Raw genomic sequence first — 59,517 nt, 5'->3', positions numbered from 1 at the left:
AAAAAGAAGATAACTACTCTGTCAGAAATTAGTAAGACTTAGGTTGCAACTTCAGGAATAAACCAACCAAACAAGATAAGAGGGCAGAGGAATGATGAGGCAGATTTTTATTTTTCCTTTTTGTTTCTCTTTATATGATTAACACCAAGGATGTGCTTAAGCCCCACTGACTGAAGGTGCAGCCCATTCCTACGGGTGCTTCTTCTGAACAGAGATAGGAAGTGAGGACATGGGCTGGAAGCGCTGCCCTGCACCTACTCAGGCAGCTGAAAATTGGATAACTTGCTCTAATACAAAGTATGATGCAGAAGAGAAAGGTGTTCCTGTGTATGTTGTAACTGTATTTTGTCCCCTTTCTGCACTCCCAAAGAAAATATTTGTTAAATATAAAACGTTTTAAAGTTTTGGCATGATTTATTGCTCCTAGTGCAAAGGCAATTTATCAGCATGCCTCCACTGCCTTCGGCATGGAGTACTGTATGGATCAAGGAGCAGCAGCTCTGAACTTGCATGTTCAGAGACTGAAATTACCACAAAATTATATATATATATATATAAAATTGGTTTTAAAATAACACTGACAACAGTAATCACTACCACCTGGACAAGATGACATTGTTTTAAAATAAAAAGTGACTATCTTAAGAAATTGCCCGAAAATCAGACCAGTGTTTACAGGTACCTATGTGTAGATATTATATCCCCTTTGTTTTAATCCTGAGTACAGTGCATATTAACTGGCTCTGTGTTTTCAGACTTGCAGTGCAATTCAACGTATTGACACATATACAATAATTGCAAAAAATACACCTCAAATAAGTTGATATTTTAATGTGTGCCGGTTTATCAACCACTAAATGTATTTTAATGCATACCAGATTACTTTAAAAGGAACTCTGTCTACCTCACTAGACTCAAACACCATTTTCCACAGAAGATAACAGCTTTATTTATATTATCTGTAAGTAACAAAATATAAAACCCCACCAAAATTAAATAAGTAGGAGAAAAAAAATCATGAATATCTGTAAAAACTTTAACAGAGAATGAATTAATGGTTTTTATATCCGTAATTTCTACAGAATGGACCATTTGGAGAACTCAAAAAGCATTAAAAAAAGCTTTAACTGCATTGTCTTTGGAGAATTAAATGTATGTGCTGTATTTAAAAGCAAATATTTTAACATATTTCTCTGAGATGACAAAGTCTCGCATTAATGATTACAGTGGAATACAAAATATCACATATTACATCTTTATAGTGTGAGGAGACACTCTGTCTCCAGCAGATACATGCTCCTTGATTCTAGAGTGCAGAATGCTGGGGGATTATTAATTACCATCAGGAAATAACACGCAAACTGAAAAGGGACACTAAAGCAAAGGGAGATACATTTATAAAAAATAAGGTTGTCTTTAATTTATTAACAAATAGGATTATTAAATATTTGGTGTTAGTGGACTTTTTGTATCCAATATTGTCTGATGAAGCTTGATGATCAAATGTTTTCACATAACTGTTGAATACCCAGTAGCACGGATGCAGACTTGGATGTCGTGCTGCCAACACTCAGTGCTGCTGAGAAAGCTAATTTTGTGCCATGTATGTAAACATGTTGTAAAATTTCTAGAAGCTTCAAATGCTCAGTATCTGTGCCGATCAGCTGCAAAGCCTCCTGCCATAAATCTGACGAGTCTGGGCCAGATCAGATATACTGTGTGCACACCGAATGCAGAGTTCATATGCGCACAGCAAATCCCACATGCTGAGACCAGATGAATTTCCAGCCAATAAGATGGCCATCTGTGGAGGGCAGCTTCTTCCACTCCTCCCTGGAAAATCCTCAACTAAAATACAGCAGTCCTGGCACCACTGAGCAACACAAAACTGGTGTAGGTAGGAAGCATGAAATATATCAGCCTCAAGACTGTATAATATAAACACTCAATTAACATATGGAACTCTTAGGGAAACAAGCACTTAGCAGCAGCAGCCTGACTATTCTGGTGGATACTTTTATAAACAAATCTACAAGTGGTCCTTGCCTTGAGACGGAGAAAAAATTTAAAAATTCATTTTAAAGTATGTAGTTTGGGATTCTATCTTGAAAAGATCTGTATTTATTTATTTTACATTGTATTTAATCTAACTTAACTGGACAATAAAATAAATTGAATGTAAATATTAACACAATCAAAGCAATGTGTAACTGATTTCTGTTGAGCACTGAAAACATATAATGTATTACAATAGTTTTAATTTTTAAAGCACTGAATATGAGAATTATTTCTAGTTATATGCCAACATTTGACTTTTAGATTCAAGTGACATGTTAGCAACTGTGCATCATGTACTCTCCATCTGTCATTGGCAGTTTAAGTCCCCATACTTCATAATACTGCAGAAGGAAAAAAAGAAAAAAGGAAAAAGCTAGAGAGCAAAAGAACAAAAACAAGTAAAAAATGAAAAAAAAAAACCCTACCTTATAATAAATAATTACTGTTGAACTAAAAAAATAAAAAACAAATCCAGGGAGAAAGAGAGGGTAACTGTAACAAAATTAAGGTTTCTCTGTAAAGTGGCTGCAGAGACAGTACCCTGCGGGGCTGTTGTGTTCAGCTGTGTGTGGTGATTCAGGACAGTTCCACCATTCTGCACTGTGTCTAAATTTTAACTGATCTGCACCATGAATCCCAGACTTTAATTAAGTGTTGTTAAATGACCCTTGCAAAGGCTTCTTCAAGACAAAAGATGGACTGATCTCAACTACTTCTGGAAGTCTAGGTGTTTGAACTAGTTGCCATAAACTCCCTATGGAATACATCTCAAGTGATACCTGTGATTTATACTCAGATGACATTACTTGCCTCTAGACAGTACCCTCACTCACTACAGAATATGTTAAAAACATTAGTTAGAATGTTATTCTTAAAACAGGACAAAAAAGCTACATTCAGTTGGTCAAAAAATGCTCTGGGATTTCCCTATCACATTTACTTACCACTTACTCAGAATACCTTTCACTACATGACAATAGCCCTTTGCTCAGTTGGGGTCACCTGTCCTGGTTGTGTCTCCTCCCAACCTCTCAGGCATCCCCAATCTTCGTGCCACTGTGGCAGCATGAGAAAAGATCTTGGATCTGTGCAAGACCTGTTCAGCAAAAACCTTCTATTACCAACCCTGTGTTCAGCACAAATCCAAAACACAGCCCCATACCAGCCACTGGGAAGACAATTAACTCTACCCCAGCCAAAACCAGCACACACATTTTTTAGTGAGCTAGTGTGGATTGAACAAGTTTCTAAAACATTATTAGCTTAGTTTAAAATTTTTTTCCCTCTTTAATCCACAAAGTGGGATCCTCAAATAATAGTTTCTCAACAGGCAAATGTTGTGTTTCATCAAGGGGGTTGATGGCAAGATATTGAAAAAATAGAAACAAATGTGGGGATAACCTCACTTTTGGGGAAAATACATAAATCCAGACTTGAAAGTATTGACCCAAATTGCTATTGATTAAAAGCAACACAGAAGAAAACAAATTTCATGACAAAGCTATACACAAAAGGTAGAGCAATTCACACCTGGTAGGTCCAGTTACAAAGCAGCTTCATGAATGCAGCAACAATTATTTTACCAAGATCTTTACATTCAAATCAATCTGGACCTTCAGCAAGTTTTATTCTTTGTGAAGAATGATAAATAATAGTCATCCAAGTATAGTCTATGTGCTTTGTTTTCACGTGCCAAACCTATCCAAGAGTAGACAAAACATGTTCCTAGAACTGGCAGTTCATGAGCTATCAAATATGTCACATGGATCATTTTAGTCCTCCCAAGTAAGTGTAACTTTAGTAGTCCCAATTGCAGGAAGTATTAGATTCATGTTCAGATGGTGCTATGGCCTATTATTTTGAATTCAGGATGTTATACAGCTAATAGAATTTAAGTTTAGAAATACAGACCATTTATTTTCAAGGTACCAGATCCCTTTCATTCTATTCGCAAATAGAATACATATTTTCAGGATGAATATATAATTACTGGACTAATGAGATAAGGCAATAACAAAAGTAATATAGAAGCAAAAAGACATTATTTATTAACAGTAATTTAATAAAATGTCCACAGCTAACTCAAATACATGCAGGGGTTATGCATTTTGCTGTATTTTCTGAAGAAGAAATTCTACTTGTAAATTTAGATTTGGCTGTCCTTTCTTTGTCTTCTTACTCAGTATTTTATAAGCTTCCATTTTCTTTTGCTTGTACAAACGTTGAGCTTCTTCTCTTTGTTGTTTTCTTTTTTCTGCTTCCTGAAATTAAATAAATATGTAAAATTATGAAACAATTACCAACCTACTATGACTGTGAAGCTATCTATAAGCAATACAGTTTATTTTTGTATAGGTACTGGCAATTAGGTGTTGTACTGCCACTAGAAACACCATTTCTCTAAAGCTGAATCAGGATGCTCTTCCAGCACATACTGCAATAAAAACACATTATACAGCCTCAAGAGTATACAGCTTCAAGGGAAGAGCCAAGTCTTCTTCAGTAGAACATCCTACAATAAGGTTTGTTGCTGCAATGTATACTATTTCCTTTCTGCGAAATGTGCTCCTTGACTTTTCTCCTTAAATGACCAACTCACAAAAAAATCCCCACTTTCTCCTCTTGAGTTCAAGAAAGAAAAAGGTGATCCAGCAGCTCCCATGTAAGTACTTTGCCAATCCAGATACTGGCAAGTGCTAGGATACTGGACACCTCTGCATGGTACAGGCAGATAGGATATGGGACATATCTGGACCATGAGTTGGGCAGGTTTGTGATACTAGGACAGCATTATCTAGGGGAAATTAATCCAGATCAAACTATTAGTGACCTGTCCTCTTTGAAGCAACACAGACCACTGTCTTTACCTTTAAAACAGAGGGAAAAACCACAGACCCTAACCAAATCAACCTGTAAAACCTTCCATGAAGCCCACGTGGAACCAAACCACTAATGGAGTGTTAACTATATATGGGACACTCCATCCATATACAGATAACCAACACAATATTATGTTCAGATTTTATCCAGCATCTCACACCCTTCTCTAGTGTTGTAATTTTACTCAATAATTTGTGCAAACATCCACAACAATCAAGATAACCAGCTTACTTTACTTATATCATGTCCTACCAAAATATGCAATGCAATCACAAATCAGACTGAAAGACTGTTTCAGTTCATTTGGATAATTTCTTTTCATAAAGTTTATTCTTCGAAATGCAGTGCCATGCTGACCACACAGGCAAGCATTTCTGCAGAATGCCTCAACAGATTATAATTTATCGATCATATTTTTGTTTTCCACAGAATAGATAGCTTCAGTGATATACAAAAATTAGTAAGAATCTGACATATAAAATTAACCAGACATAACTCAAGAAAAGATTTCTAAACAGAAATCTAAGATGCCACAGGGAAAAAAAACCCCAAACAATCAAGCAAACAAGCATTTGCAAAAATATGAACAGATAACCTCTCTCCATTCAGAATCCTTGACTTTTTTTACCATAATGACGAATGTAATTTACTCCCCCTTTTTTAAAAAACCAGAGTAGCCTCAGCTCTAACTTACCTGTAATTCACTTCCTATCTAATCATTTTTCTGCTGTTCAGCATACTCTAGGTAAACAACATCCAGTTAAGCTACCAACCAAATGCTTACTTCAAAGCAAGAACATTCACCTTACTTAGACAGGTGTTACCCACATTCATATTTTTTCTGATTTTTAGTAAATCCTGTTTTTTCAGGCCAAAAAAGGCCTTTGAGGAGGCCAAAATTGTGTCTTTAGGCTTATTTCTCTTCCCAAGGTAAGTAACAGCAAATCTAGTGTTTGCTAACACACGAACACAAAGTACATACTTCATTTTTTCATCATGCTCCACTTAAGTACTCCACTTAAATGACTACTGCTATTGGGGCACTTAGCTACTGTTTTGCCTAATTATCTTTAACAAAACTAAAAATGCAAACACCTCTGCTGAGGCAACTCTTATGTGCTGCTCAAAGCAAACTCCCTGCAGTCTTGCTGGGGTTTTGCTTGCTCCCATTTTCTCTAAATAAGCTGGTCATAACATTAATTTCGTTTTTACAACATCTGTAGCTAATATGCAGAAAAGCAGCCATCAGCTGAATAACCATGTAACTCACCCAGAATCACAGACCAGCTTGCACAAAACTAAATACAGCTGAACTGAAGAAATGGTGTGTTTTATCCAGCCATGTATTTATGTAATATTTTTACAGTAGCTACCAAAATTTAGTATGTTAGCAGGAGGTTACAGAAGTTCTGCAATATTACATGTTGTGCCATTTTACAGAGCAACAAAGAACTTAAATAAGGATCTCTCAAATTAATGATTCAAGTGAGCTATTAGACAATAACGATATTAAAATATGTCCTGTAAAAATAATTCCAATTAAAATCAAATGCAGGGAATTGCTAAAGATTTTGGCTGTGGATACTATTACATTTAATTGTTTCACTGTTGGTCAAAATACATAACAAGGTAAAATGAAGGCTGCATTATGATAATGCCATAAGAAATAGGATGGGTATTTCACTTTTCATCACATGATGGTATTGTTATTCATTCCCTTTCTACAATATTTAAGACGTCTAATATAATCCACTGGGGTATGCAGATCAAGCTCTAAGCCTTCCTTCATGTACCAACTGATTTAATAAAATCCTGCTAATGGCAACTGCAAGACAAAAATAGTAAGAACAAGGAGAATGATCCTTTGAACGCCTGCGTGCCTGACTACTACTGTCAAGTTGAAAAAGACTGAAAGAGTACCAATACCTCCTACGGTCTTCTCTGGGTTCAGATGCAAGACTGAGAGGTAGGAAAGGTATTAATCTAGATTTTGTTTAAAATCAAGAGAGAACTCTGTTTAAGATTTACCTCTTTCTTCCTAGCACGCTCAGCCTTTATTTTCTCATACTCTTCTTTTGCCTTCTGGTTGGATGTTTTATTTTTAAACTTCTCTTGAGTCACAACTGGCCTGGAAGAAAAAGTACATGATCTTGAGACACTGATTATCATCAAGCAGACATAACCATAGACACCACAGCCACTGCAAAATCACAGCATAGTCTTCCAGTGCTTTTTGCATATTCAGGGAATATTACAAGTACAGATTTCAGAAGACTCACTCTTCTACACTGAATGAATTGTTTGCACCACTCTTACATGATACCCAACACCATTCCAGGTCATGCATGAGCAGTCAGCATGAAAACACAACAAACTAAACTCCTTCAATGCCAAATGTACCAAAGACCAGACTGCACACAACTTTTAGTAATACATACACCTTATCTGCTGTACCTTCACGTGGATAAGGTTTCCTGAAGCTTAAAGACTGCCTAAAAGTTTTTCCCATCATGCGAGCTCCTCAGAGCTAGAAAACCTGAATGTACTAGTTTAGAGCTGCATTCTCACTTACTAGTTCCAACACATGGAAGCAACTGCAGAGTGACAAGAACATTCATTTAGAAATACCACTCTCTTATGGAGGGAAAAAAAAATTTTTGCTTCATTCTCATCTCCATCTGGTGGCAATACTGTGCAATGACGCCTCATTGTCTCAAGTACAAAAACAGTTACACTGCCATTTATTTTTCCAACAACCAGGAAAAAATATTTAAGACACATTGGCATTTTTAGTAAAGCAAATCACCACACTAAAGTCCATATGAACTGTTAAGATCTAAAATATTTCTTTAGTGGTGGAAATAATTACTTTTTTTAAAGACATATTTTGAAAACTTACTCTGCTGCTTTATTAAGCTTTTCTTCTGACGGCACTGAATCACCTGGAGTCCTGCGCCGCTTCTTAAGCTTTTCTTCCTCTGCAAGGTAAAGATGTTTCAAGTGCTCTGGATATGTATCAGTAAATTGATTATCCTGTAGTGAATGCACTTGTCTTCTCTTTTTCAATAATTTCCTGTACTGTCGTTCAATCTTTTGTTTCCTCCGAAATGCAAATCCACGTCCTGAAAGCGTAAGAAAAAGGGAGTTAAATACACCTGCACTAAAATAGTACCAAACCATTCAATTGTCAGGACCCTTTCAATCTGTTTTCTTTCCAAACTGAAAAAAGCCACTACGTGTGGCAATTTTAATAAGGACTGATCATAAGTTCAAGGAAAATCCACTATTATTAGTCTGTTTCCTACTGCAGCATGGCAGCTTGTACAGATTTACTGAAAATTACTGCCTAAACCCCTGAGAAAGCATTGCAAACATTGCTACTTAACACCCACTTAACAGCACACACCTTTGCCAATGTTTTTTGAATCCAGTGAAAAGATGTATCAACATTTCATTTCACTCCTACTTTTGACAACCTCGTAAGCAACATCAAAATAGATTTTAAAATAAGCTCCTAAAGGTACTCTCAAGAAGACATCAGTAATAACACTGGCAGCAGAAGCTTGCAGCTTCTGTGACACAGGGAAAAAAAGTCACTAAATCGCCGTATCACTCTACATTAACAATCCATTACATCTTTTCATTTAAACAGTATTTTATTACTACTACTTCCTTTCTACACGTGTCCGGGAAGAGCTTTTCTATAGCTGCACCATAGAATCATTTCTGCTTAAAGCAGAACACAGATATTGGCTGTTTCAGTCTCGACCACTACAGAAAACATAAGAACGCTGAAGCTAAACACGCTTGTTTTCCTAATATCTTATTTTTCATTGCATTAGTCTTAAGATCTACTTATCTACTCAAGATAATATTCACTAACAAAACTGTTTCTAAAGAGAAATCAAGTTAGCTCCAACTTTTTCTTTTATTCTTTCTCCAAAGCTGCAACTTCAGCAAAGTGCTGTTGAAGGAAATGCTCTTTTTCCTATGCATTTTTACATCTGCATAACTACCCACCAATAATGTGAAACTTTTTTTCAAACATGCTTCCTTTTTAAGCGCACAGCTTTCTGTAAAGAAAACTAAAAGCGAGTCCTAAACACTAGGACCATCGCTACCCGGCCCAGGGGCTGCAGTGCCGAGCGCCGGGAGCTCCGGCTCAAACATTCCGCCCCCAGCCAGCCCTGCAGCCCCCGGCCCCGAGCTCACGGCCACGAACACCCTTCGGGCCTCGGGCGAGGCGGGGCTGCGGGCTCCCCCAGCCCAAACCCTTCGCTAAGACTGGCAGGGCTGGCCCCAGCCGGGACGCCCGGGTCGGGCCAGCTCCAAGCTGGGCCAAGGAGTCGGGCCTCCTTCGGCGCCACCTCAGGCCCGCCGGCGGCCCTCACTCACCCTCCTGGACGCTGCCGACAACGCTGCGCAGCAGGACGGGCCTCCACCGCCGCCTTCGGCCGGGCCCGAGGGCCGCCGCGCCCGCCTTGCCCGCCGCCGATGCGGGCCCGTCGCGCCGCGCCGCCACCATCGCGCTGCCGGCGCCGCGCACAGAGACGACGTCAGCGAGCTGCGCCACGGCGCCGACGGGCCGCGCGCGGGGCCATGTCGCGGCCGCCCCGCGCGCTCCCGCCCCAGCTGCCCCCGGCGGCGGCGGCGCGGGCGCTGCGGCGCGCGGCGCGGTTCGTGGGGCGCGCGCTGCCGCTGTGCCGCGCGCACACGGTGGAGTTCTTCACGCGCGGGCTGTGGGAGCGGCTCGTGGCGGCGCGCCCCGACGCCGTGCTCGAGGCGCTGCGCGCGGCCGGGCCGCTGGCGCGCCCCCTGGCGGCGGGCGCCGCAGCGGCGCCGTGCGGTGAGTGGGGCCGGGGAGCGCGGGGAGCTGCGGAACGTGTTTGGACCGTCGCGGTTCACAGGGAGCGGAGCCGGGCTGGGAATTGCACTGCCGGGTCTCGCGGTAGTGGCGGTTGTGACGGTGGTCTCATGTCGCTAATTTCATCCTGTTCATTTGGAAACGAAATGAAACTCCGAACTGTCAGATTCCTTCACTCTGACTGATTTCTCAGGAATAGAAGTAGAATGAAAGAGCCCCCAAACCGAACAAAACATACAAAAGCCCTCCACGGGTGGAATGATTAACAGTTAAAAGTCCTCCGAGTGTTGAAACTGGAGATGCGGAGGACAGCTGGAAAGGCTGAAACGCCGCTTCCCTGTGTATCTGTAAGAGTCAGTGTGCCTGGCAAAGAAAGACAGCTGTTTTATTTCTGACAAGATCTATTTAAGAAGCACTTCATATTTTTAGTAATTTTCACGTAACTGAAGAGGAAGGCAGCTAGGAAACTGTTCCTGAATGTACTGCAGTCCAAATGTGAGGGAAACATACCGATAATGCTCCTTCAGGCAGGGTACAGAAATGAAGATAAAGCATCTGAGAGCTCTGGTATTTGGGACGACTGAGGTCCAGCAAAGAGATCATTTTCAAACCCAAGGTGAAATCTCGGACAAAGCACTCAGCTGAGAAAAGGCTACATCGTGCCAAAGCGTATGGAGTGTAGATAGATGTCACTTTGCGTTAGCTCTGAAATCCTGTATTAAATGGCACGTGAGGCAGGAAAGTGTGTGGAGTCTAAAAGAAGGCTCCACAGAGCTTCCTCCCAGAGCTCTTCTGTGCTTCTTGGCATAGAAGACAAGCTAAGATAATGATTTGGACTCAGAAAGAGATTGAAGGACTGTGAATTGCTACATCACTAGCAACATTTCTCCGTTGGATCTAAAGACCTCTCAAAATATTAACTGTAAGACTCATTTTTAAAGGGTTGAGTTATTTGGGAAAAATCCCACCGAGTTTATTTGCGCATGGAAAAGACACTGGATTATGAATTAACTTCAAGAGCCAGATGGAAACAAGATAGTGGTCTGGTCAGCAAGCAAAATTATTAGGAAGCAGCAATGACTGGCTTAATGTTCTTGACAGGTAATGTCAGCGTCAGAACTGATTCAGAGCAACAGGGCATAAAATTGAATGTAAATAAAGGCTGGAACAAAACTAATTGTTAGATGAAATCATCATAAAGAAAACTGAAGGAAAATTACTCTGATCTGTCCTGTTTCTATGGGAAGGCCCTTGGAATGATTCAAACACCAAAGTGGTGGCCTGTAGAGTAGAATGAGAATCAGGAGGGCACAGTATTGTTTTGTAGATTTTAAAACAGGAAAATAATTTAATAATCTGCATTCAAAATGCATGTTACATAATCTGATGCAGAAATTACCGGAACAAAAAGACAATTTATGTCTAAAATTAGGCACGTCTTTTGAAGAGTATGAAGCTTTTTAGCTGTGGCTAAAATACAACATTTCTTCTTTGGTTTCTGCAGGGATTGTTTCTGCTAATTAAAAGAAAAAAGGGAAGAACTGCCCGTTTTTTTTCTGACTTTAAAATTATGCTGTTTAACAGACTGCACTGTAGTATAGTGGGTATGTGCTTACTGGTTTGTTGGTTCATGCCTTACTCATTTGACTGCGTGGTATCTGTCCATCCAGTCACGTGATGAAAATACTTTGGAGTAAAATATGAGTTTTTCAGTGAAGATACCTGAAAACATCTTATATTTGCAAGTTAATGCACTGCTAGCCTCTATTAAAGTTAGGAGAGAGAGAGAAATGTGGTATCAAAGCTTATTTGAGTGCATTAGTGCAACTCAGTAACATTAGGGATCAGAAACAAGCCATTAGAGATCTTGAAACCCAACAAAAACAGAGATTGCTCTTCCTTGTTCAAAATAATTTCATTATAATGATCATGTGAAGGATGGAATCCTTGTTTTCACTTTTACCCTGAGGAAAAATGTAAGATCCCTTTTTAGATTTAGAAACTGGTTTATATACATCAAAAAGCTGACACTTGCCATATTGCATTCTGTTTATCACACCATTGCTGTAAATTGGACACAGGCACAGACAAATCTGTGTTTAAGTATTTTCATATTTTACTGTAAATTACTGTTTGTGCTGTGATTCCAACTTTGGGGCATATGTTTCTTTCCTCTGAAGATTTGTTTACAGATGTATCGACTGACTGTTTAAAAGCCATGCTAGATTTCCTCTTGTGAGCATCCAGAGTAGAAATGTGTCAAGAAAACTAACATTTTTAATACTCATAAATAATGCATAGTTCGCCAACTGCCAGTCCATTGCTTGAAGTTAGGCTTCAGATGCCTTAATGCAGTTGGTTCCTTTCTTTTAGATGGCAAGCTAGGACAACAATTTAAATTTGGTGATTTTTTTTTTGGTGTAATTACAGGTGATACACTAGCAATCTTGCATGAGAGCCTGCTAGTTCTATCATGTTCTTCCACCAAATAAGGAAGTTCTGGGATGTTATAGCACATGGGTATTGCTGCATTTGATTTCAGTTGAGATTTCTAAGAACAGTAGATATATTTTATGTCAGCTGCTGAAGAAGTGAAAGTGCATCTATTTTCTATCTTTCTGAAGTAAATCTTACAGAAGAGACGTTGGAAAGCAAAGTTGCCATTTTTCCCTAAAAGCTGCAGTCTTTATTTCTCGTCTCTAATATCCTGTTAAAATCTTATCCTTCAGGAAGACTGCACTAAAATTTGCTGGATGTTCAGACAAGGAAGTTGTTTATAGAGAAAGGCAGCTTTCTTTCTTGATTTTGTAGCACAGAGAAATAGAGTAAGAAGTGCTGTGCAGACAACAAAACCATGTTAATTCTGGTCACAGCTTAGACAGTATTTTTGCTTTCTTAGATACAAAATTTGTTTGCTGTGCTCATGCCTTTGTAGTGTCATACCACGAAAATTAACATGTTGACATGGTTGGGACTGTCTTCAGTGGATCGTAGTATATGCATGACCTGCAATTGTGGTCATGCAAGAAAATTAAGAGCATTAGAGCTGAGGTCAATCAAAACAGCTGTATCCATTGTCATGCCAGATTCGGGAGAGCTACTGCGCTAGGTATGTACTTGCTCAAAATCTACCTATGACATAAAAGACAAACCAGGAGACTTCTTCCAAATCTTTGTAACAGTTTGTTTGCTGGACTGGTTACCTTTTATATATTTAAAATAATTGCAAATTTATAAAAATTATTAGCAAAACTATGTAGAATTCACATTTTAGCTAAAATAGAGAGGAATTAGACAATACAAAGCAATCTCATAATTAATAAATTATTCATATTAATACATTTCACTTAGAAATAAATGTACATTTTTGAAACTCAGTACTAAGTAATACCAAAATAAAGTATTTCATCATGAATCTAACAAAATATGCATTGGAATCTAACTTTGGCCCACACCTGATTGGAAATAAAAATTAATTTAATTCTCCCAGTGTTCACCAGTTACAAAGCAGCTTGGAAAGTACATGAATTGAGTGATTGTGAATCAAAACATTTCATATGCTGAACAGCTGCATTCCTTAAAAAAAAATCTGGTAGTGCATATTGGCACATAAGGCTGACTAGGACATGTATAATGGGCAAGTTTTGTAAACAAAAGAGAAGTGATAATGTTGACTGAATTAACTTGTCAATTATACTAAAGTAGGTCTGCTGAAACAACAGATTTTTCCACATTTACTCTGGTTCAGCTAAGAGCAAAATTTGACCTTGGTTCTGAAGGGGGAATACAGCTGAAGAGAAATAATGAGTTTTCCCATTTAGGGAAGCAGATAAATGGCCAGTTGTGTCTGATACTAAGTATTTATTGCCTGTAGTTCTCTGTCAGCACTATTAGAGAGCTGTTAAGCGCTGTTTACAAAAATCCTTTCCTTTTCTTTAATGTGCAGATGATGACATCTTTTCCAGTGCATTTTGTGAAAACTCTGAGAAGCTTATCAATGTACATTTGTTTGCCCTGGCTGCTAAGTATCATTCTTTGTCCAGCCTTGGAGTGTGTACCCCATTAGAAGATGTGCTTGAAGCACTGAAAGGAAACAGTGAAGGAGCAACAGGTATATTTACATTTGTATTTAAATGTTTACTTATTCACTATAGGACTATAAGAGAGTTTTGGTTTTGGAGGGTAGTTTGGTATTTAAGGGTTTTTTCCTACATGATCCTCACTTCCATTTTCATTGGTTCCTAGATAGTTTCTTCATTGTCTTTGCTTAGAAAATGGATTCTCTTGCTAAAATTTGAGCATTCGGTATCTATAGACCCATCATGGATTTCAGTTTTCAAGGGGATGGGACAGAGATGCGGGCACATCACTATTTGAGATACCTTGTTAATTCTCTTTGTTTGTCTTGTCCCTGAGTGGCAAGAATCATAATTGCTATTCATGCTTTTCTGAGAAGTATCACCCTAAAATATGGAAAATGTTTGATGTCTTAGAAAAAAAAGATTTTATTAATTCTGTATGTTTGGGACTAATACCAATTATATGTGATAAAACTAATTTCATTTTCTGTAGTTAAAAGAATTGATTTAAAACGCTCTTAAACTGGCATCAAGTTGGACACTGGGAGCCTTGCCGCAATTGTATTTTTAAATCAGGTGATAAACTGGCATTTATCCTTACTTGGACTGCTGTCATTTTTACTGCAAATGTACTATTCATGGAGTCCTCAACCTTTCCAGATTTCTCTCATTGAGATTTCTTATTAGTTTTTAAGGACAGACTGAGCAGTTCTCTGCCTTTGCCTCCTAGTGCCTTTTATCTCTAGGTGCATTAAAACTCCTGACATTTCTTATCCTAAGTAGTGGCACCATTATATAAATGTTGTGCATCTCTCCCATTTTCTACAGTGATCTCTTTCCAGTTCTGCCATTTTTAATGGTTGGCTCCCCAAGTTTTTTTAGACATATGAATGTCATTGCTGAGATATTCTTAATGATTTGTTGTGCATTCCTCTTACTTTCTGGCTTCTTTCCTTATGCTCTTAGTTCATCAGAAGCTTTTTTTTTTCTTACCTGACAACTGTATGCTGCATTTCTTTCCCACTAGCTTTATAGCTGTTTTTATTTTTACTATATCACGTTCCCCATGTTTCTCTTAATTTTCTGTAATTCTCTAGTTTTACGTTCTTGTACATGAGTCCATACCTGGATTAACTTTCTTAGACAAAACTTTGAGGATTCTGTCATCTTCTTGTCCTGCATAATGGAGCATCAGGAATAAGGCAATTGCTGAATATTTTGTTCTCTGTGTGGTAGAAGTGATGCTCGGTTGTGTAACTGGGGCCTGGGTTTGTATTTTTGCAGTACTTCTGAGTTGTACTTCTTGGGAAAAATAAAATATGTTCCAAATGTGTACAGTAGAATTATAACTCAAAACCTTTGTGCTGAATTGGCAGTAAATATCAGTTAAATTAATTTAATTGTAGTTCCTGGTAATCTTTTGGCAGAAGTGAAATACCGACTTATGGAGTCATAACGTGCAAGTTGCCAAATGAAATTGTGATCTTTTAACTTTGAGCTATTTTAGATATTTGGGACTTATTTATGTATTTCAGAAGATGTTTGTTTCCTGATATGCTAAAGCTTGCAAGTCAAGAGAAGTGAAAGTCTGAGAAAACTGGCAACTTTATGATGGTGTTGCATATATTCTGAAAAATACACATCAGGATAATTCCATTTATGCTTCAGATGTTTTTAATAAGTTTTCTTGTTCTAAGACAAACAGACTTTTGAGCCTATTGCCACAGTTTGCATACTTACGTAGTTCTCTAGCTTCTTTGCAGTCTTAATGTAGATACATTGCTATCCTGCCTGGGAATAATTGGGAAGCATGAACATTTTAAGCACGTTGTGGACACAACTACTCAGAATGGAGTTCTGAGTCTGAAGGGTGTTCCACTTTGCTTCCTAACCACCCAGAAGTGAGGGTTGGATTAAGAGTACTCTACCTTTGCGGTGTGTTTATGGCCAAGGTAATAATCATGTCATGTGGTGACTATTAATGAATCCATCTTTAAATTCCAGGTGCTAGAACACCACTCTGCCTTAGAGGAGTTTTTTTTGAGCATATGGTTTTTCCATTTCCTTACTCTGGATCATGGAGTTAAATCACAGTAGTAAACTTCTGTATAGATGGGGTTGTATGGTGTGGACTATAAATGTATAGTTTTTTTAGCTGGTGTACCTGAATTTCCACAGGTAGCTGGGGTATAAATCCCCTGCACCCTGCAATAGGAGATCTTAAAAACATATGTGTTAGCCCTATATGAAAATGTACTAGTTTGGAAACAAACCAGTGGGAGGCACCAAGTCAGAATGACAATTTAATGGGGAAATTAAAGAAAAGATAAAAAACTAAAAGAAAACACTGGTTCAAACTGACAGAGTCAAGATACAACCTGACACCCTGTTAGGCAGGGTGGTGGTAGCAGTCTGCTAGAATGGTGGCTGCAGTCCTCTGAAGCAGTGATCCGGTAGAAAAAAAGGATCTGCTCTTCCTCAGAAGGTCCAGTGGTGACTGTGTAGCTCCTGGGAATCCAGTGGAAAGGTTGTCTCTGGTGTATGGCATCTCAGATTATATCCAGGATGGAATTCTTGGTTCCTCCCTCTGGGTGGAGCATCTCACAATGGGGTAATGAGTCATGAGGCCAAGTGTTGATTAGGCTCATTAACAGATGATAGTCCAGAGGGAGTTATCTCTGAGTCATGTGGCAGGACAATGATGGGCCATTAACAGAAAGATAGTCTGGGGGGAGGAGGCAAGGAAACACTGCCCCACCTGATTGCAACAGCTCATGAGGATGGTGATAGAATACACTGCAACCCAGGACAGAAAAACAGTCTCTCCTCAATTTGCTCAGCATCACAGGTGAAGATGTAGCTGTAGCTAACTACAGAGTTAAAGCAGTTCTTCAAATGGAGTACAGGTGCTTATACTAGGGATTTGCAGTGGGAATGAGCAACGTTGCAGTACCAACTAAAACTAATACAATTAAACTTTCTGTTACTCTGTCATACCCAAGCTACTTCTGTAATGTATTTGAAACTATGTTTTATTTGTTTTCATCACAAAGGGAGATGGTTCTGTAAATTTCTGATGGTTTTTGAAATTAGTATTTGTTCTGCCTGCATAAGTTGTACACATAATAAGGAATTGTACATGTATAATTATTTGTTTCAAGAAAGTAATTTTGTGGTAGCAGAAAGAATTTTCACAGTTTGTGTCGAACTAGGAATTTTTTTTTTCAAATTTTCAAATTGTCTGGGTGATATAAAACTGTCCCCAGATACATTTGTTTGCATTAGTTTGTAATATGTCTGCTTGTTTTTCAGAATAATGTAAAAACCTATCAGAATTTTGCTAAAAATGCAGGAAAAATAAAATTTATTTTAAAAACCATGATTTTCTCCAAAAAGCATAGTTTTCCCTGAGCTGAAGTATAAGCAGTGTGTTATCCTGCAGAAAGCAGGGAAAGAAGTAAAAAAATCCTTAAGAAAGTTACGTAGCTAAGGTGATAAGTAATCTATATATGTATATATAAACAAATTATGCTTTTTCTATCTGGAACCTCAGCTTTTGTAAGTTAGTTAATCATTCTGGATTTCTACCATGTTTGAAATACTTAATTTGGGTTAAGTACTCTCTGACATAGTGCTTCATCTAGCATTACCCCATTCAGTCTCTTGAGTTCATAATACAGAAAAGAGTAGAGGTGCAGTATGTGGTCATTGTCCAAAGTGACAGTGCTGCTTTGGAGAAAAAACAACTTTTATTTCTGTCAAGAAGTTAAATGTTGGTTTCTTCTTGTTCCAATTCTGCTGCTTCTTCTGATGAGCCTATCCAGACACAAAAATGTTCAAATATAAGCAAAAAGAGAGACCTTTTTTCTTTTTAATTTTATTTTCCTGTCTGTTTTTCTTTAATCTGATATGCTTACAAATTAAGAGCTTTTTAGGATGCTGTGTAGATCTCTACAATTTTAGCATTAAGGAGATTCTTCAGTGAAATGACAAACACTTGTTTCTGCTATTTGTATTGTTTAAGTCTTTTAGTCTATTTTTCTTTTGTCAGTTCATAGAGTCTATATTAGACTTTAAGTATTGTCATAGCAGTTTATTATAAAAACTCCAGATGTTTAAGAAATAGACAGATCCCTTGGGGTTTGGGAAAAATAGAGAAAACGCTGGGTTTCTTACAAGCTCAGTTCAATTCCCCACTCTCTTTTAAAGAAGTAACACACTTGGCTCTTCTCCCAGCATGATCTGATCAAAAAACAAACATAGTTTTTGCCTAATGATCAGTTTCTGGACAGATGAGCACGTACTGTGCATAAAGCAGAAAACGGGAAAGTATATTAATCTGCCTACTCATGTAGAAAAGTCCTGTTTTCTAGGAGGATGCTCATCAGTAATGGTCCGGTTTCTTCTACCATCATTCAGACTTACAAAAATTCCCATCAATTTAACTGGGTCCAAGTGTACTGAAGCATTGGATCCCAAAGAGAAATACGTGGGTTTCTCCCAAGGGAGTGACTTTTGAGCTCCTCTTTTGGCAGGAGTTGCACAGAGGTTAGCAAGTGGGTGCTTGGTGTTCTCCACAAGCAGTAAACCCATGGTGGAGGTTGACTCCATCTCATTAACACATTCTCCAGCAACACTGAAATGAGTGATTTTCTGCCAAAAAGGTTTAACAGTTCTGTAACCAATACATAGGGTAAATAAAGAAAAGGAAAGTTCATCTTCCTTTGAATTTTCCCAGTATTGCTCATAGCTTTTATTAGAGATATCTCCCTCTTGATATTGTCAGCAAATCTGTGGCATTAACAAGCTGTACTATTATTATTATTATTATTATTATTATTATTTATATTAATATAATATTATATTATTATAATAACATATGCCCCTGCCCTTATATTTCATTTATGGAAAGGTAAATGTGATAAATGAGACAAAAATAAATATTTTTCAATGGACAGGAAGAAATAGTACAGTTTTATAGTAGTAGCTATTGTGTAATATTTGGTCAGGTATTAGATATGCTACATCTTAAAAAAACCTGAGTTTTACAGTGTGTTGAATCTTGCTAATTCACGCATAATTCAGAAGTTTAATCTTGTAATAGTTTAATGAGTTTTTAATTAAAAAAATTACTATCCTGAAAATATATAAACACTATAGCATATAAAAGCTATTTTTTAATGATTGATCACAAATCCTTGTTATTACAGATTGTGTTAATGTGTATTTTTTTTCCTAATCTGAGACAGGTATCAAACCAGATGAGTTTATGAATAATAAGAAATCCCATGAAGTGCAGGTGATGTCAGAGCTGGTAGACAGCATAGCAAATTATTGTGGGATAAAGCAGGTAAGAAAGCATTTCTTACTGTGTGTTACCAGGTACCTTCTGAGTTATTCTCCTTATTGTGTGCAAATACATCACTTTGATATTCTGTCAGTGCTGTTGTTACTTTTCCTGTACATAATTGGAGCCAGAGAAGAGCTGTTGGGGCCAAGCTGAAGCACAATTTTATTTACAAATGAATTATTCCAAAGGAGCTGCCTTTCAGTGACTCATAATCACTCATGAATAGTTTTAAGAAGTTATAATCATCCTCTGTATGGTGAGCAGCTAAAAACTGTACTGCTTTTTGGACAGATACTGCCTTGTTTGTCAGTATTATATTGCTGGCAGTTTTGCATAGGTGTCAGTAGGAGAGCTGCCTTCTGTCATGGACACAAGGGTGTCACATAGCGACCAAAGCAGAGTATCCTGAGAAATGCTGAAAGCTCATCTTATTCTGGTGCAAGATTTAAATTATTTCCTATTGTTTAATACTGTTCACCTCTATTTAACATGGATTGAGATCTATAAATTAGGAATTTAGTTATGATGTTTTTAGTTTGAAGAGAGACCAAATTAAGCAGAGATCTATGTAAGAATATATATGAAATACATTTGGTAGGACCTGTATAATGCCTGGGCACCCAACACCATTATCAACCAGCTTGGCTGTTTCATACATCAGATGGTAGGTTCGTCCTTGGATGGTGAAGAATTGCAGGATTCCTTTCTCAAATTTGATTGTAACTTAAGCCTTTTTTTTAATATACATGTAATTGTGATTGCACAGTGCACTAGATCACTGTTTCGTTAAAGCCTTGTAGAGGTTTATTTATGGATCTGTTGACTAAACACAAGCACCCCAGCAATACTCAACTTTTTTGAGTAGTGTATTTCACATTCTGTTAGACAAGATGCACCAATACCATTTCTTCGGTTTACATGCATATACTTTCTCTGTAAGCTTTTTCAGTGTTAAACTTTCTGTTAGATTCCATACCTTAGGCCTGTGTAGTGGTAAGGCTAAATTTTTCAGTATCTATGAAGTAGGTACTGAAATTTTTCAGTATGAAAATATTCTGAATTTTTCAGTATGAGCTGAGTTTGTTTATTCATTTTAATCTCGCTAATGCTGGTAACTGGCCGATGTAGCTTCATCCTTTAAACTAGAGGTGTCTAGTGGCTCTCCACACTACATTTGATTCCTTTCTACATTTGAGCTGCACTTGCTTTCCATGCAAGGGGCTGTAACTGTAAATGGAGACTTATTTCCTCCAGGCTAATATTCATTCCCACAAAGATTTGTGGAGAACAAACTATATTTGTTTAAAACCAAAGGTTAATATGGTATCTGCCCAGATTTTATGATGAGGATATTTTCTCTGAGCATTCTTTTTTGTAAGTAAATATGTATGAGTATAGTTTAAAATTAACATACCTGCAGCGTCCCAAGTTGCTGTTGCTACCTCCATAGGGAAAGCCCCAAAACTTGGATTTGGCTCTGAATTGCTGAAGCTGAACTTTGGTTAGGAGGTTATTTGGCTCAGAGTGAGTTTAATTTAGATAAGTAAATGATCCAGTACTCTTGACAGGTTTAGATCAGACCTGTGGCATCCTTGGAAACAGAGATCAAAATTCTCAGTCCTAACCATCTGTTTAGTGAGGAACAGCTGATGAAAACAAAGTTTTAGGTGCTGTTCTTACAACTGGGATTGCCTGGTAAATAGAGAGCTTTAATTAAGGCCAGACATTACTGGGTGAGACACAATCAGTTTGTGAGCATCTGCAATCGCTTACAGCGACGGAAGGCGATCTCTCCAGCAGCAATTTAAGAGCCAGCCCCAGTGACAAGCATGGGTGCCCTCCACAGCCCTAAAAAGTGGGTGTGCTCTGTAGAGAACAGAAATACACTAGCAGCACATTTGTGAAAGTCTTTTGTTCTGTCGTGAGCATATTTTTTGCCTTGCTTACCTTTTGTTTCAGGCAAGTATTAGGTGTTCAAGTATTGAAGACTTTCACGTACTGGAAAAGCTGTATAGTTTGCTTACAATGCAATAAGTAGCAAAGTGGTCTCTGTATTTGGTGGAAAGTGGTGTTTCATATAGCATTTTCATTTAGATTTAAATAGTTCCTGTGAGATTCAGGAATGAAAGGAAGGCAAAATCCCTGTTCAGAAAGTAAAAAAGTAAAGCCATCTTAATACCTTAGCTGAAGTTTCAATGTAGCTGGTTACTATAAAATCTCAAACCAATCATTATTAATTATCTGTCAATATGCTGCAATTTCATCCAGTGATTGTGCATTTTTATCAGATAGCTTGGAGTATCTTTATACATAGGATTATTTTCTGTTTATTTTTTTTTAAATTACAACATTTAATAAAAAATATTGTTGCAGTATATCCCTGAATATGAAATGCCAACTGCTCTATATTAACTTCTTTCCATTTTAGTCATACACTATAACAATATTTATTTGTGCAAAGTTACAAATCCCTAATATATGAAAAGAGCTTTCCTGTTACTTTGGAAAATAAAAAAATGAAAAGCCTCCTTCTTGGCCTTTAAAAAGCAACTCCTTTTGTTTTTGTTTTCTTTCAACTTAAAAAAAAGTAGCAATATAAATTTTTAGTAGTTTTTCCTTATTGATTTTTTTTCCGTCCTTCTTGCAAAACAAAATATATGTAGCATTTAATTAAAAAATCTAGAGCCATGAAAACACAACACATGCTTTACAACAGCATGTGTCCTCAGGGTGTTTCTTTCAGATATTACAGATAATGACAGCTTGAAAAATGCCCTGCATTTCACCTCCATACCCACGTTGTATAACGGGTGGTAGAGGATATTGTTCTCTGCTGGTATTCTATAATGTACAATAGTAAAGAGTAAAATAAGAATAAAAGCAAAAATTTAATTACCACTATAATCACTTCTAGGTTAACAATTTGGATTTAAACATTAAAGCAAAATAACTAAAAGACTTCTTTATTTTTCAGTTGTTTGGTGCCCCTTTTAAGCACTGTTACTATCATACAAGTGGAACTTGCTTTTTTTAAAGGAGTTCTTGGTTAAACTCTGAAAAGAAGCCAGTGTTGATTCCTCTGCTTAAGTGCACATTTGTTTTATTCAATGTATTAGTCAAAGTTTTCCTTGGAAATTGCAGCATGTGCAGCAAGACTTGCAGTATGTAATGTAAGGATGATATAATTCTGCATTCAGCATCCATTACATTTGTGATTTGGTGCTGGGAAATGTTGGAATGCTTGATTGTGCCAGAAACCGTGTTTAAACATAGGACCCAACTCACTGTGGACAAGACCTTTGGAGTTTATTATATCATGGAAATTTCATTTTGAAAGTTCATGCTTGACAGATATGCTGTGGATGGCTGATTACCTTTCCCTATGTAATCAACGGAAGATAAAGCAGGGAATAGTTTAATGCAGTTTATTTGTTTAGTACAAGATCATTGCCTGCTAGTTTTAGTCAGTTTTTCCTTTCGTTTTTAAGCTGTTCTCCCAGTGCTAATTTAACCAAGTATTACTATTTTCTCTTGAGGAACTTTCCCCAAGCTGCAGCTGGTCTGTACAGCCACTAGGGGTCACACTTTGGAATTATTCACTGCCCCTCTCTTGTGTTCAAATGCTGCTTTTTACTGAAATAATTCAAAACTTGAAGAATGGAGGTGTGCATATTCTACATAATTGTAATGTCTGATAAATAAAATAGTGGTTAAAATTATTCCTTCAACACTTTCCTTTCCTTTCAAATGACAGAAACACAGAATGGGTCAGGCTGGACAGGACCACAGTGGGTCATCTGATCCAACCTCCCTGCTCAAGCAGGGTTACCCTAGAGCACATGGTACAGGATTGTGTCCAGATTATTCCTTAATATCTCCAGTAAAGGGGACTCCAGAACCTCTCTGGACTGTCTGTTCCAGTGCTCAGTCACCTGCACAGTAAAAAAGTTCTTCCTCATGTTCAGGTGGAACTTCCTGTGCATCAGTCTCTGCCCATTGCCTCTTGTCCTATTGCCTGGCACCACTGAGAAGAGCCTGGAAACATCCTCTGACACCCTCCCTTCAGATACTTATACTTTTATTCCTCTCCTTTCGAGGCTGAACAGGCCCAGCTCCCTCAGCCTTTCCTTATAAGAGAGATGCTCCAGTCCCTTCATGATCTTTGTTGCCCTCTGCTTGACCCGCTCCAGGAGCTCCAGGTCTCTCCTGTGCTAAAGTGCCCAGAACTGGACATAGCACTCCAGATGTGGCCTCACTAGGGCTCAGTAGAGGAGAATATTGTTGATAAATGTGACAAATAAATGACTTTTTCAAAGGTATGCTTAGGTCATATAAGTTCCATTTCACTAAGTTCACTCCTGTGCATATTTATTTCAAGAAATTTTATGGTTGTAGCATGTCTAGATTGCAAATATACATCAAAATAACATGATGACTACACATAAGAAAGCCACGTGCTAGCTTAGTAAACAATTTTTACCTAATATCATGTATTCTCCACTGTCTTTAGTGACATTAGCTCGAATTTTTCTTTCTAATTCCATGGCCATCCAAATCTTTTTTATTAAAATGGGGAATAAATCCTTCTTTTTCATTGAGTAAGAATATTGCTATATTGAATATATATTATTTTTACCTGGTAAAAAACTATGCAGCTGAGTTTAAGATGCATACATGCAGTGTATGCTGCAATTTGGACTTAGCAGTATCAGTGTAAGCTTCCTTATGAACATGTGACAGACCAAGAACAAAACATAGGCATTCTTGAATCAAACACTTTCAGGAGCTTCTACAAGGAAGGCCTAATATCTGATCAATATTATTTTTGGTGGATACTTGGACAGAAGTGAACATTATAATTTTCTTTCCTTAGAGAAGTGTCAGTCTGCCAATTCTCATAAAATATTGTGTTATGTATTTATTGCATATTAAAACGTGCATTATATAAAGCTGTGATTATGTACTGAAAGATTTCAGGTTACTCTTGTTTCTGCTAATACTTTGTAAGGGTATTTCCTTCCTGGGTTACATCAGTCACTGAACTAGCACATGGTATCAGCTGTGAGACAAACTAAACTGTCACCTATCACTTCTTCCAGGACGGGCAGTGGAAGGTACATGTGGCTTATGAGCCCCTTTGTTTTACTAGAAATGCATCCTTGTGTTAAACAAAGCTGTGTGTATTGTTTTCACAGAATGGGAAAGCAGAATAAATGAGCATTCTGACATAAAAGAGTATCAATATCACCCATCTTTAGGTTAAATCTGAAGGGATTAAATTAGGCACTGAAACTAAAGATGCTCTTTGCTGCACACCCACTTGTAGTAGGCTCCTCAATGGGAATTAGTTGCCTAAAGCTGAATACTGTGAGCAGTTTATTTGCTAACTCTGATCCAGTTTAGCAAGGGCATGTGGAATTGCTCGTAGTTTATGGTTATTTTTTTTAGCAGAAGAAAGGTCTGTGTCAAAAAATATACTGGAAGTCTTTACAAGAAGAGGCAGGGAATGTGCATTGCATAAACATTGCAGTGTCTGTTTTCTGGAGCACATCAGTTAAGACTTAATTCTGTGTTTTAAAGTCAGAAAGTGGACCAACAACACTAAAGAACTAAGTGCATTGAGAAGTATGATACTGATAAGGTAACATTCAATCCATGCTTAAATTTATAGGGAATAGTTTTGTGTTTGAAGTGTGCCTTTTTTTGTTCATTAATATAGCAATTTTCTTTTCCTTTATTTTTTCTCCATTATCTAGGTGATAGATATAGGTTCTGGAAAAGGCTACCTGAGTTCATTTTTGTCCATGCAATATAACTTAAAAGTTTATGGCATTGACTCCTCAAGCTCCAACACGAATGGTGCTCATGAAAGAAACAGAAAACTGAAGAAACACTGGAGAGCATATCAGAGTCGAGGAAGAGAAAGCCTCAAAAGCCAGACTTCAGAAAAGGCAAATAACAGGCCAGTGGAAAGTAAAATGAAATGTAAAACAATCAGTGAAGAGCTCTTAAATAATGCCAACAGTCTTCAAAATCAGGACCAAGTGATTCTCCAAGATTTAGTTCCTTCTTGTGGTTTCACAGAAATGGCTACACCTGCAACCAACACAGAAACTGAAGCTGATTTAGTGACTGGGACACAGTCTCATGAGACCAAACTTTCTGAAGAGGTTCTTGCTATTCTAAATGTTCTTTCTGCTGATGCTGTACAAGACTTTTCTTCATTTCATAATAACTGTGGGGAACTCTGTGAAGAGGAAAAAGTACAAAGAAAAATGACATCTCTCAAGACTAAAGCAAGAAAGTCAAGTGAATCAAACCTGTATTTTCCATTGACCTCTTGCATCACTGCAGAAACGGAACTCAATGACATCATAACAGATCTGGAGGTTATTTTACTCTAAATATTTACTGTATTTAGATTATCCATTGTCTTTATATTGCCATTTTCATATGTACATACTTGTTTTCATATGTATTTTCATATGTACATGAGTGTTCATAGAGTGCTGTCTCTGGTGTAAATGAATATTCTGGCCCAATAGTGGTTTTTAACCAGGTAGCAGAAGTATGTCTACCAGATAAAGATTGTTTTTCTGTTTTGATATAAGTGTTGGGATTATTTTGAATCAGTCTTTAGAATTTATGAGGTAAATAATAATCAGCTGTCAAAGTTAACAGCATATTCAGTTATTTTACAGCTTTCATTATATAAAAAATCTAATTATTTTGGATTTATTGTTATTTACTACGTAGATGCATGTATTAAGCAGTGGAGTTTCAATTTTCCTGAAAGTTCTTATTTTTTCAAGTTATATATTTTTGTAATTTCAATCATACTGGGAAGGCATAGGAGAATTTATTGTATATAGTACTCAAGACAAAGAGTTTGTAAAGAATGATTTTGACTTTACAGAGTTACTTTAAGTTCATTTAGTAATTTACTAGCTGGCAGGGTTTGTGTCTACACAAACAAGCCCAATTTCACCTTCCCAAAGACAGTGACGCAAGTCTAGAAACTCTGTGGTTGTATCCTGAACTAACATAGATTGATTGAGTAGATGCATTCAGTCTTTTATGGAATGATAAGAACTTCTCTGTGGTCAGTAGTAACCAAAGTATTTTATTCCAGGGTGTAATTAATCTCGGATTCAAGACCATATTGTGCTGATGGCCCTATAACTTGAGCTATAAATGCAACTGAGTATCTGAGAATATGTGGAACAAGCTCATGTCTGTCTTCAAAAGACACCCTAAGCAGCAGGGTTTGTTGATGAAGCATATGCCTTTACATTTGCACAGCTGGATTTTGCATCCTCTTAGTGTGTAATTTGTACTGTGTTAAAGGTGGAAGAAATCCTATATCCCTGCCTTTCTTGATACAAAAAAAATACTGTCAGAGAAGGTGAAAGAGGAAAGCAGGAATTTTAGTGTTTTGCACATGCGTGCACTATGTAATACAGATGGGTGAGAAAATCAGATAAAATCAGAATGATTATAGAAAGGTATCTCAGCTGAGTGGCCCTGGCCTAATTTCTTGTTGAAAACCTGGAGAAGTGAAAGCTCTGGGGACACCTTATAACATCTTCCAGTACCTAAATGGGACCTTACAAGAAGGCTGGAGAGAGAATTTTTTTAAGGGTCTGTGTTTTTTAAGGGTATGGGACAAGGGGGAATGGCTGTAAGATGAAGGAGGGTAGATTTAGATTAGATAGATATTAAAAAGAAAATCTTTACTGTGAGGTGATGAGACACTGGAACAAATTTCCCAAAGAAGTTGTGGATGCCCCATCCATGGAAGTGTTCAAGGACAGCTTGGATGGGGCTTTGAGCAACCTGCTCTAGTGGGGCAGGATGGTTGGAACTAGGTGATCTTTAAGGTCCTTTCCAACCCAAATGATCCCATGACTTTTTGATTCTATGATTAATAAATATGTCTGAAATTCAAAGCAACACCATGTTTGCCATGTGGACTCCAACTAATAATGTCAGAAGGGAGCTGTGTTTATGAATGGTGAGAAGAGAAAGAATTTTCATGGAGAAATGGAGGGAAAAGGGAAGTTGCAGAGAAAAGGTAAGTAGGAAATAGAATGGACAGAAGAACAGAGTATCTGAAGCTGAAGTTCTCACTTTGTGCTGTGGAAGAAAATGCCCATTTGTTGTTGAATAGTAGTGGGCTTACTGTGAAACTGTCAGCACTGCAGTCTGGGAGATAACAAAGCCTGCTCTTCACCTTACACCTGTATTTAGGAAGTTGGTTTGATTTCAGCAACTCAAACTAGCAGAAATGCCTTAGATAGGTCCAGCCAGATTTACAGCAAGAAATATTTACTTAGAAGAGGAAGTAGCAGTGGCACTAATAACAAGACTAGGAAACCTAGGAAAGCCATGAGGAAATGGCCTATGTCCACTAAACATACAAATGTTCCCTTCCATGCAGCTGTTACTTAATAATCTTGAACTTCTGCTGCGTCATGGCCAGTTTTCACCACATTTTCTTAGCACTGGTAAGCTTTGACTAGCTTTGGAGAGCAGCAGGAGTCCGCATGGAGTTGGGTATTTCTACGTTACGGCTCACTATTTGCACTGTTGTTTGGGTTTTGGAGTTTGTTTTTATTCGTGCTCTTTCAGTTGATGAAGGAGATAATTTATTGTTGCCTGTTTTTTTCTTCTTAGGACTGTATGATGGTTGGTCTACATACATGTGGAGATCTTGCTGCAAATACGCTACGAATTTTTACTGCCAAGCCTGAAATCAAAGCCGTTTGCAGTGTGGGCTGCTGCTACCATCTGTTGTCAGAACAGTTTGAAAACCAAGAAGGTAATAATTCTTTTGAGCTGAACTTGTGGCTGCCAGTTTGCATGTTGAGAGTATTATACCTTTTAATTAATAACCTCCTTGTGTTTGTTCCTTTCCAGTGGCTTATTTAGTACTGGTTTTAATTACTTTATGAAGGTCATTCACTCCCAGATACATTGTTACTTTTCTGTTATGCCAATATTCCTAATATAGTTAGTGAAATTAGGGACACTAGTGCATAATGTTTTTATGTGGTTATGACTATGGCTGGTTTTATTCCAGTGATTCACTTACAAATGTATAGGCTCTTTTAGTCCTTCCTGTATGTTACCATCCTTTTGAAATGCTTTGTACCAGATTTTGTCCTTGGCTGTCTGCATGCAACATCCCATTATGTTGAGTTGGACATATACAACTATGAACAGAATTAAGTTTTTGTAATATAAGGTAATACTCAAAAAAACCATCATCTGGGTGCTGTGCTGGTCATTGCCAGTTTAGACCATCATGAAACAGTACATATGTAAGAGTTTTTCTTGGGGAGATAACCTGAAAATTATTTGGGGATTCAGAATATACACAAATTTTTCTAGAAATGCGGGGGGGGGGGGGGCGATTCATTTTTGAGAGAAAGTTGGTATTTTTACTTGAAATTTTGCATAATGAAAAACATTTAAGGAGCTGGCTTTCCTGAGACAAGTGGTACATAGCTGAGCTGTCTAAATGAGCACCTGCCAGCATTCTAGGACCTGCTCATCATATCAATCAAATCTGAGGAAGGGGAGGCTTGGCAAGGTGTACTTCAGCTCTTTCAGGGAACTTCACAGACACAAAGTCACGTGGGACCCAGGTATTGCTCTTTAAGAGTTAGCTGCTTAGGCAGTTATGGCACAGCTCCACACTGACCATGACACATGCTAGCTCTTGCTTGCTTTAATAATCTTTTCATGTTGTTTTTAATTTGCTCTGCAGCTATTTTAAGAGGTTTTTCAGTATGTTAGTCTTAATAATTTCAAAGTACTTCAGCTCACTCCAAAACCAGAGAAAATACAGTTGAAATTCCTAAGTTACAGAAATGCAGTTGGAGAAAAAGCATACAATTACTTTTACATCAGGGTTTTAAGAAATTAAGAACTTTCCAGGTACTTGTCATTAACCCTGAAATATTTGGTTCTTTCTTATTATTGCAAAGAGGACAGGGCTTCTTGTGCTAGCTATATAGGATTACTTTTTCCAGACCAGTGCATAAACTCAGACACCACCAAAGGATCAAGTGTGGTAACTTTTCAAAGTTCAAACAGATATACGTGCACGGTAATTAGACATACTGCAGTCTCATAGCAGTATGGAAATGAAGTCAAATTGCATGTTAGAATTTCTAGCTGTTTTTTGTCTGCTTGAAAGGACAAAAATTATTCTCAAAGGAGAACATTTGGACAGAACAAAAGGAAATTACACTATTCTTTTCTGAGGAAAGAATACATATATTGTCGCAGTAATGCTCAAAAAATTATTTGTTTTTGCTATTACTGTGAGGGTGCATATTCTAAAATGTATAATGCTGTTGTATTCCCCTACTAAATCATCTACTGTATGGCTTGTTCTTAAATGTGCAGTAGAGGGCTAAGAGAACAAGGACTGACAGTATCTAAGAGCTAAGATTTCTTCAAAGGGAAAATGGGAAAGAAGTCAGACTGTGTCTTGTGTCGGCATTTCCTGTGCATGGACTTCAAACTGACAAAGCATTCTGGAGGATGCTAGAGGACTCTAACTAATCAGATGGTATTAATCCAACAATTTACTTGTACAAGCAGTAAACAAACTCCTCTTGCAGCCGCTGGAAGCAAGTAGATTTTAATACTGCTTCCAAAATGGACCAAATCATAGCATTTAAGTAGCAAGTAGCTTCTGGAGGTCATGTGGGCCAGATGATGGCACAAGGCAAGGCCAGTTTAGATCATGTCATTCAGGGCTTTGTCCATTCTTGCTTTGAATATGTCCAAGGGCAGTAACTCAGCAGCCCATTTCAATGTTAGCCCTCATGATGAAGTTCTTTCCCTCATATCTATTCAGGATTTGCAGCTATTCTGCATTATCTAATGTCTTTTTCATTTTCCACTGCCAAGACTAGTCCAGCTTAATCTTTCTTGTTCCCTTTCCTATAGGTAGTTTAAAACAGCAGTTAGATCCCTTCTTGATTTTTTCTTGAATTTTTAGTCCTCTTGCCACCAATAAATTCATTTCAGTCAGTATGGTGGGCTGAAGAGCCCAAAGAAGCACTCCAGATACTCCCACAAGTGCTAAAAAGGGGGAATAAACACATGCCTTAATCTGCAGCCTTCACTGTCAAGCTTCAGATTACTATCAATTTTCTACCTATTTTAGAGTCCACCTGTCTGAGTCATATCTTTCCATTTTGTCTATAAAGATACTAAGGAAACCTTGCTGAAAGACTTCATAAAATCAAGCTAAACTATGACTCTGCTGTCCCCTAGTTCATGGAGCCAGTCACTGCATCACGGAAGGCAGTAGTCTGTCAATGCCTGAGGAATTCCAGCCAGCTATTCTCAACCTCCCTCTTGTTCTTCGTGGGCCTGGGCATGGTTTCTAGGAAAATGTGCTCCATAAACTTATTGTGACTAAGTGAGCTTATTCAGGTGAAGATGAGTGTGGTGTTTGCCTTTCTTCTGCAACCAGGAACTTCCCCTGACGGACATGACCTGTCAAAGATGATAGAGTATGGTCTTCATGTGACACCAGAGAGCTATGTGATCAGAATTCCAGATGGGAAATGCGTCCCATCTGGCCACATGCAGTTGTGTTTTCCAGTTGGCTTGTGTGGTACTTTAGCCAATATCATCTGTACTGTTGCTTGCCCAGGCGCTGACACTAAACTCAGGAAAGCTACTGGCCAATCTAGTCATGAATCAGAGATTGCAGAAGCTTTATGTGAAGAGACTAGTTTGAATATTAGGAAGCAGGTTTAGAGCTACAGCTACATCTCTGCAGTGATGGACAGATCTTCCTAAGAAGCAAAGAGAATTGGGCAGAATTTGCTGCAACACAGAAAATTACTTACTCATTTGAAATCATCCAGTGAGCAAGGGCTTGCCTGCAAGGACACAGTGGGAAGTTCTGTTATAAAGAATTCTATAGATATTTTATCTTGACTGAGTAGCGTCAAAGTTTTTAAAAATGTGTTTTAAAAATGTCATTTGTCCTCTTTAAAGCTTTTTTATTTTCTTGAGGTGCACACCCTTAAAGTCAAGGTTGTGGCAAGTCCACCTCAAAGCTCTTGCCCTCAAAGTAGCACATCTTCCATCTTTGCTGTTTTTTTAATGTAAACTTAGAGGGTTGTTCTCATAAGCACAGTTGAAGCAGATGAGCCAGCTCACAGAGGAGCTGCAGTGCACTGCTGGTTGCCATAACTTGGTATGGCTGGGCAGTATGTTCTTTGGCACTTAAGATTTAATACCACGATCAGTCTTGTTTGGCCAGTGAAAAATTGCTTTTTCACTTCATGTTAATTGGAATTAACTGATATTCAAAGGAATAAAATTTAGCTGTTATTATGCCTAGCACAGTGTTTATAAGTTTGAGTCATTGAGTTGACAAAACATCAACAAAATGTTACTATGGTATTTTTGTTGGGCTACTGAATCACCTTGGTTATCACAAGTTTGAGATTTTTTTGTTTCTGAGGTGACTTCGGGGAATAATGCATTGCATTTCTCACATACTCTAAAAATAGTACAGATATTGCAAGTTTGGCTGATTCAGTTTGCTGTTGGACCTGCTGTGAATACTTTGGGAGCATTTCTGCTGAAAGTAGGTGCCAGCAGTCACAATCTTGAATAATAATGCAATTAGTATACAGTGTCCTTCTATGTGTCTGTAAATAAGCTGAATTAATCTGGGAATTTTTGTAATGGGACCACATTTCCAGTTATGCTGGGAATAATTTTGACCTGTTAAGATCATGAAATCCTGTACTTTGATTTATTAGTAGCTAAAACAACCAAGAGTTACTGTGTAACGTCAAATTTCAACTCAGTTTTAAAAAGTTGAAGCCAATGTCTTTTAACACTTGTCTTTAAATTTCACTGCTGTTATAAGCAGTATGAAATTCTAAGTTTCAGTTAATAAGGAATAATATGACAGCTCTTGGAAAATTCTAAGTAGTTTTACTTTGGCTCTCTCTAAGGAGAATTGTCTGTTTATACAGAGATTCTTGTATGGATAAAATATACATAGCCATTAGTATAATTGATTCCTTTGGGGGTTTTCTTCTCTGTTACTGCATTGGATAGTCAATTACATCAGAGTAGAAAGGATTTTACTATTTATTAGAGACATTTTACATAAACCTATTTACATAGTGAGCCATAGTGTCAGTTTTTCTGGAGAAAAAATCAGTTCGCTAATGATTTTTAGGGTAAAACAAACTCTGTTCCTCTGTTCAGGAGATATTGTTAGGAATTTTGGGAGCTGTGTTATCTTACATTCAGCTAATAAGTTTTTGGGGCAATGTACTAGCTGGACTATGATTATCTCTTAACAGGCCGGAATGGCAAATTTAAGGTATTTTAAAAAAGATTTTACTTTCCTTGAAAAGGAATTTGGGTTTCTGTATTTTGATTCTCTTATTTCCATCCTCCATACCACCAAATACATCAGTATCAGTCTAGAAACCAGTGAAATTCTTCAATATTATATCCTCTGTTTTGAGGAAAAAACACATGAATGTTGCTTTTGCTCTGGAGCTGCTGTTAAGACCAACCACAGAAACGGGGTAGCTGAGGTTCTTTTTAATATATCCCTTGGTGGGGATTGGAGTGAAACAAATCACAGGTGTGTGTATGTATGTGTGTGTGTATATATATATATATATATATGTATATAAAAATACATATATATAAATATATATGTATAAAATATATATATATATAGGTATGTATATTTTAGAAGAATTTGGTTGCAATGGAAAGGAGGTATGTAGCCATTTTGGTTATTATCTATAGTAATATGACAATATGAAAGTATGAAAATATCACTTAAGAAAATATATAAGGAAGAGAAAGGAAGGGTAAGAGTAGTTATCAGAGAGGAAAGATATCCCCACCCGTGTATCCAGTGATGACACTTGATTGTTGCACTTCAGATATCCATTGGTTGAAGCAATGGTCACAGTCTTGATCCATCAGGGGTGGGGGAAGCCATGAAACAAACACTTCAAGGGTTAATGTACACTCAGATTCAGGTGGGAATGCACCTGGGGTACCTCCCCTGCTGGGGGAAGTTTTAACACTTTGGATCATGTGCAGTCCTCAGCATATGCGGTCACAGCTCTAAGCCTGACAGAGTTCAAGAAGTGTTCGGGCAATGCTCTCAGGCACATGATGTGATCCTTGAGGATGGTGCTTTGCAGGGCTAAGAGGTGATTCAATGATCCTTTGGGTCCCTTCCAACTCAGCATATTCTGTGACTCTGTAATTTGAAATATGAGATAGGTGTAGCTGTATAGATACTTTCGGTGATAGCTATCTGATAGAAGCTCTTTTTGAGGTTGGCTTGAGTACTACAAATCATAAACTCCAGATTTTCTAAGGGTTTCCAAAGCCAGGTCACTGCTGGGCAGAGGAATTCTAAAGCCCTCCAGGAAGCTGTGGAAAGTAGCTTCTCAATAAGGCAGTCTGGAAGAAGCCAGCAAAGCTTTTGCAGAATAAACTTTGACTATTAAAAGCGATTAAACATAATTAAGGGAACCAAAAGGGTTGCAAAGGGTAGTCAAAATTCACATACAGAATTTTATCAGACTTGTGAAACCTGGAAAAGCTTTGAGTAAGGTGGATTCAGAGGACAAAAATTCTGAAACTGAATTATCTAAAGGATTCCTTACACAAACATAATGGCTTCATATCACTCTGTTCCACTGAAATATGAAAGATTACTCACTGTTTCAGGGTATTAGTGTACAGATGATTTATGTGTTGCCTAGGTATATTTTCAAAGATATTCCACAGCCAATGTCTTAAAATAGCTACCACTGATACCATGGCAACACAGGAAAACACTTCCAAGCAACAGATCAAAAAGCTTAATTTCCTTCCCAAGGCATCTTTAGATATTGCTGCATAGGGAACATTTCCATGAGTTTGTGACACAGCTAACTAGTCACTAAACCCCAGATGTTTTCTATAAAAATTGATTCTGAAAAAAATATGAAACTTGAAAAAGTATTAACTAGGTAAGTTTTACAGATGTTAAATGAAAGTATTACCTATTGAAGTTATTATGGTATTTTTCATTAATAATTGTAGCACGAATATATTAAAACCTGGACCCATCTTATATCTGTATTTTTTTCAGTGTGTACAGAGTATGAGGTTAGAATTGAGAATGCCAAATTTTTAATGCACAGTAATGAAAACGTACTCTAGGTTTGGGTTTTGGAAATTATCTTGGTGACAACTGATTCTATTTCCTGGAATAAGAAAACATTTTTCTTCCCAGCTGCCCCCTGCTTCCCTCATCAAAATCCTGCTTAGTCAGGGGACATTTTTTGAAAAATACAAATTCAAGGAACAGTGAATTATATGGCCAGGGAAGATTTAGTCTTTCCAATGAAGGAAGAAGGCAGTTTAGTATTTTATCTATTTTGTTTGGAATAAGAGAAGTAGACTGAAAATCTACAATGTTATGCAAGATAGAGGCTATGGAGGACTTGGAAGAGGTTAGTTGTGTTTTAGTACTACTTTGATGAAGTTCACAATATATATACAAAGTAGGATGTATGGGAAAAATATTGCGGAGGGTGATAAAAGTTAATTTCCACTGAAAAATCCCAGAAGAAAAAATGCCATTTTGATCCCTTGAATTACATCATCAGCCAAAAGCAGCCGTGGGCTGGGATTCAGAGAGCCACAAAGCCTACAGCTCCAGGGACACCAGGGCTGGAAGAGGCATGCCAAGGGGAACCTGACCCTGCACCAACATTGCTGCCTCCACACCTTTCTGATCTGGGTCTTTCTGATCCCATGGAACTCAAATCAGGCTCCCAGTAACAGTAAAGCCCGTTGGTCCTGTTGTTTTATAAAGACCATATTTTACTTTAAAGCTTTGTGAAGTAAACTTTGAATATTAGCACACTAAAAATTGTAGTATTACTCTTAGGGGTGAAAATCTATGGATGGCCTAGAATTAAAGGTATCGGAGAAGCTTGTCCCATTCTCTTGAACTTCCTTGTCATCATTTATGCACATACAAAATTAGCAGCTGTGGAAAGGATTTTACCTTTATCTTATTTGTACTGCCTTATAGTTTTTCTATAAATACCATATCAATTTTAAAAATGCTGATATTTTGTTGCGATATTTGCAGCATTTTATTTAATGTGTGATTTGGTCTTTTTTAGAAGTTAGCTTAGAGGTAAAGTCCTTGCTATTTAACTAATCTCTTCTGATATTAAACACCAGTATAGCTTCAGCTCAGCTCATCAAATGATTACCTGAAACTCCCCATTTTGTTAACTGTTCGTAGGAGGAATTCTGATTGGCTACTCTATACTGAATTATAACGTGATTGCTTCAGGCACTGTTGAACACTTCAGCTGTTTACTGTGAAATGTTCCATGGAATACCTGTACTTAAAATGTTTCTTGAATATTTTTTGAGATTTATACAGTTTAGAACACCTGTTGTGTTGTTAGATAAAAGCACAGTAAGGTATTTAGTGAGCTATATAATAGTAAGTATATCTGAAAATAGTTGCAGGCATTAAAAGAATTTCTAGTTTTTTAAATTGTAGCTTATAAATATATGAACTTTATAGCAATATATTGATCCTAAAATTTTTGTAAGTGTGCTTGAGAGCAGACTGGATGTGGAAAAATAAATAGTACTTACAGCAATATTGTAGATGTGTGATCAACTTTTGATATACACAAAAAAATTCTTTCTAATTTAAAACATTCATTTCCCTCTCTTTTTCTCCTACTTCACAGTTTCAATAATTTAAATGAAGATGGTGCTTTGCCTGATAATCTTTTTCAAAGGTGTCATAGTTTCCTCAGAGTTATGCATGAGTACAGTGCCACTGAGATTGTAGCTGACAGGATTGTAACTTCAACTTGAATGAATGATTAGTTTTCCTAGAGGACGGGGTATAAATTAGAAGGGATTTGCTTGAAGACATCAAGGATTTCATCTTTCTAACTCAGTTTGCAAATTTTTTTTTTTAATATTTTAACATATATATTAGAAAGACATATTAGTGAGAATCATACAATAGGGAACCATGTTAGTCATTGTTTTCTTTGCAAAATAAATATACTTAATAAGTTTTTATTGCCATCTCTGCAGTAGAAATACCCATGTTTTCCATGTATTCTAGAATTAGACTTGAAGTTAATTCATATTTTAGAGCTTGTCATGAGGCACTTACAAATTCTTAGTACATTTCCAGTGCTGCAAACAATTGCAATGTTTCGTCAAATTTCATATTTATTTCTAAAGAATTTTCTTTCTCCTTCTGTTAATAATCCATAATTAAAATCCTGTTCTTAAATCACAGGCCCCAAAACAGTATTCAGCCCCTAAGAGCCTCTGGCATTCCTCAGGGCTAAAAGGAGAGCAGAGTGTGAGGTTGCCTGCAGAGGATTCGTGCCTGCTTGCTGTTACTCTTTAATGATCAGCTGAGACTGGGCACTAGTCCCAGAAAGCCTAAGGCTGTCATGGGTAGGAGGAGGGTTCTTCACAGTTTTTTCTTTTTCTTTGCTTAACTTTTATGGAATGAACTTTACTTACAAGTATTTATCTCAGGCTGTGGGTAAATTTTCTGCTGTCCTTTTTAACCCCATTACATGATGTATTCTGAAATGTGCCCCAGTCACCTTCCTGTGCTAAAAAGCCAGAGTCTCAGCCAATTTGTGGGGTTTTTTTAAGAAAGTAGTAATTCTTATTTACCATTCTAAAAGATCAGCTGACAAATGTGCTAATGAAAACTCTAAACATTTAGAGTTTGTGTACATTTAGAACTGAATATTAAGAACATCCGTAAAGTAATCTCTGTGCTTCAGTTTTCCCACATTTGCATTTGTGTTAAACATGGAGAATTGTGTTGTTATTCAAAATATAAATGATACTGAAACTGAGCACAGATTGTGATGCAAATGTTTCTTGGTATTTTGAAGAAACAGCAAGGGCCTTTGCAGCTGCTCTTTTCTGGAAAACAAACATTCTGCCTCACAGCAGAATGGTCTTTCAGAACTGGAATAAACAAATACACATTGTTCTGTGTGATGTTTAAAAGATGGTTTTGATAGAATAAGAAGACAATGAGAAGTGGTACTGAAGTCCTGCTGCATGGAACGACTGCCTGGCCTACATCTTGTGATTCATGGCATAGGCATAGATTGTCATGAGTATTTGCAAACTTTTCTCTTGTCTCTTTGACTGTTTTTTCAGTGTATTTATGTAAAGGACACTCACTTAAAATTGTTTAGGAAAGTGTGAAATTACCAGAAATTCAGCATAAACCAAAAACATCTGTTACAGGGAAAACACATTTTTTGTAGCACCACCACAAGTTTTGGTACTGGATGAGAACAGTTAAGTGTTTCTGCTACATTACCTACTGTTCATCTTGCTCAATCCTTTGTGTATTCTGTAAATAAGAGGAAAAGCTGTGCCTTTTTTTTTCCCCTCCATATTGCAGAATGCCACGACCAAGTGTGGGGGTTTCCCATGTGTCAGTACTTGAAGGACAAAGGCTGGTGCTGTGGTCGCAATGCCAGGATGTCAGCATGCTTGGTATGATTCCCCTTCCTTTCTTTTTCCTGCCAAGAGCTTTGTCCAGATGTTTCAGGATTCATTGTTTTTGGCTTCCAATCCTAAAGCCATGACTTTAATCCAAGAATCTACAGAATAACATCATTAATGTTGTGAGCATGATGAATTATATCTAAAAAAAATAGTATTGACCTTCCAGCTTTATATATTTTATACTTGCTGAAGGCATGAAAAAATGAGTATTGATAGAAATGTATTTTAAGAGTGGACGGAAAGGCCAAAACTTTGCTGAAACCTAAAAAAGGTAACCCCTCAGGATAATAGTTCTTGGCCAAGGACTGAGGGGGAAACAAGGTAATTGTAGAAGGATTGCAATCAGTAACTCCCCCAATGCCTTCATGATTCATAATATTGAATGTTCTGGCTGTTTAAAACCTGAACAACCTTGCCTATTCCAAAAACTAGAGGAGCTCTAAAATCCATGTGTCTTAAGAGTCTGGAAATGTTTTTTTAACATTGCACCAAGAGATGAAGTACTTTTAAGGACTTAGCCTCATCAAGGGATGATGGGCTGTTGTCTAATTTGAAAAAACAGGTAGGTACTGAAAATTTTGACCACTCTTTCAGTTAGAAGACCACTATTCCTTCCCTCTATTAATTTTTAATTTTTGGTATCCAGATAAATCACATAAGGTTCTGTCTAGGCTCTGCTGCTAGCTTTGTACCTCTGTTACAGAGAAGAGCATAGACTAAAGACTCAGTGTAGACTAATGTATTGAGGTTATGTAAACTTAAACTACCACGATAATTAAATGCTATCAGGAGAAAATATAGGACAGTTGTTTAGTATCCATAAGGCTTAAATGTGTTACCCTTGGCAAAGTAAAAGAAAAGAATTGTTCATTTTAGAGGTGTAGCTGTAAAACTTAGCACAAGAAAAGTGCTTTCTAAAGTGCCTTTTCTCTTTTTCTTGTCAGTGTCATACAATACCAGTCCTTCCTCAGCTGACACATTAGCTGTTTCCTCTCCTCTTCTATTTCTTTTGGAAAGAAAAAGGTTGGGCTGTTTTTCAATAATAGTAGGAAGATAAATTTTATAAGCAAATGACCCCCAAGAGAGTACTGATCATGCTATATATATCTATTTTAGATGTCTCAGAAATCACAGAAATTTGGCAATTAAAAACCTGTTGTTTGAATATTCACAAAAGGCAGAGTTCTCCTGTGTAATTAGATACTTCTACTGTTATGTCTGTAATTCTCTATATGCATTTTTCGTGACTGGCATTTTCCTTGCCATGTAGGAGGTACAAGGGAGCCAGCACAGAGCCACTAAGCACCCACATTTCTAGGGCTAATGGCTGGTTAGCAGAAAGTCTGCTGAGCAATGATACTCAGAATTCAAACTGGTTGAAGTGCCAAGTGCCAGAGGTGTTGGGCAAGAGTTCCAGTTTCAGACCCTTACAATACGTGCTGGAACCCGTATCCATCTCCTCGGCAGCAGCAGGTAAGATGCTGCTATGAGAGCTTACACAGCAAAAGGCAAACCTGATAGCTGGCCAGAGCTGTGAATGGAGGAGTGGCAACTACACTGACTGCGTTTGAAGAGCAGTCAGAAATACAAGATTAGTTCTACAACAAGGAGAAGGCAGACTGGGTGATTGTGTAACAAGCAGTCTTATTTACTGTAGTGAAGTTTGGGGACTAAAGGTGATGACGATCTGTAAGTGGCGAGGCATTTTTGGTTTGCTACCTAATTAGATATCGTATCAGATAATCAGATACTGAGGTTTTGTCTTCATTTCTACTGTGATCTTTAATGCTCTATTGAAATTTTTGTAGGCACACTATCTTTTCAACTGTGAAAGAATATTCCACGCTTCTGGTTATTTGTCATTCTTTGTCACTATGAATCATAAAAATCAAGTAGTCTCACACCTACATCAGCATTTATAATGCAAAGAATCTAGTGAAAAAAAATGCAACAGTATTTTAAACTGCAGTCTCTCTGAAGTTACTTTACTTGACTCTATATCAGCAGTTCAATTTTTCTGAGTACTAGTGATTGAAACTAGTATTGTCCATAGAGCTAGTATTTACTTTAAAATAATTAAATATGAAAAATGAATTATTTGTATTTCAGTAGGACTAGATTCAAGAAAAATGCATTTGTTTTTAGCACATTCACAGAAAGTAATCCTCTGAAATTCCTATACAATACAAAGAAAAACAAGCAAATTTTCCATGTATCTGTTTCCATACAGTTGGATGTCATTGCTTCTCCTATAAATAAACCAAAATAACAGGAGTAGCTGCTTATGAGTGTCTAAAGGTATTAACACTTTAAAGTGTGCAAGCTCATGTTATGTCACACCACTAATCTTTTAAAATGTCGTCTCCTCTGGCTTTTATACAATGTGTTTATAAAATGTTATGATAAAGAATAAACATATCAGCAATTTAATTCCTTGACTCTTAAAGGCTTTGGAGCGAGTTGCAGTTGGCCAAATGGTAAGTAATATTGTTTATTTTAGCCATTCTAAGATAAAATGTGTTTTCCCCCCTTGAATGTTCATAATCCGTGGCCTTTTATTGAACTTCTGCATATCTGGAATCTGAAATACTGGCCTACACTGTGTCAAATCCTGATAGATACCATGTGTCATCATGAAATTGCATTTTTATTGCTGTGGTTGTACTTAGTGAATCTGTTTTCTTTTGACAATTAAGAGTCTGAGAAAAAAAAAGCACAGCTTAAAATTTAAGGCATTAAACTACCCTTCCTAACATCCTTTGCTATCTTTCAGCTAATACATAAATTCAGTGCAGATGTCTTTCTGATATCCCTGGTTTGGATCACTCTATCCCAATGTTTTATCAACTAATGTAAAAATAGGCATTGTTATGACAAATCTTGAACCTGTTAGAAACATTATCATTCTCATTTTTAATCCCTGTATATTTTTTCCCTGTGAATATTTTGAATTATTGTTGTGCAAGTTATCCTTAAGGCATGGTGGGCACCAACTGTGCAGGTATTTAAAAGGGAAAGCTGAGAGACTTCTTTCCATATTCAGTAAGCCCACTGACCCCAGTAGTCTTTTTCTGTGAATTTTTAATTGTCAGTCATGAACTATTTTTATGCAAACAGATTTTCCATAGACAAATATGTGAAATTTTCAGTATTTTTGTTTTACATTAGTACTTTCTGCATGGTTCATACTACAGTCTAAGCACAGATGATTCAGCTAGGGAATTGCTCCTTTTGTCTTTTAAACAACTTAGATAATTGTTATTTATTTTGCATATTAGAATTCGGATCGTGAACAGTGTGTTTTATGGTTATGTTAGAATCTAACTCAAAACCAGAATTTTAACTGGATGCAGGAACATTAATAAATTGTCCTCTTAAATCTGGTATGACTGATCATAAAGTATACAACTCAATAAATAGTGAAGGAAGCCAATACTGGTTTTGTTACTCTGATCTTAATTTCAGTGCCAATTTTAAATCCTTGCTGTTCTAAAATTTTTTGCAGCTGCCTACGGAATCATTGTTTTATCGAGCTGTTCTTCAGGTTATTATAGAAGAAATTTATGGTGTCACCAAAAGGTAGGAAGCTCTGAATTCACAGAATACCAACCAAAGATTGATCTGATTCTCTTCCACTTCTGTGTTGTAGAGAAAGTAGGTTTTGGAAGGCAGAAGGATGTAGGAATCAGTCTCATCTGGTTGTATATACACATCAGTATTAAAATGCAAGATAGATTTGCTCATCCTAAATCCACATCACAAAAGTATTGCCCTTGCTTTACTTGTAGCTGAAATAGGCCCTCTTTGGTACTGGGTACATGGGTAAAGCACATCTTCACCTGAGGATACTCAGCAAATGCACTAAAACGTTAACGCAGTCCTGGGCTGCCCTGTCATGCAGAGGTCCTTTGAGCTTTGATACTGCAGAAGGAAAAATACATTTTCATTTGTCCTGAGAAAAACTGCTGACAGCTCAATGGCCATCATGGCTGTAAAGAGCTACTTACTGCCTGTGCCTACACTGGCAAGTGCTGCTTTCTTGTAGGAATGGGATTTGGAGAGCTGCTGCTGAGGACCTGACATCTGCATTATACTCCTTTGTGGTTGCAGATTTTATAATAAGATGATATCTTATTCTGTGGGATGTATGCCTGTTAGCACTTGGAGCACATCCAGAAGCACACCTTCCAGTTTAATTTAGTTTGAAAATTACCCATTTTTTTGAGGTCTGATAATATTCCGCAGTGTGAACCAAGGCATGAGAGGTGGGGAAAACCAGAAAATTCACTTCAGAAGTATACTCCTGATCTAAAATACGTGTTAATGCAGATACCCTCAAAACTTTTGCTAGATGTAGTGTCAGCTTACCTTTCAGAAGGTCAAATTCCTGAAAGAAGAAAGGCTTCTTTATTTTAAAATTGCATAAAATATCACACAAAAAGTCATGGCTGCTAAATTGTAAAGAGAAGAAAAAGTCTGAGGTAGACTTTTCATTTTTTGAAGGAAGTATAATTTGGAGGAAGTAATTAAGATGATACTTTTGAAATTAATTCAATGGCTGCCTTGGGAAGACCTCTCTCACACCCATTGGTTTTTTTTCTGAGCGTCGTGTTAAATGCCCATCTTCCTAGAAATGATGTAACAGCATAATCATTGACTGATTTTCAGACTGCATCAGCCTAAATGTTTAGGTGCATCTTAATAGTAAGTATGACAACAGAAATTATTCTCAGTGAGTGAGGGACCTTGACAGCTAAGCAGAATTAGAATTGCCACTTGAGTGAAATCTTTCTGTTGACCTCAGATGTTAGTTCTAGATTTTAGGTAAGGAGATAGGTTTTTACTAAGAATAAAGAGGGGGAGAAGTTTTAAACTAAGATAACTTCTGTCCAGATTTTTGCTGAGAGGGTGGGTGGAAAGTGTATTTCTTGTTAAGTAATTCAGTAGCTGAAAATTCTGTACCTGAAAATTTAACTCCTACACTGCACATCTGGAAGAGGAATAACATTAGACTCAGTTAAGAAAGTGAATTCAGACTAAAAAAATCTTTGTGTGTTGTTTCTCCAAGATATTTTAAACACAGAGAAGAGAACAAATACGAGTGGTCTTCTAGGATTCATTCTTCCTATATGTTTATTTAAGTTTTTGTGCACTATTTTAATGTATTTTTTGAAACAACCCACATTTTTGGCTGGCTTGAAATGCAAGCTGTTGAGTTGTGAACAGACAGAATTATGGCATCATTTAGTGAAATAAAAATTGCAAGGATAAGAACACAAGGTAGCAAGCAAAAGTGGCATTTGCTTAGTCCAGTGTTTGTGTTAAATAAATTACAGCCACATTATAGTAGATTATGGAAGTATTATAGAAGTATAGAAGGAAGTCTCTGTCAATGGGAATAAGAATTTTGTCATTCATATAGGGAAATAAAAGTAGTGAAGAAATTAAAAAGAACCTTCAGCTATATCTCAAATTTTTAGGTAAAATAATAACCTTGTTATAACCATAATACAGTTGCTGTGTCTAGCAAGTATTAGTTAGATTGCTTTAAGTGGAAGGGGGGAAAAAGGGAAGTTGTTATTACTAACTTGGCAGTAGTAGCCATCCAACTGATTTATTTCTCCTGTTCAAAATATCTGAATTTCTGTTGTTGGATGTATAAAAGCCTACACCTTGGTACTGTATTTGCAGTGATCGACATGTTGGAAAAACCTTCTCCAAATCATCCTCCTTCATAGATTATGTCAGAAGGTCTCTGAAAAAGCTGGAACTGGATGATTCAAAGGTGAGTCACTAATTACAGACTATATGAAATTGTTATATCCATATTAGTTCTTAAAGTCACCACCACAATGCAATGTTTAAGCTATTGAGTTGATTTATGTTGTATATTGCTGTATGAATAATATATTTGAAGACCTAATGCCTTTAAATTAGTAAATGTTAAGGAAATATATTAAGATTTTAAATAACTCGGAGAAAAATAAAGTAAATATAAAGTACAGATTTAAAATATTTTTGAGATTTTATTTATGTTCTTGAGTATCTTGTCTTAGTCCTACAACTGCTCAATTGGTCAACAGATGGCAACATAGCATTAGGCATGACTGTGTGAAGATCACAACCATGTTGTGAGAACAAGTTGTGCAAAAGAGACACTAGGGAGTACTAGACAGATTGCTAACAAATTAAGTACAATCAAAGGAAAAGCGGGAATGGCAAGCATGTAAAATATTTAAGGTAAATGTTGTTGTAGTCTCTGGTAAAGTAATGTTTAAAACCTGTAGTCAAAATGTCAAATCACTTAAGATTTGCCAGGCACGTCAAAGCATGAACTAGGAGAAACAGGGAAAACCAAATAAGCAAGTAAATTCAAATGAAATTGGAATCATCCTGACAGCATTAAGAAAAGGACTTATGCCTGAAGTTTGCTGTATATTAAAAGGATTATATTTAATTCTGTAGTTAGCAAATCACATCTAACAAATGTAGTTACCTGTTTGCTTTTCTGTCTGAATAGGCATTATTCATGCATTTACTTCACCTAGAAGTAAAATTATGTCTTTCTTTGTGTGTGTACAGTCACCTAAAAGCAATAGTGCATTGTTTGTGCAATAATTAGTTCACAAGATCATTGGTTAAATCTGCTGGTGCAGATTTGTCACTGTTTTCTTTAAAATCAGTAAGCATAGAAAGTTTGTGTCAAGAGGTCTGATTTTAGGTATGTTGCCTTTTGCTAAAAAGGGTCTGGACAAATGCAAGTTGCCCTGAGACAAAGATGTCTGTCAACACTGCTTCAAGCTGCATGTTTATGTGGTTGCTAAAGACCTGAATCAAGTAAATGCTCACTATTGCTCATGTTCCTCCTCATTTTATGTGCAGCTGGCTGCATACTGAAGCCTGGATTTTATGCTGAAGTAAACAATATTATTTTTTTATTTCCCAGCTATATTGAAATCTGCAGCAGCACAAAACCAGTTCTATTTTGATACTACTGGGAGGAAAGTTGTTACTGCTCCCTAAACAGCAGTTCTGACCCTGCAGTTTTCATGGTGGAGTCAGCACTACATCTACACAATATTGGAGAATGTGTTAAATTCCTCTCTTCAGAAAAAAAAAATACTTACATAGCTAGAACTGTGATGCAACCTAAACATTTGCTCTGAAAGACAACAAAAATCAAAGAGAAATTTATGCTGGGTTTGTTTTTCAGCTTTAATTAGAAATGAACAAAAGAGCAGCTGTACTGCATAGACCAAAAGTCTACTTTGTCTCTGGCAGTGGTCAAAAACTGATGCCTTGGGAAGAATATAAGGTGGGAGTAAGCATATGTGAAGCATACTTCCAGAATAATCCAAAATGTCCTTGTCATTCACAAAAAAAAAGGGAGGCAATCATTGTCTTAATACATAAATTTATTTAGGTTATATTAAAAAAGCAGCTAAAACTTAGTGATACTGTGTAATGCAACCAGAGAACTATGAGAAAAAATCGTTTCCATATGGGTCTCTGTTTTACACATGCAAAGATATTTTCTAAAAAACAGAAGTCAAGAAACTGCAAGTCTCCAGTCTTTTACTAGGCTTATCAGAATATTAAAAATAATTTCATCTCTGTATGATAATAAAAGTACTGGAAGGGAAAATAGAGGGGTAAAGGCACTGTTTCCCTGCCAGGGTTTGGTAGTTTGTCATGTATGGTAAAATCTTGCATGGTTTTGATCACTGTAGCTGAATCTGTACTGTGGGATGTAAACATTCTTCCAAACTTAATGGTTCATGATAAGGATCACAGCTGCTTCCTTTATACACACCATTACCTCTGTTTCTGATCAAAAGGTAGCCCCTGGTGCAATCCAGTCATTTTCCAGTCTGGACAATTGTGGAGGCAGGATAAAGAGTGCAAGTATATAAAACACCTAACCTGCCCTGATACTCATTTTTGTAAGTGTGTGCCTTTTGCTAAATACTACACTGATGAAGACTCATCAGGTATAATTATCCAAATACTAAGGAATTTTGGGTACGGGTTTTAAGTAAAGATTATTTCCTGAATCCTGCCAATAGTTCATGTGAAGAAACCCCTCTGCTTCTTTCCTTTGTGGAATAGATGTGAAGTCCTTTGCTTATGTGAAGCAAGAACCAGACTCTTTATAAAAAGAGTCTTAATCAGAAATGAGTTAGAGTGAGACAACATAGTAAAATAGTTTTTCTACCAAAAAAAAAAAAAAGAAAAGAAAAGCACATTTATCAATAACCATTCCTTGTTAACGGTTACTGTTCAAGGACTAAAGTTTCCAATGAAGTGAGCCAAAGTAATTTCCTCTATTCATGGTGTTTCCTTTCAGTGTTGAAGAGCCTGTCAATTAAACATCATTAAACAGATGCAAATGAAATATTTTTTTCTGCCTTTTGGTACAGGACCATTCCCTTCACACATCTCTTTACCTCAGTAGTAAAAATGAGATATAAGCGATGACTACTGACTTTCTGACAAAACATCCTCATTTTGTGAGGGCAGAGAGAAGTCTTTTAGTGTGAGCATGTTGCTTCACAGGTATAGCTAAATTGCTTATAGCTTCAGAGTTAATGGAATTTCTTTGTGGGCCATGGACTTTAATGATTGTCTAGTTCCAACCCCCCTGCTGGGGGGCAGGGACACCTTTCCCTAGACCAGGTTGCTGAAAGCCCCATCCAGCCTGGCTTTGAACGCTGCCAGGTATGGGGCATCCACAGCTTCTCGGGGCAACTTGTTCCAGTGTCTCACCACCCCTATAGTGAAGACTTTCTTCCTTATGTAATCTAAACCTATCCTCATTCATTTTAAAGGCATTTCCCCTTGTCCTATCACTACATGCCCTTGTAAAAAGTCCCTCTCCAGCTCTCTTATAGGTCCCCTTTAGCTAATGGAAGGTGCTTTAAGGCCTCCTCAGAGCCTTCACTTCTCCAGGCTGTGCAGCCCCAATGCTCTTAGCCTGTTGGCCAAAGCTCTTTGAGTGCAGCCATTCTGCCAATTCCTTATCCACTGAGTGGTCTCCAGTTTAGAGAGGAGGATGTCAGGTGGGATAATGTGAAATGTTCTGCACAAGTCCAGGTGATGATGTCAGTTGCTCTTTCCTTATCTACCAATGCTGTAACTCCCTCATAGAAGGCCACCAGATTTGAAGGCACAGTTTGCCATTAATGAAGCCATGTTGGCTCTCACCGATTACCTCTTTATTTTCTATGTGCCTTAGCACAGTTTCCAGGAGGACCTGATCCATGATCTTGTCAGGCATCAAAGTGAGACTGACTGACCTGTAGATCCCCAGTCTTTCACTTTTTCCCTTTTTGAAAGTGAGTTATGGGTTATGTTCCCCTTTTTCCGTGGGAACTTCACTAGGCTGACATGACTTCTCAAATATACTGGATTGTGGCTTAGCAGCTTCATCTGCCAGTTCCCTCAGGACCTACAGACACATCTCATCAGGTCCTATGGACTTGTGTGTCTTCAAGCTCCTAAGATGTTTTTGAGCCTGATCTTCTTGTACAGTGAGCAGTTCTTCATTTAATCAGTCCCTGCCTTTGTCTTCTGCAGCTCAGGTGGTGGGGCTGAAACACTTGCTGGTAAAGATTCAATCAAAGAAGTTGTTGAGTATCTCAACATTCTCTGTAAGCTGTGTAAGCAGTCATCTGTTCTGGAGAGGGCACACATGTAGCCAGTGTACCTACAGTAGCTTTTCTTGTTGCTCTTGATGTCAGTCAAGTTTAGTTCAGTCAGAGCTTTATCTTTCCTAACCTGATCCCTGGATACTTGGACAATATCTCTGTATTCCTCCCTGGCTACCTGTCCTTGCTTTCACTCTTGGTAGTCTTCCTTTTTGTTGTTTAATTTGGCCAGGAGATCATTGTTCATCCATGCCGATCTCATGGTGTTTTTTCCTGACTTCCTCTTTAAGCTTGGAGAAGGTAACCATTGAGTATTAACCAGCCTGCATGGGCCCCTTTTCCCTCCAGGGCTCTATGCCATAGTACTCTGTCAAACTGATCCCAGGAGTCTGCTCTCCTGAAGTCCAGGGTAATGAGCTTTCTGTGTGCTCTCCTCGCTGCCCCAAGGACCTTGAATTCCACCATTTAATGGTCACTGCAGCCCAGGCTGCCCGTGGGCTTCGCATTCCCCATGAGGCCTTCCTTGGTGGTGAGAATAAAATCCAGCATTGGCTCCTCTATCTCATGGAAAGGAAGTTCTCATCAGTGCATTCCAGGAACCTGCTGGGTTGCTTATGCCCTGCTGTGCTGTCCCTCCAACAGATACTGGTGTGGCTGAAGGGCCCCATGAGGAACCAGGGATTGTGAATGTGCAGCTGCTCCTTTCTGCTTGCACAGGGCTGCAGTAACTGGTCTGGATACATACCAAAGCAGTATTTATTCCTGATAGACTCTGTGTTGTACAGATAGAGCATTAAGGGTCACATAGCTTTTGGAGAAATTTCTTCTATCAGAAGATTTTTCCCTTTTATTCACCATTTTGCCTAACTTAATATGAGTGGGGGACCCTCTTTTGGGAGAATGGAGTATTCATCCTGTATTCTCTCCTAGGGTAGCTAGCCCTTCTGATACTTGTTAGCCTTTTTGCTTTCAAGCAGCGAGAGCAATTCCTTCCTCTTCAGCTCGGAACATGTTTCATCTGTTTGTAGCTGCTTTAAAAATGCATTTAAAATTAAGCCTCTTTATTAACACCTTTGCTTGCTGCTTAAGGCAATAAGTGCTACAAACAGCAAAAGTCCTCATGTAAGTGTCTATGTATTTCTAGAGTTTTTAGGAAAGAAAACTCAAAAGTCTTTAGGTTTCCTGATGTCCTGTTCTTACTGGGGTAGATTTGCAAAAGACCTTTCATAGGGCCTAGCTTAAGGTGATTAAATGGAGAAAGTGCTTACAAAGCTAAGGCCTGGATGTGTCTGACAGACTTTGGGATCTGTTGACTCGGTGCTTCTGCAAACTCCAGACTATTTAATTTTGAGTGTTAAAGCTGGTAGACAATACTGAAATCAGAATTTGTGCAAAAATACTTCTTTTTTCTTCACTAATTGCTTATTTTTTGTCAGACAAGTTTGGATTTTTTAGTTTTGATTAGTGGAGATGGATTTCTCTTAGCTTACCATAGACTGTCCTTGACTTGTAAATTCTCCTCAGCAGTGACTAGTGGCATATCATAAAATGCAGTTTGCAAATGAAGGGAGATAACATGAAGCTTACTGTGTGGCTTAATTTTGCTCTTGTTTTATGAAGTCTTGAAAAGCCACTGACTTAAGACTAGGAAACTGTCAGTAGTGGAATTGTGTAATACATTAAGACATGAACTAACCTGAATATATGCAACTGTACTGAGAATTAAAAAGAATTTTTGCAGAAATTGGGGAAGAGAGGGACTTCTAGCCTGAGATGTCTTATGACCTTAATGTCTACCCCACAGCCAATGTCAGTGTGTATATCTTGAAATGACAGTGACTATCTGAAACTGGTTGGTCTTTACTAAGAATATTTATAATTTTGATACTTTTTATTGTGTTCGGCCATAGGGCAAACAATGCCAAAGCCAAAACAATGCTCTCCACTTTCTCCTGAAACCTAAACCAGCAATTAACTGAGACTAAGCAGTCAAAAAATGAAGGTACTACATGGACTTATACACAATGTATTTTACAATTGCTGAAGAGTTGACTCTCTTCACTGTTTACTTGGACAGAAGGAATTTCAGCTCACAGATTTCCCGTTTCCTTTGTTAGTTAGGGAGGTACTAAATGACAGCTCAGGTAATACTTGCATAGCACTCTATAAAGTGTAAGCACATAATGCTGTTTTTAAGCGTAACTGTTTTTCAAATAGACAAAATACTATCCCAATTATGGTACTGTAGCAATTTACTCTGACAAGGAGTCTTAAGAGATTTGTATCTCAGTTAGATATAATTATAAATAATATAGGTCGCATTCATTTGAAATGCATTTTAAATGAAGTTCTAAATAAACTTAAGTCTCTCGGTAATTTCATTATCTGTTTTACATTATTTTACAGTATATTGCATTACAGTATTTTTAACTACCTTAGTTACGGAAAAGTTGTAAAATTTCCCGTAAGGTATGTTCTCCCAAGTGTTTTGAACTGATCTAAGGCACTGCTCTGCTAGAAGGATTGCCTTACAATTTTCTTGTACTCTCGTTAGTGTTCCTGACAGTGCTGGTACAGGAAGAGAGGAAACATGGAATTCTGTAGTCAGTGCAGGAAGAAGCAGTCCCTTTGAGGCAGCAAGGAGAAACTGCATCTGACAGACTATGGGATAGCATCCTTAGGCTGTCTCTTCTCTGGAGGGCACGTGAAGCATTGGACAGTAAAAGAGACTTTCATTCTCTTTAGTCTAGAGAAGGATACAGCTCTGAAAAAATGCTCTCTGAAGAAATGTGAAGTGTGGTGTCACTAATTGTCCCACACCTTGTGCCTGAGCATTTTCCTTTCAGCCTGTGCTCTTATCAGCATGCCTGTGGGGCTGCAGTCCAAGCTGGGTGTGCTCAGGTGTGTGGTATCTCACATGCTCTTAGGGCTCTGTGACAGTCTCACCTTGTTCACAACAGATCAGTCAGTCCTGTGGCTCATCTTCAGTGCAACCTCCAGCATACGGTATATATAGTATAAATGGTATAAATGGTATAAATGGTATACCTACATGGTATAGTTACAATTAGGTCACTGGAGACCTTGCTAGGTCCTCTCAGTTGTTTCAGCTATTTGAGTGACCACGTCAATCCACAAAGAAACCAGTTTAAAAGAAAGCTTGCACCACCATCACAATGCAAAGAGACGAGGCCCTTTTGTTCACAACCTGATAAAGACCAGGAGACATTGTAGCTGTATCAGGGAAGAATACTGGCCAAAATGAAAGGAAGGTCACTCGAGTGTCAGTAACATAAGCTGGATTTTTGAGTGCAGAGTCATTATTAAGACAAATGCATGTATTTGAGTTTCTTCGTGTTCATAGTATCAACATCATAATGTAAGAAAAAAGTTCAGTGCAAAGAATTTTTTTGGGGTACACAAATGAGTGAGAATGCAGAGAACAGTTGCATGGACAACTTCAATGGCTGAATAGGGCTTGCATTGCATATGGAAGTACAATTCTTCTTCAAAAAGGCAGAGAGTAAACTACTCCTAGTTCACCTTGGAAGGAGAGCTGAAGGTTGTGTTGGGTACTAAAGGCAGGTGGAAAGCCATTGCAGTTTCAGACAAAGCCAGTGTTACCTGAGTTTTGTTTGTCTTCCTATAAACTGTGGCAAACTACCAGTTACCCTTTTCATGCCCTTCTCTACCAATGCTTTTCAAAGGACACTTTCTCTCTTTTCCAGCTGAGCTGTTGCATTGAATTGGTTCACTCACCAAACTTTCGTCTCAGGCACACTGTGGAGTAGCACCGAGTCTATCCATGACAGCAGGACGTGTTCAGTCAGAATTTATAACAGGCAGGGAAGGAGTAGAAAAGCACATACTTGAGTATGGCAGTGTCCAAGAGACATTTTTGACCCACTTTTTATTTGCCAAACATTTCACAGCTTGTTTTCTTTTAATTTGAATGCTTCATCTTGAAAAATGGGGAACATAAAGGAAGCAAAAGCAGAAAGGCTTCAAGATCACATTTTTTCAAATATAGATCTTTGTATTTTAATTCCAAATAGCCTGTAATTTCTAAAATCCATTATACTAAAACCCTATTAATACTCAGTTGAAATGAAAAGCTTATAGGGCAGAGGTTAAATAAACTCTTTTGTTTATTTCATGACTGATATATTTTAGTTAGTTTGACTGTTTAGAGGGGAACAGAAAAGCAAAAAGAACTCTAAAATATTTGCACAGCTTCACAGAAAATAAAATAGCAATAAGACCCAAAAAAATTCTTGTTAGTCCACATTAGTACTGCCAGATCAGCTATGCAGCCTTGCCTTTGCAGTTGGGAAAAAGTACTTTCTAAATTAAAAAAATATGACTGAAATACTACAAAAGGTTTTGTAATCTCCTCTTGTTTTAAAGCAGAATTGGGATTACGCATCATTCCTGAAAATAATATTTGTAAGATTTTCTAAAAGCTTCCTGTGATGGAGACTGACAACCTTGCCAGTCCTTAATTAACCTCTAAGAGAAAATGTTTCTTCAAGTTTTTGGCTGAATTTTTTTCTTTTTTTTTTCCTGTAATTCAAGCCCATTGGTTCTCACCCTATCCACTGCAGACACAGTGAACAAACTGTTCCCTACTTCATGGTGATAGCCTTGTAAAAGCTGTTATTATGCCCACTCTCAATTTTGTCTCATTTAGCCTGATCAGTTCCAGTTTTCTGAGTCTTTCTTCATAGGTCATGTTTTCTAGATCATTGATCTCTTTCAGGGCTTTTTCAGACAGTTCATTTCTTTCTTTGAAATCTGATGCCCAAAAATGGATGCAGTATTCCAGCTAGAGCTTTTCCACTGCCAGAGTTGAAGGATTACTTCCTGTACTTTGCAGGCTGCTCTCCCATACATGTCACAGAATGGTGGTTGCTTTTTTTTGCACTAGCACAACTGTGACTCTCACTCAGCTTATGATCTGCTCTATCTTCCAGACTGTCGTTTGGTGCTCCCCATCCTGAACAGCTGATTATTTCTGCCTGAGCCTAGGCCCTTCTGCTTTTCTGTACAGCGTTTCAAACTTCTTCTCTAAGCAATGCTCCAGTTTCTGAGTTATTTTAAGTTCTGGCAATGCCTTCATGTTGCACATTTGCAGACTTAGCTAATGTGTTTTCTGTTCTATTGTCTGAATTCTTAATGAAAATGCTGCATTCCATGATGGACCTCCAGCCATCAGGTCCTTCCGATTGCTCAGAGGCTCATTAGGAACCACTCTCTGGCTATGGTCATTCAGACAGTTTTCACTCACTTTGTAGCACTTTAATCTGAAGCTTGTTTCCTAAATTTGCTTATAAAATTATTATGGGAAATGTTATCAAAAGTCTTTTTGAAATCAAAATGTATGAGAACCAGTTGTTTTTCTCTGTCATGAATCCTTTTACCGTCCTTACAAGTGAAGTAGACTGACTTGTGATTTATTCTTCATGAATTCATGTTGATTATTATTCATTTGCTTATCTTTCAGTGGTTTTAAATTCTTTATTTGTTCAATTTTTTCAGTGCATTGAATCTGAACTGTCTGCTCTATAATAGGACATATATCTGCTATCTGTCTGACATACTATGAGAACTTCTCAGTGACCATGAGTAATAGTTCTGAGGTCACTTCAGTCCCTTCCTGGCTGTCCCAGGATAAAGTTTATAATACACACCTGATTTGAAAACTTACATATTTTTTAATGTTTCCTGGTTTTTTTCCCTATTTTAGGCAAAGATTTTACTTCTTTGCAACTGGATTAGCCACATGCTCTCAGATGATTCTTCTGATAAAAGTGTGCAAAAATGTATTAAGCACTTCAACTTTCCTAGTGTTTTGTCAGACAGTTGTAGAATCATTTAGGCTGAAAAAGACTTTTAAGAGCAGCAATTCCAATAGTTAACAGCACTGCAAGTCTACCACTAAACCATGTCCCTCAGTGCCACATCTACACAGCTGTCAGAGCTGTTACTTTTCTGCTAAGTTTGGATTTGCTCATTCCATAGCCACAACAGAAAAGCCATACTGCAAAGCTCCCAGTACTACAAAAGTGCATCAGGCCCTTTCAGCTCTACTCTTCCCAGCAGCCTCCATCACCAATAATGCTGCAGACCTACTTCCCACTCCTTTGGCATGTTCCTTACATGGCCAGCTCAAGTGTCTTGTTCAGTGTCCAGGACTGTGGTCAGCAGAGCAGACACATCGTGACTTTCAGATGTGGTGAGATGTGGAGGTCTGGCTGCCCTATAGAGAACACACTTTGTGTAGAGCAGTCATGGTCACAGCTGCAGCACCTGCTGTGCTGCACTGGCCAGCAAGGGCTGAAAAGGCTTAGTCAAGTTTCTGAGCTGCCTTTGTATCAAATTCAGCCCCAAATCACAGCATTTACAGTCATGGTGGCAGTGCTGGCAATCTCACATTGGGTGATTGGGAAGAGAGGGAACATGCAGTAGTTCAAATAGAAAAAGTTTTATTTTAAAGATGGCACAGGGAAACAAAGCATTATTTCCAGAATCCGATAGTAGGTTTTGGAATGTAAAATACCGTCCATTTTGCTCTCACACCAGAGTTTAATTCTCAGCTATTTAAATAAATTTCTTGGGTGTGGGAGTGAGGACCAGATAAGATACATGGAAAGGAAATGAGAATGTTATCTCCACTTTACTGTGTAATTCTCATTTAAGAATGGCTGGAGCTTTCTGAATAATGGATATATCTCAGTATTTCATGTCAGTGGAAAATGCTGTCTGCAAAACAGTTCTTGTAAATTAGAACTGAGAAACTGCTATTGGAAAATTATTATAAATATTAGCAAAGTGCTAATTTCAAAAACAAAACATGGATTTCATTTTGTAGTGTGATTCTGAATTCTGAAGTTCTCTTGAAAAAGTAACTGGAATAACTCTGATATCCTTTTTTTTAATCCCTTGCAGCTCCCAGACAGCTGTATCATGGATTACTATGAAAAGTACAAGCACAGAATGAATGAGCTTGAAGCATTTAATATGGTAAAAGTTATAGGATTAATACTATTACCTTGTATATATGTGCTAGTCTAGAACAAAGCCCTGTTAAGTTTTATGTGGAGGTGGACTGTCTTACACTGTGGTATGCAATCAAAAAAACAAACCCGTTCCCCCTTCCATACTTTGGAGCATATCCTATTCCAAAACTATATTAGGTGTAAGTAAAGTAATAAAGTGAACACATGGAAGATTCTTTTTCAAGAGGGACTATTGCACTGGAAAATGGAATGTCAGTCTCCTTTTAAACCTAGACTGGTCTCCATGCAGTTATTTCATAAAAAACTCTTTTTATTAAAATTCATTATTTCCCTCTTTAAAATTGGTCTGCTACATTTAATATTATTTTCTTGTTGGACAATGTCTGAAAACCAACCAAATAACATTGTTCCCTGACTTTATCGCATTCCGTGTATTTTTGATCTTTAATATAACCGTCTTTGAAGATGTCCATCCCATAGGGAAAATTAGCAAGGTGACATTTGTACAACAAAACCCCTAAAAAATGATTGACCTTCGTGGAATTGTTTTGAGGAAATGTAGCCATTTGGAAGTGTATTGCCTGTCTTTCCCAAAAGGATTATAGTATCTAATCTTTCTTTCAGTTGAAGGTTGTTCTGGCTCCTTGCATAGAAGTTTTGATACTTCTGGATCGTCTTTGCTACCTCAAGGAGCAGGTATTTTTGCATTCTCTTTTATAATACCTAAAGGTTACGTCACTGAAATGAGGCTATTTCAGTCAATTTATTACTGTGCAGACAAAAAGTCTCTGTTGCAGAATTATTATTCTCATCATATTTGCAAAAGTATAAGCATTCATTCCATTTAGTATAAACATATGCCCAACAGATGTTTTTGTTTTCAGCAAAGCAGCAACAGTAAAGTTTATGCTCTTTTAATTGTACGGTAATTACTAGTCAATAGACAATAAAAAATAAATTAATCAAATGTGCAACAAATCTCATTTTATACAACATAATGAGATATTTAATAATTTAAAAAAAAATTGGAAATGCTAAACAAACATTGTGCTGTTAATACTTAACTTCCCATGAATGTGCTTTGGAACATATAATTCAAGAAATTTTGAATTAGATCCAAAATGTTTATGATTTTCTTTTACTGTTTCTTAATTAAGATCAATGATGAGAGAGGGTGCACTTTTTCCAAGTGTATGGGTCAGCTGAGGTATATTTGACTAACATACAGCCTGGATAAGTATTTTACAAGTATAGATCTGGGATATAATAAACAAATGCTACTACATTTACTCCATGAAGACTTCCGTTACACTGCTTCTTCTAACGCTAATTTTGAGCTTGGCCTGGTTAGCTCGAAAGCAGTGGTAATACTTTTTCTGAACGAGTAAACATCTTCCACACAAATAATAATTTGCTAGGAGGAAGTGGTAGCATCTTCCAGCTTCTGCTCTGGGCCATGGTCAAAATAAAATGTTAAAATAAAGTTCAGACTGAATTCATGTGAATAGCTGTGTTTTTCCACCATAAACCTTTCATTTTAACAGCTCCATTTTATCATAAGTGAAAACTCACTTTATTCTTTGTCATGGTACACTTGGAACAACTGAGTTGTAGTAAACGTATGCTTTTGTTCTAACTGGTATTTTTACAGAGAGGCAATTTGAAATATTTAAATAATGATGTATTTTCCCAAATGCCAACCAGTTAAAAATTGCATAGAGATCTGTATGATTTCCAAGATGGGAGATCAAACTTGCTGTATGTAATACTGCTTCACCTTTTCTAAATGTAATATATGCATGAATTTAATCTTGTACTGATTGATTTGCAAAATGTGTTTAAGAAGAAAAATAGGAATTATAAAAGCCAAATGCGACGTGATGACCAGGTCCAGCTGGCCTGATTCATTCGAAAAGTCAGTTAATTAGCTTCAGTAGTAGAATGTGCAATATAAAATGAGTATGACATGATCCTTAATTTCTTTGCTCTAGTTCAACCAAAAAGCAAAGCTTTATTGGTGAAGGGGGTCGGAAGCTATCATTTATTAGCACCGGAAGTATTTTAATGACTTTAAAATACATCCTGTTATGGGTGTCCTTTTTTTCACAACAAACTTTCCCTGATTTTCTTATAAGTGGTTTTCCTGCTTTGCATTAGGATAATTATTTTTAGTTTCAATTTTTATTTAGAAATGTGGACCTATTAGCATATCATAGCTTATAAGTCAAACACATTTTTATGCACTTTAATTATATATCGTTTTCAGGAAAACATTGCCTGGTCTGGACTTGTGAAGTTATTTGATCCTGTGAAGTCCCCCAGATGCTATGCAGTTATTGCTCTGAAGAACCAGTCATGTTCTTAAGTGGAAGCAAATTGCAGAGAGATTGGAAATTCTGAACTGATACTGCTGTTTCCTCCCTTTTATTGTTATTTTTAATTGATTCCTCAAGTACAATGTTTGATGCAAAAGAAAAAAGTGCAATGCTTTTTTGAATCTTCAGAAATAAATATCTCCTTTATAAATATGATTTCTTCCTTATGTCAGTTACTAAACAATGTTGAACATCTGACTTTATTATAAATGTTACAGCCCATACTATATTATTATTATTTAAAATAACATTATGTTTCTTCTTTTTAAGGTATTATGCTTGTGTATCAATATCCTTTCTCTTGATACTTCTAATCTCAAGATAACATTCTCAATTTTTACCAGTGCCTGGTATCAGCAGTCTCAGACTAGGCTCATCTTTCTTCTTTTCTGGATTCAGATGGTGCAGAGTATAAACAGAAAAATAACCTGCACTGTAGACAAGAGGCTCACAGACTAAATAGGATCTTTGTACTTCCTCTTCTTCAGGTCATCAGGACCAGCTTATTTATAGAGCAGTGTAGAAAAGCCTAAGTAGCGACTACCTGCAAAGGACAGTTTTATATTAACCCCTTCTTCCTTCAGGCATTTTGTTGGCATGCACTTGTTTGCCTGTCACTGTGAAAGAAAAAATGTGTGCTTTAATCCAGTGGGAGATTTCCCAGTGCTTAAGAATCAGCTGCCCTGCTGGGGTTCACTCTGTAATCCTTGGGTTGTACTGGAAAGCCCTTATCTGGCTCAACTCTGTTGGGTGTAAATACCTGGGTACCCAAATGAATTGAAACTTCCTAGGCAGTTTCTTGTTAGCTGTGCTGCATTCATGAGTGAGAAATTTATTTGTTGATGCATTTATCTCAATGGGTTGCCTAATTAAGCTTGCAGATTTTCCATCAATTAAAAAAAAGAGAAAAGTTTCTTATCTAAGTCCTAGTGCTTTTATTAGAATTTTTCAGCATATGTAAAATATAATTAACTCCTAGTGCCCAGAAAAAAGGACAACAAATAAATTACAGTATTAAAGAAATAGAAAAGGGGGAGAAAGAAGAAAAGAGGAGAACACACATGGAAGACGAGAATAACAAAAAATATTTTTATATTAACTGTAGAATAACAGTAATTTAGACTGAGTGAGATTGACATGAGTAGGAATGGATCTTACTCTGTTGCAGCTTGCAAAATATAATGAGAGCTTGTGAACATGGCCACTCAAGAAAAGAGACATAAGGTATTTTCCTAACAAGTCACATCTTTCTTGATGTATTCACTTGGAAGAAATATTTTGGTTTTATGTCTGTCAAAGGTCGCTGCTATCTGTTTTAGAACTCCAGTCCTTATTAGCTCCATGGTTCCAGTATGAGCTTCTGATATTTGTTTGGTCTGAATATATTCAATCCTTAGAGCTGCTGAACATCTTCAGTGCCCAAGGAAATTAACAGAAGCTGCAGGTGTGGAGCAGTAGAGCTAAGAGAAAAATGAGGCCTTCCATATATGCCACCTTTTGTTATACAGAGGGTACTGAGGAAACTAACAAGCTGCTGAATTCTTTTCCCAGGAGAGGAATCAAAAGAAAGAAAATCCTTTCCTAACCTCTAAGCATCTGGAAGGAAAAACCAATAATATCTGATACAAAAAGGCAGTCTAAAGTACATGACATTAAAAAGAAAAAAGGTGAACAAAAATCCTAGGAAAATAGGTTTTATTACATTATGTTCTGCTAAGACATGATGACTAATTGTTAGTGAAGTGTTAGAGTCATCCCTATCTTATGTGCTGTTGAAAAAATGTACTGGGGGAAGAAATTTCCTTTTTTTTGTTATGAATTGGTTCTTCTGCTTTTTCAGACCATATTCTAAAAACTAGGCATATATGATGTTTAAACAAAGAAAGCACAGTTTCCCACTGAAAATAAGGGCTTAAAAATACCCAAAAATATTCATTTGAGCAAGCCCTGTCTCATTTAATCTGAACACAGTTGAAATTGCAAAGGGTATACAGACTAGTGTTAATTTTATGTGATATGTGTGTAATGCTAGATAAATTCAAAGTTAAATTTTTATTACTATCTTAGGAGAACATTTGCAACAGTTTAGAAAAGCAAGCACATCTCTAGGATTAGCACAAATGCTTGTCTGCTGTTTTAAAAAGGTTTGAATAAATTTGCATTTCCTCCCCCAGCAACTTCTCAGGCTTTTTCAGTACTTTTCATGCACTTTGTAGTCTCTGCAGGCAAAAACAGAGGCGATGTGCTTCTTAGAATAATAACTATCAAGAGGTTTATAAGATGAGTTTGGATTCAAGCAAAGTCAGTTGCTGTCTGCTCTCAAAGCTGTTTCAAAGCTTTGGATGCCTGAATGCCTATGAGTTATTGTTTATACAATGGAAAAATCCCCGACAGTAATCAAGATGAATAAAACCACTTTTCTTCGTGGTTATTGCCAGAAGTTCTCCCATAAAGTAAACTGTATCCTAAATATGATGAAGTCTTTTGATAGGAAAGAATCTCCATTTTCTTTCAGTGTGACAGACCACTATCTATCTTGTTGTGCTCCCTAAGGAACCTGCTTTCCATCAGGTGTTTGCCTGATTCTGTTTGTGGCACAGCTATGCATTCTCTATCAGATTCAG

The 59,517-nt window shown here is 37.3% G+C and overlaps 2 protein-coding genes across 3 annotated transcripts; one reads left to right on the top strand and one right to left on the bottom strand.

Moving 5' to 3' along the window:
* Nucleotides 1-4,083: 4,083 nt before the first annotated feature.
* Nucleotides 4,084-9,520, bottom strand: CCDC59 (coiled-coil domain containing 59). Its single transcript, XM_082280660.1, has 4 exons — nt 9,334-9,520; nt 7,838-8,060; nt 6,967-7,066; nt 4,084-4,319 (listed from the first exon to the last, which is right to left on the bottom strand). The coding sequence occupies exons 1-4, from the start codon at nt 9,461-9,463 to the stop codon at nt 4,158-4,160; spliced, it is 615 nt and encodes a 204-aa protein (XP_082136786.1). The 5' UTR covers nt 9,464-9,520; the 3' UTR covers nt 4,084-4,157.
* A 17-nt stretch (nt 9,521-9,537) lies between these two features.
* METTL25 (methyltransferase like 25) lies at nt 9,538-57,024 on the top strand (the record flags this gene model as incomplete). 2 transcript variants are annotated; one of them, XM_082280658.1, is made up of 12 exons in its annotated part: nt 9,538-9,784; nt 13,749-13,913; nt 19,131-19,231; nt 24,988-25,620; nt 27,908-28,052; nt 37,746-37,840; nt 40,300-40,329; nt 41,358-41,431; nt 43,544-43,637; nt 54,448-54,522; nt 55,143-55,214; nt 56,785-57,024. In XM_082280658.1, the coding sequence occupies 12 exons, from the start codon at nt 9,538-9,540 to the stop codon at nt 56,881-56,883; spliced, it is 1,830 nt and encodes a 609-aa protein (XP_082136784.1). In that variant the 3' UTR covers nt 56,884-57,024. The 2 variants fall into 2 exon arrangements, with proteins under 2 accessions (XP_082136784.1, XP_082136785.1); XM_082280659.1 differs by lacking the exon at nt 9,538-9,784 and adding an exon at nt 10,566-10,903.
* Nucleotides 57,025-59,517: the final 2,493 nt, after the last annotated feature.

The sequence above is a fragment of the Coloeus monedula genome, assembly GCF_965178545.1.
Source record: "Coloeus monedula genome assembly, chromosome: 4".
In the NCBI taxonomy this organism is placed as follows: domain Eukaryota; kingdom Metazoa; phylum Chordata; class Aves; order Passeriformes; family Corvidae; genus Coloeus; species Coloeus monedula.
This window is presented reverse-complemented; position numbering and strand designations above follow the sequence as displayed.

Excerpts from the sequence above, each read along its gene's own strand:
- CCDC59 (XM_082280660.1), bottom strand. The coding sequence starts at position 9,463 with ATGGTGGCGGCGCGGCGCGACGGGCCCGCATCGGCGGCGGGCAAGGCG. Across the intron at positions 8,061-9,333 it reads TGTCGGCAGCGTCCAGGAGG|GACGTGGATTTGCATTTCGG; the intron begins GTGAGTGAGGGC and ends TTACGCTTTCAG. Across the intron at positions 7,067-7,837 it reads AAGCTTAATAAAGCAGCAGA|GCCAGTTGTGACTCAAGAGA; the intron begins GTAAGTTTTCAA and ends TTTTTCTTCCAG.